The sequence below is a fragment of the Pelobates fuscus genome, chromosome 1 (assembly GCF_036172605.1).
Source record: "Pelobates fuscus isolate aPelFus1 chromosome 1, aPelFus1.pri, whole genome shotgun sequence".
Taxonomy (NCBI): Eukaryota; Metazoa; Chordata; class Amphibia; order Anura; family Pelobatidae; genus Pelobates; species Pelobates fuscus.
Window position 1 is genome coordinate 250,875,978 of NC_086317.1, and position 72,089 is coordinate 250,948,066.

The following is a 72,089-nucleotide window of genomic DNA, read 5'->3' on the forward strand; positions in this document are numbered from 1 at the left end:
TACGACAACGGATGGGTCCGCTATCAATAGACTTGTTCGCCTCAAGGACCAACCACCAGCTACGGAGATACTACAGTTGGCTTCCGGACCCGATGGGCGAAGCAGCGGATGCATTCCTTCAAGACTGGCCCTCTCAAGGGGCCTACGCCTTCCCTCCATTTTCGATGATTCCACGGGTACTACGGTACTTACGCACCCACAGGATATCGCTCCTCCTCATAGCGCCTCTCTGGCAGAGTCAACCGTGGTTTCCGGACCTCCTGGAGATGTCTCACGACAATCCTGTCCTACTTCCTACCTTTCCACTTCTCCTGTCGGGACCTCAAGGGGAACCTCACCCCCTCGTCCTGGAAGGACGACTGGAACTGGTGGCCTGGACGATTTCAGGGGCTCCTGGTCGGTCCACGGCCTATCGCAATCTACTAAAGATCTCCTATGGGACTCATGGGCCCCGGGCACCAGGAGATGTTACATCTCCGCCTGGTCGGCCTGGAGTGATTGGTGCATGGAAAGGGACTCCGATCCCTTTACTGCCCCTGTTCCATTAATACTCAATTACCTTGCTCATCTTTTCTCGACAGGTCGATCATATAGATCCCTCAACGTGATCAGATCGGCCATTTCAGCGGCGCACGTCCCAGTACAAGGCAGACCGGTGGGTCAGGACCCGCTGGTATGTCGTCTACTGCGGGGCGCCAGACTGACGAGACCACCAGCACCCAAATATTCCAACCTCTGGCAAGTGAATGGAGTGCTGGATTTCCTTCGGGGTTGGCCAGACAACCCTGCGCTATCACTGAAGCAACTCTCAGCCAAATTGGCCTTGTTATTATGCCTCGTCTCTTTCCGACGGGTGTCTGACATTAGGGCTTTTGACGTGGACGGTTTCTCTCTCACTCCAGAGGGAGTCACTTTTTCCATCGCAAGACGGACTAAATCAGATTCGTCCTCTGTGTCTTACCCATATTTCGAATCAGACTCCAAACTGTGCGTTGTCAAGACACTTAGGAGATACGTAGAAATCACAGCCGCCCTCCGGCACTCCTTGTCAGGCCAGTTGCTGATTTCCTACGTAAATCCTCACGGCCCAGTGTCTGCGACAACCCTGGCCAGATGGGTTCGCTGGTTACTCCAGTTGGCAGGAATCGAATCTAGCTTTGGAGCACACTCGGTCAGAGGGGCGGCAGCGTCCCAAGCGTTCTTGGCAGGCGCCTCCCTAGCCGACATTATGCTTCCTTCACACTAGTTCGGCCTAAGCTTTAAAAATGCAAATATGAAGCCTCCTGTCATGTGGTAAAATTGAAGATTATATTAGCTTTAGTGTACTAATAATCTTAATTTTAGTAATGACAGGAGGCGAATATTTCCCGCCCTGGAATTTCTTCTTTCCCACCCCAGGTTATTTAGTTTGTTTTCAGGATTAGGTCCTAGTGATCAGGTAAGCATGCAGGTTCTTGCTGTATATGTTAACATATTTGATACGTTGTTTGGTTATCATGTATGGATTATGTAATTTATCAGTTTTTCCTTTGAATTTGGTTGTGGTTGTTATGTTTTTCACGTTCTGTTTTGATGCCCTATGTTTAGGTATAAGACTATGCATTTTACTATACATTACTGTTCAGACATACAATGGTTATGATATGCGGACATGCTGCCACGCCAGAAACCTTTCACCTTTTTCTTTTTCTTTCAGCGTGAACATCCATTTTACGGGACGAAGAATCGTTTTCCACTCCGTCACATCATGGATCTACCAAAGTTTATCCTTATATGTTATTGAATTGTTAATCTGTATTTATATGTTTATATACGACTGTTACCTTTTTTTCGCCTCAAAGAAAGAGGAAATGATGTCATAGACATGCCCTTTTATGGGCAGCATATATTTTCTCTGATTGGTTGTTACTGTTTCTATGCTGCTGGAGTTTTCAGTAAAGAAAGATATGCAAATATTCGCCTCCTGTCATTACTAAAATTAAGATTATTAGTACACTAAAGCTAATATAATCTTCAATTTCTATACAATTGTTTGTCAGATGATTCATCATGTGACCTTATTGCTCTCATGGGACATTATTGCACTTTAAACTGTGGCCCAGGTCACAATTGGAAACAGTGGATTTGTTTTATATGGACATTTGCCCATTAGCAGTTAATCTATCTGTGGACATGTTTAACTAGCAATATGATGACTTAGTTTGACATTTGCACAGGCCCTGGGGAGATAGCGCAGCTAAGCGGACAAGGGCACATGTAGGAGTGTGGGGAGAGATTCGTAGGAGTGGTTTGGGAAGAGTGTGTGGGTGAGCTTTAGGTTCTATGTGAGTTAGTGGGGGGGAGGTCTTACCTCAGTGCCACTTGGGATTCAGGCCAGCAAACAGCTTCCCGCCCGCCCACCCCTTGTAGTATTAGTTAGTCACAGCGAGCCGGGGCAATGTCCTTGCCAATTAAGTTTGAGGGGTTATATTTAAGGATGGAGTAAGTTTCAATATGTTTGCAGGTCTCAACCTCCCCTGCTTCAAATGCTTACATTAGGTTACCTGAGGCGTCGTGCCCATCGAGCGTGGATAAGGTCGGCTGATGGCGGGCATTGGAAAGATATGATTTTATGACGAGGGGGGAGGTGAGAGGAAGTTAATTAGGAACAATGTATGTTTATTGGCAAGGACGGTTGGGTCACTGTATAACACTATGTGTTGAGTTATATGTATATATGTTAATTTATGCTTATTAATGTCTAACGTTTTTGGTTACAGAAAAAGATGAGATTTAATAAATAAAGTTATGGATGTGTTATGCAGTAATCTATTTTATGTTATAATAAATGCTGTGACCTGTTTCATCCATACTAAGTTGTCTGTCGTTATTGGGGGCTTGAATGGGGTTAGTTATGTATTATGCTGCATCGTAATTCCCCACTATGTACATACATGGCTAACCTTAGTATTGCAAATTGTATCATTGATGATATGTATTGGTAAGGTCTTCATCTGAAGAACAACCTTTGTCATCTTGTTGAGTCCTTGGATGCCTTAACTTCAATTCCTTTCGACTTTGCTATTGTAAGTCAATATTTGACTTGACTGGACAATGTATTGTAGTCAGTGAAGAGAGATGGAAGAAATTGTATAGTAATGATTACTGGACCCCATTATATAACAATATGTATACACAATCCCAGTTTAACATGGCTTCTTATACTCAACTAACTGGCCTATGGGTTTTATGTCAGGATCTTAAAATATGCACTTGGGAAGATTGACTATTCAATAAAAAAATTTACTCAGTAAACTTTAAATTGTGATAACAGATGAAAAACGGTTTCATTATTAATAAAATTACTTACGGCTTGAATAATTTGATGTACATGCTTCATGTAATAGGTATTTACTAAATAAGCAGTATGACCAAATTTTGGGTCATGGTCCAAGTGCTATAAACTACTGGACAAAGCAAAGAAAACACAATGGAATTGTCGGGAGTATAGGCAGAAATGATAAACGTTCAGGCCTCTGTAACAGGATATGACATATCTGTAGGTAATAATGGGAAGAAAATGTCAAGCTACAGTAAAGATGGATGTACTTTGGCAAACCAGAATTCAATATTGAGTACACATTGACCCAACTATTCTACAGCAGGCATTGTTTATAAGTCATGGGAGGGTTTTCCATAAAGCTGGCAAATGCATTCTTGTTGCGAGTGAAGGGTCATATGAACAGGTTAGGGTGAGTAAGAAGACATTGCTGTAGAAATATTTGTTAGACCCAGCTGGTTACAAACTGGTTGGAGGCTGTAAGACAAGCTCATGCAGTGGCGACAAGCTGCCTAATATATGTTGCAACCAATAGACAAGGTCATCATCAAAGGGCCACAGCAGTACTCCTGTAAGGTCCCCAGCCAAGCATATCTCTACTAACATTACTGCATTATGGACTATGGTGGAGTGGACCGTTTAATAGACATCACTGTCCACACCATTTCCAATCCATTTCCAAATCTCTTCCTCCCTGTGCATTAAAGAATCAACCTTAGGAACAGGCTGTACTGAGCACAGCCCACAGCATGCACTGTCCACACAATGTGTTTTTGTCTGGCAGTGTGTGTGTTTCTTTCAGTGTGTATCATTGTGTCAGACAATGTGTATCAGTGTGTGTATCTGAAAGTGTATATTGGTGTGTGTGTGTGTGTGTGTGTGTGTGTCTGGCAATATGTGTGCCTAAGAGTGTTTGTGTGTATGTCTGGCAGTGAGTATTCCTAAATTTGTGTGTTTGTCTGGAAGTTTAAATATGTCAGTATGTACATGTGTGACTTTGGGGAAATATATCTGTGTATATATCCATATGTATGGAATGCTTTTATGTGTGCCTTTGAGTGTACATCTCTCTGTTTGGTAGCATGTGTAAATGGGGAGTCAGTTAACAGAGCAGTATATAGGACTTTGCCACTTACAGAAGTTCCACTTATTGGAACTTAAACAATGCATAAGTTGTTTTGTCTGATGTCAGAGCCAAAAATTACTGTCTGCCCTTGCATTACTGTAATCAATTGTCAAGTTGCAGCAGAATAGCAACAAAAGGTTTTGTATAATGTAAGATAAAAAAAAATCTATTTTACATTTTTTTATTTTATTATAGTCTATTCCTGCTCTTGAACAAAAAATTATAAAAAAAAGCTAGATTTACCTTAACTTACCACTTTACTAAATACACCTTTATATTATTGAGTAGGAGCACCCTTTTACCACCAGAACATCTGGAATTGTCCATGGCATGGATTAAACAAGGTGCTGGAAATATAACATAGATTCTGATCAATGTTAACATGATGGCAACATATTGGCTGCACATCCATCTGGTGACTTTGGATGCCTTTGTAGTACACTGAACTCATCGCCATGTTTATGGTACCAACTTGAGATGATTCGATCTTGGTACTTGTTACTTTATCCTGCTGGGTGTAGCCATTAGCAAAGGGGTGCACATGGTTACAAAGAATACCCAGGTTGACTGTGGTCTTTAAATTGTGCCCATATTCTACTAATAGGTCTAATGTAGGCCAAGAAACTATATTCCACCCCATTACCAATAAGTAACATAGAAACATAGAAAAACAGACATAAGTCTGAACTATTGACGCAAAGCAGGTTTGATCCATGGATTCATCTCGCTTCTGACTAATTCTGGCACTTTCAACTGCATTTTGCAGCAGAAATTGAGATTTTTCAGATCAGATGATGACATTTACTTAATTTTCTACTGAGTCTACAAGTATTTAATGTGGTTCCTATAGGCATGACGCATTGACTTAGTTAATGTATAGAGTGTGTTCTCTGCGTGATCAAATGCATCTGATGTGCACACACACCTTTTACTAATGATAAATCAATAGATTGGTTACCAAGTGATTTGACTTTTAAGAGTTTCCCCTTCCAACAGTGAGTTAAATCCTGTCCTTCCCCATTATCCCTGTCCCTCCCCTGTGCATCCTGCTTTTCTAACCCTCTGCTTTCATTAATATGTGTGTAAAGGGATAGACAGAAACTACTTTAAACTTATTGCCTGCCATCTTCTTAGTTTGCAAGCATCCCCTGATCTCAGGTAAGCAAGTGCTCAATATTCTGTATTAACAGGCAGTGTTATACATCACTCAGAATGTTTAGCTGCGTTGACAGTATTAAGACCTGAAGCAACCTATACAGCAACATGTAGTAACATAACGGATTGCAACATTGCTGTATTGTGCTTCTTATTAGTGACTGGTTCTGTTTATAGTAACCACCGTGACCTACCTTAAATCTGCGAGTTACAAATTGTTTGGTTTTGATACCCTGTTCTTATTTCTGTGTAGTCTGGATATTAAGATAGACTTCTTGATTACATTATGTTAATACCAAGGATATATGTCATTACATTTCATGAATCTGATGCCATGGATGTTCTTTTCTAATGTTTAGCCTCTTCAACATCAGGGTTAGGCATATGCCTTGTTGCAGTACCAATTTCATGTTGATTGTGATGAAAGGGTTAATTAGCTCTTTGCATTAAATTTTCTAAGCATGGGGTGAGCTGAAATACGTCTTGTAAAATGAAAAGCCTAAAAAGCTTCCATGGCCAAAATCTTCTGTTTATTCAAGATGAATTTTTTAACACTTTTTTTTTTCTTTTTATCAAAATAGTTTTATGACCTAATTGCAGCATACTGTAGTGAATATAAACCTCCTCTGTTTCCAAAAGATGCGCTAACCGTTTATTCCTTTAAGTATATGCTAACACTTTCAAACTGCTGTCTTGCCAGCATATACATTTTAACATTCAGTATCCATTAATTCCCATTATATGGCTACAATAGCCTTTCAGATTTCCATCTGTAATCCATCTGTGACAGTGATGACAACAACCAAATATTTACATTAAGGGGAAACATTAGAGAATGGAAACTCCTTTGTTACGCTATGCAGGTAATATGTAGAGCTGGTATGATTTCCCAAAGTCCGACCTTGCATTTGTTGCTGTACTACAAATCCCATGATGCTAGTAAATTATTCAGTTTGCATATTTAAATGGAATGCTCTCTGTACATAGATGGATGGATGGATGGATAGATAGATAGATAGATAGTGTGTACAAGTGAAAATAAAACAAAGTGTGACAATAAGGTGCTTAAAATACTGATAGTGAGACACTGATAGATTTGTGACTGATAGTGAAATATAGTGTGTGTGTGTGTGTGTGTGTGTGTGTGCATGTGTATATGTGTATATATATATATATCTTCTGAAATACTTTATTCTTCTTTACATAGTTGAATGTACTGACAACAAAATCACACAAAAATTAAAAAATGGAAATCACATTTTTCAACCCATGGAGGTCTGGATTTGGAGTCACACTCAAAATTAAAGTGGAAAAACACACTACAGGCTGATCCAACTTTGATGTAATGTCCTTAAAACAAGTCAAAATGAGGCTAAGTAGTGTTTGTGGCCTCCACGTGCCTGTATGACCTCCCTACAATGCCTGTGAATGCTCCTGATGAGGTGGCGGATGGTCTCCTGAGGGATCTCCTCCCAGACCTGGACTAAAGCATCTGCTAACTCCTGGACAGTTTGTGGTGCAACGTGACGTTGGTGGATGGAGCAAGACATGATGTCCCAGTTGTGCTCAATTGCATTCAGGTCTGGGGAACGGGCAGGTCAGTCCATAGCATCAATGCCTTTGTCTTGCAGGAACTGCTGACACACTCCAGCCACATGAGGTCTAGCATTGTCTTCCATTAGGAGGAACCCAGGGCCAACCGCACTAGCATATGGTCTTACAAGGGGTCTGAGGGTCTCATCTCGGTACCTAATGGCAGTCAGGCAACCTCTGGTGAGCACATAGAAGGCTGTGCGGCCCCCCAAAGAAATGCCACCCCAAACCATTACTGACCCACTGCCAAACCGGTCATGCTGGAGGATGTTGCAGGCAGTGTGAACCTGCTTTCATCTGTGAAGAGCACAGGACGCCAGTGGCGAATTTGCCAATCTTGGCGTTCTCTGGCAAATGCCAAACATCCTGCATGGTGTTGGGCTGTAAGCACAACCCCCACCTGTGGACGTCGCGCCCTCATACCACCCTCATGGAGTCTGTTTCTGACCGTTTGAGGAGACACATGCACATTTGTGGCCTGCTGGAGGTCATTTTGCAGGGCTCTGGCAGTGCTCCTCTTGTTCGTCCATGCACAAAGGCAGTGGTAGGGGTCCTGCTGCTGGGTTGTTGCCCTCCTACGGCTTCCTCCACGTCTCCTGATGTACTGGCCTGTCTCCTGGTAGCGCCTCTATGCTCTGGACACTACGCTGACAGACACAGCAAACATTCTTGCCACAGCTTGCATTGATATGCCATCCTGGATGAGCTGTACTACCAGAGTCACTTGTGTGGGTTGTAGACTCCGTCTCATGCTACCACTAGAGTGAAAGCACCGCCAGCATTCAAAAGTGACCAAATCAGCCAGGAAGCATAGGAACTGAGAAGTGGTCTGTGGTCACCACCCGCAGAACCACTCCTTTATTGGGGGTGTCTTGCTAATTGCCTATAATTTCCACCTGTTGTCTATCCCATTTGCAAAACAGCATGTGAAATTGATTGTCACTCAGTGTTGCTTCCTAAGTGGACAGTTTCATTTCACAGAAGTGTGATTGACTTGGAGTTACATTGTGTTGTGTAAGTGTTCCCTTTATTTTTTTGAGCAGTGTATATATATATATATACAGTATAGAGCCAGGGGTGTAACTCTTCAAAACACTTGTCCTAATAGATGTTTTCTGTTATATGTACCTCAAGAAGGAGTAGAGATAACAGAACATATCTTTTAGGACATGTGTTCTGAAGAGTTGCACCCCTGGCTCTTTGTCTAATTTCCAGTACCTAATGTTCTGCACTAGTAATAGGCTAACAAACAATTATGAACGTTTTGTTGCTAGGAGGTGTATTTTTTTTTCATTCTTTATTTAATCACAAACGGCTGGTGTCATCACAACAAACATATTGGCAATAGCTTATAACGGTTAAAGCTGAACATACATAATGATACATGCTGCATTTTTAAGGGAGTGACATTAGAGTTGAACTATAGATACATATTGGGATAACATGTCATAGGGCATGTGTCCCAGGTACTTATATTTTTAGCCAATAGAAAGGTTCTTTTGGTCACATCAGTAGGGATTGTGTACAGATATTTCCGTACATTACCGTAAGATGATTGATATATAGGGCAATTGCTAAGAAAAAAGAAAAAGGGCTAAGCAGTAGCCTGCCCTCTATGGGTTTTATCAGTAGAAAAATCTCTGTGAGTCAGAGTATAGGGATATAGAAAGGGTTAGATACAGATCACTGAAAGGAAGAATAAGAGAGAAGGTAAGGGAAGATAGTAAGAGCAAAAGTAAGGGTGTAGAGTTGGTCGGCGCGAACCTGTTTTTTTGACTAGAGTAGTGCAGTTAGATAGGAATAATCTCTCCATTGGCGGGGGTCTTGGTTTCTTATCGCTAGACCTCATAGTATGCCTCCCAGGGTTCCCATACCTTAGCAAATATTTTGGTAGATTCTCATGTCAAAGTTGTGAGCTTATCTATTATATAATTATCTTTCATTTTGGAGATCACCATGGCTATTGGTGGTGTGTCGGGCTGGAGCCAGGTCTGGGCCAGGGAGCGCCTAGTGGCTAGGTTAAGTTTGCTCAGGAGATGTTCCACTCTCGTCCAATTGTCAATTGGTTTTGAAAGGAGGAATACCCAGGGGTCCAGGTCGACATGTTTGGAAAAAACCTGGGATGCCATAGGGGAAGTAGTTTTGACACCTGATTGTTAGAATATTGTGTTAAAAAGAGAGACAGCTTATCTTATAGTACCTATCTAGGCCAGATGATAAAAGGTACCATGTTTGAGGTAATTAGTTTCAATACGCCTAGACAGCAGTACCAACTGTATTGTGGCTAGCTATTTTGAAATGAGATATTTAGGTGCTTGTTTTAATGATAATCATTATATTTCTGTAAGGGTTAAATCAGACCAGTGATAAACTCTAGCTCTGGTCGTGATTTTTTTTGTTCAGAACATTAGAGGTTAAGAAATGTGTCTGCAGACTGTCTCCTTGTATTATTATGGGCATATCTGGATAATGTCTTCTCCCTAGAGGCAGAATTAAACAGTCTGACAAACACACTGCCCGATATAGACTTATGGAGCACTTACTCTCAAACTGTGGTCATTAGTTGTGTTGAGATTTCAACTGGTATAGAGAAATAATGGGAAATCTTTTTTATGGGAAAGGTAAAAAAAAGAAGCAAACTGTTAAAAACTGGGGTGGAGTTGGGAATGCTGCCACCCCCTAAATGATACATGCATTAGACATCGCGTTATAGTGAGAATATACTTTCATTTCATAATTTATGCAAAAATAGCAGTTATAAAAAAGTTTCCAACTAATTAAGCTGGAGAGTTTTTTTTTTTTAAAATGATGTACGTTACAATTCAATCATTAAAGGGGCACACCAAGCTGAAACTGACTATTTAATAGATAACGTTAAAAAAGGTTGAAAACGATAGTAACATTTAAAGTTACTTGTTCTGTGCAAATCTTCACACATTATGTTATCAGCCTTGAGTTCTGTTCCCTCACAAGGTAGACTAGCTAAAACCTGCCTTAAATCCCCCCACCTGACGTCAAGGTAGCCTTTGCGAGGTCCAATCAATGGCTTCTCATAGAGAAGTGAATCATATGGTTAATCATACCTCAATTCTGTTCTTAACCTTGCATTGTTTTTGTGGGGGCAGCCTAAATTAAAATTATGATCATTTTGTATTACTGGTATTGAAAATTAAATGTAACATTACCATTCGAACAATATATTATTTTGTAATTAATACAAATAAGATTTGCTCAGTAGGGTCAGCCATCTTTGGTTGGAATAATCTCTGACCTAACACCATGTACCATATCAATATAGGAGACAATCCCTGCATTTTGTCTGTGCCTCTAACCAAAAGGGACTTAAAATTGTCTGTCTTCGTAGAGCGAGGGTTAGCTCTAGAAGCACTGAAAAGTAACATTTACTTATTTGTGTGCATTACTAAATAAAACACATATATGCTACAATACATGTAATCTTTTATTTTAAACAATAATAAAAATGACAGTTTTCCTGTATGCAGTCACTCTTTGGTAATATGATTACAGCATCAGTGCTGCTGTACCTGATTTCTCAAGGACATTTTAATAGAACTTCTCTGATGCATGAAAAGAAAAAGAAATATCAAGTTGCTGAAGGGGAAAATAGTCCAATATAAAATATTTTGCAAATTGACTGGGGAGGGCGGGAAATAAATAGCAAACAGCTTCCAGTCAGACCAGGTTGATCTGTGATTTACTAGGCCAGGGGTAGACAACCTTTGGTACTCCAGATGTTGTGGACTACATCCCCCATAATGCTTTTACACCAATAATGCTGACAAAGCATCATGGGAGGTGTAGTCCAAAACATCTGGAGTGCCGAAGGTTGCCTATGCCTGTGCTAGGCCATACTACAGAGAGGGTTAACAGACACAAAAGGGGTAGAGAGCAAAAGACGCATGGAGGTCAGATACACAAAAGGGTAATAAACAAAAATAAGGAGGAGTAACAAAGGGAAGGAGTAAGGCACAAGGGGTTAAAAGACAAAAAGGGGGTAACACAAGGGGAGGTAAGAGATACAAAAGGTGCAAAAGTAAGGGTAAGAGCCAAAGAAGGGTGAAGAGACATACAGATCTACACAGGCAAAGAAGGTGGCTGCAAAATGTCCTAACTTCCTACTATGGCATCCTGAGAATATGGACGCTGGTGGATGTGAGGCAAATAGTGGCAGGCCAGTAAAAGGGGACAAGCCCACCCGAGTAAATGGCAGGTCAGCCTGGTGTGAATACACAACTGTCTGTCTGTCCATCACTCAAGCTTTACCTCTAAGAGCTGACCTTGCAGACACCTAGTGCCCTAAACATAACACGAGTACACATGTGCTCATGCTATGAATGTTGGGTACAGTTCTCTGGTGTCCCCAAAAGTGGGACAGCAGGGAACTAAGGCGTCGACTGGACCCAAAAAACTTGACTGTCCTGCCAAAATTGGAAGGCAATTCAGCTGTGTAGCTAAAATTCCTTGAACCAGCCCTGCTGGAACCTCTTTCCAAATTCACATTCTGAAATATTTTTTAAAATTTCATATAGCAACATCTGTGGCTAAAAGGAAAACATAAACACAGAATAAACTGAATCAATGTATGTTCTGCTGAACAGGACATGATAAGAAATGTGACCTGTCTCTTCTTTCTCAGCCAAAGATCACAGAGCTCCCCTTCCGGAAGGATATGATGTATTTTACACATGTTCCAGGATTGACTCAATAAAAACAAAGCAGCATAAATAATACAGAGGAACTGTCACTTATTAATGTCTATCCCTTTACATTTTGCATCTCACAAGTAATTAGAGTCACAAAACCAAAGGATTCCAACAATTCGTTCTCCTTGACACCTAAAATAGTTTTCATTCCAACCAGGCTTTTAATATTTTATTAGGGATTTTAACTAATTCAGCTGTTAAGGATAATTGTCTAGGTGAGATAGACAGACTGCATTGTTAAGCCTAAAAGGCCAAACAGTAAAAAAAAAAAAATGTCATGGTCTCTTAAAACTTCAATTAGATGTAACTTAAATCTATCAGGGTTATTCACTAAAGTGGGAACTCACAGTGAATTTAGAGTGCATTTCAAAATTAGAGGACGACTATAGGCATCCAGACCAATTAAGTGGTCTGGGTGCCAGGTCCATCTAGGATTAACCCTGCCTTCTGTAAACATATCAATTTCAGAGAAACTGCTATGTTTACAATAGGGTTAATCAAGCATCTAGTGGCTGTCTCATTGACTTTCACAGTGAGAAGATGCCATCGTCCATAGGAAATCATTGAGAATGCTTTCCTATGGACTGGCTAAATATGAGCGCGGCTCTTGCCGCGCATGCGCATTCAGCCAATGACATACTACTATCCTCTCAGTAAAGTAGTACTTCCTGATATTATTTTTAAACCTTTGTGTAACGGACCGTTTTGCTCAAAAGGGGATAAAATCCGTTTAGGCGATAATCCCCTTTTTCCTAGACCAGCAGCTGCTGCAAGCACCAATCTCCCGGACTGCAAACTGTACAAATCTTCCAACTCCCGAACTGGAAACACACGAACCCTGGAAGCAGCCGAACAGGAAAAGCAATACGAACAGCTTACACTCCTGGCAGTCGGCATACAGTCAAATTCCCCCCCAAGAATGAGACAACACTTAAGCTTCAGGGTTAAGCAGGAACTCTGGACTGGCTCATCCAGCCCGGCTTTTATTTCCATCTCACACATACAGGCCACACCCAGGGGAGGCATAAAATAACCAATGACATAGATGTTACCTCCCACACATCCCCTCCCCTTAGTGTGACACATAATCCCATTATGCATACAGTGTAAAATATACTTTTACACAACTTTCATAACTTTAAAACCATACATCACATTCACATAAAAATACATATCCACAATCAATTCATTCAGAGGAACAACATATTAAAAAATGGCCTGAATCCGAGCAGGGGTTCAAAAGTTACTAAAAGTATCTTTTGTCCCTCCTGGCTGGCAGAAAAACATCCCCACAATGCACCCTGGTTTCCTCCCTTCTGCCCTGGAGTTAATTGGAGAAGTAATCCAATTATCCAGGACTAGAGGCAGACTCCATTAACCACATGGTTGCAAAACGACATAAAACACTTTAAAATACATAAAGTCACATTTTACACATAACACACAGACATTTCACATATCCCAAAAAGTCCCAATAGGTCCACGGATGGCCCTTAAAGGCCCAGTAGCAGTAATATAAACTATTACATGCCCAAATATAGTTTTTACAGTGCAATAGGTCCAGGGGCCATAGTCGCAGGACAGGAGGCTAGCAACCAGGCTTCTCCAGTTCACAGTGGCGAAGTTGGTTTCGCCACACTTTGTCCCTCTAATTTAAGACTACGTCCTCCTGTTGTAGTAGTTTTTATTCTTTTAAATATAGTCTCCTCCTTTACTGTGTTGATTCCCTTTATGTATTTAAATATTTCTATCATATCCCCCCTGTCTCGTCTTTCCTCCAAGCTATACATGTTAAGATCCTTTAACGTTTCCTGGTAAGTTTTATCCTGCAATCCATGAACCAGTTTAGTAGTCCTTCTCTGAACTCTCTCTAAAGTATCAATGTCCTTCTGGAGATACGGTCTCCGGCACTGCGTACAATACTCCAAGTGAGGTCTCACCAGTGTTCTGTACAATGGCATGAGCACTTCCCTCTTTCTACTGCTAATACATCTCCCTATACAACCAAGCATTCTGCTAGCATTTCCTGCTGCTCTATTACATTGTCTGCCTACCATTAAGTCATTAGGAATAATCACCCCTAAATCTCTTTCCTCAGATGTTGAGGTTAGTACTCTATCAAATATTCTGTACTCTGCACTTGGGTTTTTACGTCCAAGATGCATTATCTTGCACTTATCCACATTAAATGTCAGTTGCCACAACTCTGACCATTTTTCTAGTTTACCTAAGTCATTTGCCATTTGGCTTATCCCTCCTGGAACATCAACCCAGTTACATATCTTCGTATCATCAGCAAAAAGACATACCTTACCATCAAGACCTTCTGCAATATCACTAATAAAAATATTAAAGAGAATGGGTCCAAGTACAGATCCCTGAGGTATCCCACTGGTGACAAGCCCATGCTTCCAATATACTCCATTTACTACAACCCTCTGTTGCCTGTCACTCAGCCACTGCCTTACCCATTCAACAATATTGGAATCCAAACTTACAGATTGCAGTTTATTGATAAGCCTTCTATGTGCAACAGTGTCAAAAGCCTTACTGAAATCTAGGTAAGCAATGTCTACTGCACCACCCTGATCTATAATTTTAGTTACCCAATCAAAGAAATCAGTAAGATTAGTTTGGCATGAGCTCCCTGAAGTAAACCCATGTTGTCTCTGATCTTGAAATCCATGTGTTTTTAGATGTTCAACAGTCTTATCCTTTAACGTGATTTCCACTAATTTCCCCACTACTGAAGTAAGGCTTACTGGCCCATAGTTGCCCCACTCCTCCCTACTACCTTTTTTTGTGAATGGGCACAACATTTGCTAACTTCCAATCTTCTGGGACTACTCCTGTTAACAATGATTGGTTAAATAAATCTGTTAATGGTTTTGCTAGTACACCACTAAGCTCTTTTAATAACTTTGGGTATATCCCATTAGGTCCCATTGACTTATTTGGGAACACAACTGTTAACTAAAATAGAAAACAGAAAAGAGGGAGTCAGCCTGTTAGACGGAAAGCTCTGAAACTGGAAAGATATAGGGTTTCACCAAAAAACCAATGAAAGAGTATATAGACAAATATTGATTACTATACAAGATAGTAACCGTTTATCCAGGAGCTTACTTAGTAGTGTGAGTGAAATAAAATAAATAGAAAATTCATCAATTTGACTGAGAAGTGAAAAAGTAGTGAGAAAATAGTGATTTAGAGTGCAGATTATGTGACGTCCTATGATATATTGGATTTAACCCTTTAATTGGATTAACCCTTAATCGTCTGACTTATTTGTGTAATACCCAGATATGTGGGACCCAAATGGGTAGAGAAAAATATGTAAAGAAAAAGAAAATAAAGTGAAATTTCAATACTTAATTAGAAAAAATTAATAAGAATAGGTATCAGTTAGGAGGATACAGTAACCAAATGGTTAAATTGTGTTCACACAGTATCCCATATCTTCTATTCCAGCAAATAGGTTTAGAATGAATAAGCTTAATATAGTGAACTATTCTGAATTGGGCAATATAAGTATATCGCTGAAAACAACTGTAGGTAGTAAAATATTGTTTAATAAAAATATAGTTTTTTTTTTTAAAATAATAAAATATTCAAAAAATGAAGTAAATAGCTCATCCACAATATTGGTACCAGTCTATTTTGGGTAAAAATTGTAAGTCCACATTGTTAAAAAGTATGGATGGATCCGGATGCTGTGTGAGATCCTCTTGCCCAGATCCTCGTTGCCGGTGAGGACGGCGTGCGTTCCACAGTGCGTTCCACCTCGAGCCTCACTTCGGGGGAACAGCACTGTTCTCGCGGCGGTGATAGTAGTGCGCCTGGGATCCGGGATAGGTGAATTCTTCTATGGAGGTACCCTGACCGGATAGTGCGGATGTTCCTTGCTGTTCTGGCTGTCTAACGCGTTTCGTAGAGAGTGGCTCTACTTCATCAGAGACGTATAATTGACCCATTGACTTATTTGTCTTTACCTTTGACAGTTGAAATAGTACCTCTTTCTCTGTAAAATCACATGTAACAAATTACTCATGTGAGGATGTGGCCACGCCCAGGAAGTAGCTAGCGCGAGAAGCTGGCGGGCAATGGCGGAGGTCGGAGCTCGGTCTTGTGGACGCGCGGCCCATGCAGCTTGAGCCGTCGAGGAGTGTGACCGGAAGAACTCAGTGCACGCTTCCACAGGTTCGGCATCTCTGGTGAGGTGGTGAAGCTGCCTCTGTGCCCTGTGCCGTTGTGGAGGAGGCTGCACGAGTGTCTGCTCCCCATGGTGTCCAGGAGGGAATGTTGGATGGTGAAAGGTCACTCAGGGAGGCTCTGTGAAAAGGATTGTAAGGACTGGATTAAATAGTAAGTCCGATATATTTCTCACATGAGCCCCCCTATAATAAGCTAAAAGAGATATGCAGAGTTAAAAGGCCGGCAATAAAGAGAGGAAGGAAAAAGGAAAAGGGGTCTTTATAAGAAAAGAAAAAGAAAGAAAAAGAAAGGTCTTTAATGGTGACCAGACTAGGGGAGGAGGAAGGAGGAAACCCAGAGAAAACTGTTTAGTGCAAGAGGAGACTGAAGGAAAAGGAAAATAGACCCTGAGAGACAACAGATGAAGATAGAGCGGAGTAAGGTGCCGGGAAGGGGGAAGAAAGAAGGAAAGTGTAAAGGGGGTTAAGAGGAAGGGAAGACCCCTGTCCTAACTCAATTCACCCCCAAACGTATTCCCCACGGTTTCTAATACCATCCCTTTCTGGGGCTCATGGGGCTAGGATACCTCTACTACCTCAGGCTGTATTTTATTGAGGAGTAGGGTTAGCCCCGGTTGCTTCTGGTTGAGTTTTGAAGAGTGTATAGAAAGGAGGAGGGAGGCTGAAGAAAAGAAGAAGAAAAAAGGAAAGGAGAAAGAGAGAAAGAGAGTAAGGGGATGGAAAAGTAAAATGGACATAAAGAAGATAGAAAAGTAGTTAACTCTCATACTAATTTCAGCTCAGTTAAATCCCCGTTGGGAAGATTGGACTTTAAAAGACGTTTTTTTTTTGTTTTGTTTTTTAGATTGGGACCCAGAAGTATTGATTTCAGCTATGCTCATCCAGAGACTTTCAGGATTTTTATATGGCTTGATGATTGGTGGTAAACCAGCAGAAATATAACAAGTTATTTGTTCTGATAAACGCTGGTCGTTATATAATCTATTTTTTTTTTTTTTTTTTTTTTTTTTTGGAGATTCCGTGGTTTGTTCTGGTCACTTATAGTGAACTTAAAATAGTGGGTCTCTATTGTTAATTTAAATTAAAATTTTTTGTTTTATTAGTGTTAAATTGTGTTTATAAGAGAGGTCAAAATGAAAAATAAGCATAACCAAAACTCTAAGGGTAAAGTAAAAGGCAAAGAAAAAGATAATGCAACATCGGCTAGTAATTTTTTTATCCCAATTATGACACGTAATAGTTCTGAGGAGTCAGCACTGACATCAGGGACGCAAAAAGAACTAGAACACTCAGATAATTTAATGACATCAGCTGAATCATCTTTAATTGATGAGTCAGTGGAGGTAGATAGTCAAAGAGAAGAACAACTTACAATCGCCAATATGAAGGAAGTAATGATAGATTTATTAAAAGATCTAAAGGTGTCCATGGTGCATGAAATTTCGAGGGAAATTGCTAAAAATTCTAAAGCTATAAATACTCTCTCAAAGAAAGTTATTGATCTAGGTACCTAACAAGAACATTTGATAGAATCACATAAGCACTCCAATCTGGAAATACAGAAATTAAAAGCGGATTTTTGGGGTTTAAAACAGAAATATAGGGGGCGGAGCCTGAATACCAATGGAGCAGGACGTGTGAAGCCTGAGCTCTCCCATCCTCGAGCCTTAATCCGCCAACATCAGCACCTTTTACCATGCATCCAGCCACACAAACGGGCTACACGACACCCATAAAGCCCCCTGCCCGACATAATAATGGGGGGAAACAAAAAGAAAAAAGAAACCCCACTATCTGTGGCATCCATGTTCCGCACCACCAGAGAACAAGGGCGGCCATCTTTAAGCCAGGAGGCCCAGGAATCCGGAGCAGACTCTGACGACAGTGAGGCTCCAGACAAAGACACAACTAACAACTACACGAGACCACAAGAACCACTTACTAAAATTGACCTCCGCCAGATGTTACAAGACGCCTCGGCAGACATAAAGGCGCACACGGCCGCAGAACTGGAGCGGCATATATCAGGCCTCAAAGGGGAAATCGAGACCCTGAACAACCGCACATCCCAGGCGGAAGCTGACATAACACAAATTAAAGCGAATACCACCCAGCTCAGACAAGACATCTTCTACCTAAGTGATAAGGTACAATTTCTAGAAGATAGCCTGGAAGACCTAAACAATCGCTCTCGTAGAAATAACATCAGGATAAGGGGCATGCCAGAAACAGTAGACGCGGACGCCATATTGCCCACGCTACAGGAAATATTCCGGTCCATGCTCCCTAACTCCTCAGATCAAGAGAGGGAGTTAGATAGGGCGCATAGGGCCCTGCGGCCCCTGGCCCTCAACCCATCAGTCCCAAGGGACATCATCGTCCGCCTGTTACATTTTGCCACGAAAGAAAAGCTTATGGCGGCAGCCAGAACCACGCAACCAAAGCATGGGACCCAACCCACACGTCTACTTCTTCCAGGACCTGGCTCCAACCACGCTGAGGAAACGAAGGAACCTAAAACCCCTCACCACAGCACTAGCCCAAAAAGGACTGAGATACCGGTGGGGCCATCCATTCAAACTACAAGTCCGCATGGGAGATCAAGAACACGTTCTACACCACCCGGCTGAAATGGAAGAATTTGCAGCGACCTTGGGGCTACAGCTTACCACCGGGGTACCAGCAAGGGACCGACGCAACTACAACGAATCCATGGAGGCCCACAACACCGACCACAACCAACAAACACCCCGACAACAAGCCAAGAAAAGACCACACCCAACAACTGGGACTGCCATCCAGGCACCTACGACTTGAACCCGGCCCTAGTGGCCGCTGGACTCTCTCTCTAATCAGCGGAGAATACCGCGGAAAACTAAACAATCATTCAGGCCTGTATACCCTGAAATGTTTTAATGTTTACTCATGTTACTGTTATAATGTTAATATGGAGGTTAGCATACTGGCGACCCTATGCAAAGCTAAAGGACAGGGCCTTACCCACCTATGCCACAAGGTTCCCTTGACCCTTCCTAGTACTGAAGTTTGCCACTATAGTGGCGTTGGCCTGACCGGCACCGCTACAAAGCTCAGTCTGAGCACTATTTAATTAGAAGGTGAAGGCCCAATCCACCGTCATGGCAGATAGACCCTCCTTCTGCTCTGGCCCACTGTAGCGTTACTTACCTTATCCGGGGGCCGGCCGCGGTCCTCTCTTCAAGCCGCGCACGGTCCTGCGGCTGCACGAGCCGCGCACGGCTCATCCGACTCTCCTAACAGGAAGACGGGCAGTGACCGCGAGATGCGGTCACGTGTCCCGCCTGCAGCTAAGAGCGCGCCGCGAGTCTCGGGCGCGCTCTTAAAGAGACAGTGGGAGCCTAAATTGCAAAAAGGCTCCCATTGGCTCCTGTCATGCCAATCACCCCATACACTTACCTTTTGGGGGTGTGGAAGTGACAGGAGCCAATCACATTAGTTTGAAGGTTACTTATACTTACCCTTTTCCCTTAGTTCCTTGCCCTATCGTGGTTTCTGCTACAGTTCCCTTTAGTGCTTGTTGTGTTCAGTTGTGTTTCTCCGTATTTGACTTTGGCTTTGTATTCTGACTTTGTTTTCGCTTTATCCTTGTCTGTTCTGTTTGCCGGCTTGCTGATTCCTGTGTACCAGACCCCGGCTAGTTCTCATTTACGCTGTCTCTTTGTGCCCTTGACCTCGGATCGTTCCTGACTCTGTACTTCTCCTATTACGTCGAGTCCGGCCACTCTAAGGTCCGGTAGACGTATCTCTCCTCTGTGCTGTCTTCTGTTTGGCTGGATCCTGCGTGTAGGGGTATATTCTCGTTACATTACGATAGGGCCATGGACCCCGCAGATTTAGCTCAACAGATGGCGTCCCATGAGGCTAGATTTGTAGAGCAGGATCACCGTATGGATCAGATAGCTCAGGCGCTCCAGACGCTCTTAGCTAGAACTATTCCAGCAACCACACCTAACCCTCCTACACCCCTGCTTCCTGAAGTATCCACTTTGCCTACTACTTTGGCCCATTTAACACCTCCTCCTAGGTATGGAGGGGATTCTAAGACATGCAGAGGGTTCATTAACCAAATAGAGTTTAATTTTGAGATGTATCCACGTTCGTTTCCCACAGAGAGGTCTAAAGTTGGGTTCTTTATGCACCAACTTACCGACAAAGCACTTGAATGGGCGAATCCTATTTGGGAAGCTAATGGACATATGGTGCATGACTTTCACAGTTTTCTAACAGCATTTCGCAGAACTTTTGACACTATGAAAAGGTCTAAAAATGCCGCAAGAGCATTAATGAGAGTTAAACAGGGTTCTAGGTCTGTGGCTGATTACGCTATTCAGTTTCGTACTCTTGCCTCACAGGTAGATTGGACCAACAATGGGTTAACTACTGCCTTCATGGAAGGCTTATCAGACTCTATATTGGATGAGGTAGCAGCTAAGGAGCTTCCTGTTGCTTTAGAGGACCTTATTGACTACCTCATTGATATAGATAATAGGATTCGTGATAGGCTCTATACCAAGAACAGAAATAGACGTTTTGTTACACCTATTCACCCCAGAGTTGATACACCGGAGAATGTAAAAGTATCTGAAGAGGAACCTATGCAATTAGGGGTTGCCAAACTCTCTGATAATGAAAAATTACATAGGAGAAGGGAGGGACTCTGCCTATATTGTGGTAGGAGAGACCATATGGTAAAGGAATGTCCTTTGCTCCCGGAAAACTCTCGCACCTAAGACCTTATAGGGGACTGGCCTTGGGTGTGATTTCTAAGTCTCTTACATTGCCTCCTAACCGACTGCTTCTCCCTGTTTCTTTACATATGGGAGAGAGTTGTATCGTTGAAAATATATATGCTCTGGTTGACTCTGGGGCAGCTGAGAATTTTATAGACTCTAGTTTTGTAAAGAAAAACAACATTCCCATCAGGGAGAAGGAGATACCCTTGGCCGTTGAGGCCATAGATGGTAGACCATTGATATCTCCAGTTGTTACTCATGAGACTGCACCTTTACACATGTACACAGGGGTTTTACACTATGAAACCATTCGGTTCCAGGTCATCACCTCTCCCTCTTCACAGTTAGTGTTAGGGTATCCATGGTTACGTGCCCACAATCCCATTTTTGACTGGGAGATCATGGAGTGAAGCCTGCCATGAGTCATGTACTATTGAAGTCACGCCTGTGAATTCTATTAATGTTCCTACCATTCCTCCTTTGTCTACGGTTATACCCTCTCAGTATTTATCTTTAAAGACTGTCTTTGATAAAAGAGAGGCTGACAAATGACCGCCTCACAGACCCTACGATTGTGCTATTGACTTGTTGCCTGGCACTATACCTCCAAAGGGCAGGGTGTACCCTCTATCGGTTCAAGAAAACCGTGTCATGGAGGAATACATTAAAGAATCATTAGACAAGGGATTTATTAGGAGATCCTCTTCTCCGGCTGGAGCGGGGTTCTTCTTTGTATCAAAAAAAGAAGGTGATTTAAGACCTTGCATTGATTATAGAGGTCTTAATAAAATCACCATCAAAAATGCTTACCCTATACCATTAATAACAGAATTGTTTGACAGGCTCAAACATGCTACGGTATTCACCAAATTAGATCTTAGAGGAGCATACAATTTGATACGTATAAAAAAGGACCACGAATGGAAGACAGCCTTTAACACTAGGTCAGGTCATTATGAGTATACTGTCATGCCATTTGGGCTTTGCAATGCCCCAGCAGTATTCCAAGAATTTATTAATGATGTCTTAAGGGACTTTATTCACTCATTTGTTATTGTGTACTTGGATGACATTTTAATATATTCTACAGACTTACACACTCATCACAGACATGTTACGACAGTTCTGAAGAGCCTTCTTGCTAATGGTCTTTATTGCAAACTAGAAAAATGTCTATTCGACCAATCCGAAGTCCAGTTTTTGGGGTATTTGATTTCCGCTAAGGGTTTTCGGATGGATCCCCAGAAGCTCGCTGCGGTCATAGAATGGCCTCTGCCGCAAGGTCTGAAGGCCATCCAGCGTTTTCTGGGTTTCTCTAATTATTATAGACGTTTTATCAAAGGTTTTTCGTCTATCGTAGCACCTATTACTCGTATGACTAAAAAGGATGGCAATACACGTGCCTGGTCTACCGAGGCACTTCAGGCTTTTGACTTTCTTAAGACTACGTTCGCATCTGCACCTATTTTACAGCATCCTGTCCCCTCATTGCCATATATACTTGAGGTTGATGCTTCCGATATAGGGGTAGGTGCTGTCTTATCCCAAAGAGAGTCTCCTGACAAGCCATTGCATCCTTGTGGCTTCTTTTCTAAACAAATGTCCAAAGCAGAAAAGAATTATGATGTGGGTAATCGCGAACTCCTTGCTATCATTTTAGCACTCAAAGAATGGAGACATTTGTTAGAGGGCACTAAGGATCCTATCCTCATATTTACGGATCATAAGAACCTATCCTACCTTAGCGAAGCTAAAAGATTGTCTTCCAGGCAGGCTAGGTGGTCACTGTTCTTGTCTCATTTTAATTATATAATCACCTATAGGCCAGGTGATCGGAACACTAAAGCGGACGCTCTGTCCAGACAGTTCGAGACTATTGACAAACAGGAGATTGATGTTACTCCTGTCATTCCCCCAGACAGGATAATAGCAACTACTATATTGTCTATTTCCTCGCCCCTCTTGCAGGCCATACAAGCGAAACAAAGCATGGCACCTAGCGAAAGGCCTAATGATAAATTGTTCGTTGACGTTCCCGAGAGACGGGATATTCTGTCACTGTATCATGATACTGAGACTGCTGGACATCCTGGTATTTCCAAAACGGTGTCAGCAGTTTCTCGGTATTTTTGGTGGGATACCTTACGTAAGGATGTCACTGACTATATAAGTGCTTGTACTACTTGTGCATGTATGAAATCCTCTCGTAGAGTTCCTTGTGGGCTATTGCATCCGTTACCCGTTCCCGAGAGACCTTGGTCTAATCTATCAATGGATTTTATTGTTGAATTACCCCCTTCGAATGGTAACACAGTCATCCTAATGATAGTAGATCGGTTTTCCAAAATGGCTCACTTTGTGTCTCTTCGCAAGTTGCCCACTTCCAAGGAACTGGCTCTTATCTTCGCTAGAGAAGTGTTTCGATTACATGGTATTCCCTTATCTGTTGTATCCGATAGGGGTAGCCAATTTATTTCCAGGTTCTGGAAAGCCTTTTGTTCGGAGATGGGTATTTCTCTCTCATTTTCTTCCGCTTACCATCCCCAGTCTAATGGAGCTGCTGAATGTGCCAACCAGTCTCTGGAGCAGTACCTCCGTTGTTTTGTGTCTCACCATCAGGACAATTGGTCTGACCTGCTTCCTTGGGCTGAATTTGCTCGGAATAACGCCACTCATGATTCTTCTGGCAAAAGCCCTTTTTACGTTGTCTATGGCCAGCATCCCGTTGTTCTTCCGGCTGCATTCTCCTCACAGGGCATGCCAGTTCTGGATGAACATTTGGCTGGTTTGCGTAATACTTGGGAGCAGGTTCAGCGTTCTTTGGTGGACTCTGCTGCCCGCCAGAAGGCTCAGGCTGACAAGCATCGCAGAGCGGCTCCTTCCTATGTTGTGGGGGACATGGTTTTGCTTTCCACACGGAATATTCGCCTCCGGGTGCCTTCTATGAAATTGGCTCCCCACTTCATTGGTCCTTATCGCCTTATACATAAGGTTAATCCCGTTTCTTATGCCTTGGGTCTGCCTAAGAATCTGCGTATACCTAATGTCTTTCACACCTCGTTATTGAAGCCTTACGTACGCAACCGCTATACCCGGCATACTCCCCCTCCCCCTCCTGTCTCTGTGGAGGGTCATGAGGAGTTCGAAGTGTCTGCTGTTCTTGACTCTCGTTTCCTTAGGGGTCGGCTTCAGTACTTGGTACATTGGAAGGGTTATGGGCCTGAGGAGCGCAGTTGGATTTCTGCGGATGCTGTTCATGCTCCCCGCCTTGTACGTTCTTTCCATTCACGTTTTCCTGCCAGGCCTGGTCCTGCCCGCCCGGAGGGCGTGTCCTCGGGGGGGGGTACTGTAGCGTTACTTACCTTATCCGGGGGCCGGCCGCGGTCCTCTCTTCAAGCCGCGCGTGGTCCTGCGGCTGCACGAGCCTCGCGCGGCTCATCCGACTCTCCTAACAGGAAGATGGGCAGTGACCGCGAGATGCGGTCACGTGTCCCGCCTGCAGCTAAGAGCGCACCGCGAGTCTCGGGTGCGCTCTTAAAGAGACAGTGGGAGCCTAAATTGCAAAAAGGCTCCCATTGGCTCCTGTCATGCCAATCACCCCATACACTTACCTTTTGGGGGTGTGGAAGTGACAGGAGCCAATCACATTAGTTTGAAGGCTACTTATACTTATCCTTTTCCCTTAGTTCCTTGCCCTATCGTGGTTTCTGCTACAGTTCCCTTTAGTGCTTGTTGTGTTCAGTTGTGTTTCTCCGTATTTGACCTTGGCTTTGTATTCTGACTTCGTTTTCGACAGTTACAGTGTGTGTGTGTATTGCAGTGTATGTGTGGGGCAATGTATGTGTGTGGGGGCAATGTGTGTGTATGGGGGGCAGTGTATGTGTATATGGGGGCAATGTGTTTATGGGGGGCAGGGGCAATGTGTGTATATGGGGGGCAGGGGCAATGTGTGTGTGTATGGGGGGCAGGGGCAATGTGTGTGTGTGTGTATGGGGGGCAGGGGCAATGTGTGTGTGTATGGGGGCAGGGGCAATGTGTGTGTATATGGGGGGGGCAGGGGCAATGTGTGTGTGTATGGGGAGCAGGGGCAATGTGTGTGCGTATGGGGGGCAGGGGCAATGTGTGTGTGTATGGGGGCAGGGGCAATGTGTGTGTGTATGGGGGCAGGGGCAATGTGTGTGTGTATGGGGGGCAGGGGCAATGTGTGTGTGTGTGTGTGTGTATGGGGGGCAGGGGCAATGTGTGTGTGTGTGTGTGTATGGGGGGCAGGGGCAATGGGTGTGTGTGTGTGTATGGGGGGCAGGGGCAATGTGTGTGTATGGGGGGCAGGGACAATGTGTGTGTGTATGGGGGGCAGGGGCAATGGGTGTGTGTGTGTGTGTATGGGGGGCAGGGGCAATGTGTGTGTATGGGGGGCAGGGGCAATGTGTGTGTGTATGAGGGGCAGGGGCAATGGGGGTGTGTGTGTGTGTGTATGGGGGGCAGGGGAAATGTGTGTATATGGGGGGCAGGGGCAATGTGTGTGTGTATGGGGGGCAGGGGTTATGTGTGTGTATGGGGGGCAGGGGCAATGTGTGTGTGTATGGGGGCAGGGGCAATTGGTGTGTGTATGGGGGGCAGGGGCAATGTGTGTGTGTGTGTTTTTGGGGGGCAGGGGCAATGGGTGTGTGTGTGTGTGTATGGGGGGCAGGGGCAATGTGTGTGTGTATGATAAGAAGGATTTTTTTAATGTGTGTGTGTTTTTTTATTTATTTAATTAAATAAATGTTATGTCCCCCCTCCCTTCTTACCTTTACTGGGAGGAGGGGGGACATCTTTCGTTCCCTGGTGGTCCCAGTGGGGTTCATTGGTGGTTCCAGTGGTAGGAGTGAACTCTAGCCCGCGCTCCAGGGCTAGAGTTCACTCTCGCGAGATTTGGAGCGTTGCCGTGGTAACAGCGGCAACGCTCCAAATCTCGAGAGAGGAGGTCCCGGAGGAGCTGCTGGTAACAGCTCCCGGGTCCTCTCTCCCTCCCCTGCCGGTCGGCTGTCAGCAACGTGCCTGCGGACCGGAGAGGGAGATCACTGATCTCTAAACGGTAGCGGCAATCATAACATGCATATTCTCTTTACAGATATCTGAAAGCCTCAACACCTCTTTGTCTCGGACTCTATCACGCCCCCCCCTCAGTGACACTCGGCAAACGATACCTAGCGGCCCGACAAAACACCACAACTAAGGTAAAACACACATGGCTCGGAGAGGATGGGAGGTAAGGCCAATTTCCCCTCCAGACAGCTCCGACTTACCACATACACTCTAACCACAGTAACCCCCCTACCAGACGACCACACCTGCTCCCCACCACTGGGGCAACAGACCACCCAAGAGGAAACAGGAATAGGACCGCACCCAACTTCAGGTACCTATACCCCCTCAACCTCCGCCCCCACCAGGCCTAGCAACCTAGCTAAAGGACCAGGAAAGACCCAACCCTCCCCCCCCCCCTTACCTCATCTAAAAGGCGAACCCCTGACCCCCTACACACAAGGGCTCAGTCTGCCTAGCGCACGATAGGACACCAGCTGACCAGCACACAACCAATCCTTCCACACCAGACCCACCCAAACCTCCCCCCCTCGATACCCCTGTATACATAACGAGGCACTCGGCCACTAAGCACTGCAGACACCTTCAGAGCAGACCCACCCAAAAACACAACCGGACAATATGAGCACCAAATTGACATGCATCTCCATTAATTGCAAGGGCCTTAACAACCCAGCAAAAAGACACAACTAATGAGATGGGCAAACTGCTCAAACGCAGATATAATTCTGTTGCAAGAAAGCCATTTTACACAGGCCAAACCTTTCCTTCTAATTAGCCGACACTACAGGGAATGTCACATGGCAAACTCACCTACAACTAAACAAAACGGAGTAGCTATTTTGATGTGGAAAACTTGCCCACTTAGCACTAGACAAGTCTTAAAAGACCTACAAGGCAGGTTTATCACGCTCACAGGACAGGCAGGACACAACCAATATGCCATCACTTCACTATACGCCCCAAACACCCCGCATAAAATGTTCTGGGATACGTTCCAAGCCCACCTAGCCCTAACCCCAGCCACCTTAAAATCATAGGAGGAGACTGCAACGCCACGATGTCGCCATCAATAGACAGGCACAGAACAAGAAAACTCCCAAACCCCACAACCAAAATAGACAAACGTTTGCAAGATTTTGTGCTGCGACAGAGACTGGTAGACATCTGGCGACTACTACACCGACTACTAGGGATTACACATTTTATTCCCACCCACACAACTCATACTCCCGCATTGACCTCTTTCTGACTTCACCCTCTCTCACACACATGATCCAAACGGCCAAAATAGGCAACATCACATGGTCAGACCACGCAGACATCACAATAACAATCAAGGTCCCCAACGTACCCAGACCATGGTCCTGGAAACTTAACCCCACACTACTACACAACCCGCTGACGACAGAAGCAATAACAAACTACTTTACGCTAAACACGCTCTCCGCACCCTCACCGGGCATACTGTGGGCAGCCCATAAGGCAGTCATAAGAGGCAAAATAATAAGCCTAGCATCACACCAAAAAAAAACTCAACTAGCCGACTTAGCGAAATCTCTCACAAACCTTAGGACCCTAGAAACAAGCCATAAACTAAATCCCACACAAGACATTCTCACAGAAATGACGGAATGCCGAAACAAAATTAAGGACTTCATGACTAGAGACGCGACCAAAGCCATGCAATGGACAAAACAGACCTATTACGAAAAATCTAATAAAGCCGACACCTTACTAGCCCGAAAGTTACAACGCAGGACTGACCATAAACGAATAGACGTGATACAAGCGCCAGACGGCACCAAACACTCCATACCAACAAAAATCGGCGAGGTCTTCCAAAAATACTTTTCCACGCTATATGACCATAGCCCGAACACACAACAACATCCCGAAGGGACCAGGCAATCAATAGACACATACCTACGGAAGATACCATTACTGGCCCTAAAGACGGAAGCCATCTCCAAAATAAGCGAACCAATCACCATTGAAGAAATCGCCAAAGCCATCAAAAACACTATACCCAATAAGAGCCCGGGACCAGATGGCTTCACCGGACTATATTACAAAACGTTCCCAGCCACACTCCTCCCACACCTCTGCAACCTGTTTAACTCAATACTACAGGGAAACCCCATACCCCCGACATCCTAAGAGCGAATGTGTGCCTTCTCCCCAAGCCAACCAAACCCACCTAGACCCGAGCCACTATAGACCGATTTCACTGTTGAACGTAGACGTAAAGTTACTTACGAAGCTACTCGCAGACAGGATAAACCCCCACGTACATAAACTTATACACCCAGATCAAGTTGGCTTCATACCCTCCAGACAGGCATATGACAACACCAGACGGACCTTTGACCTTCTATGGGCGACCTCACACCGACGGATCCCCACCCTTTTCCTATCCCTAGAGGTTGAAACGGCATTTGACCGACTGCTATGGCCTTTTATCTTCGCTACCCTACACAAATTCCGATTCCCCGACCCAATCCTAAACGCGCTCAAAACCCTATACTCAGCACCTGAGGCAAATTTTTTAATCCCGAACGCCCAACCTCCCTCATTCCGCATCTTTAATGGGACAAGACAGGGCTGCCCCCTCTCCCCACTCCTGTTTGCCCTCTCATTGGAACCCCTACTTCAAGCCCTACGTATGGACCCAACAATAGCGGGTGTACACATTAGAAAGGAAGAATATAAAGTAGCGGGGTATGCGGATGACCTACTCCTCACCATTACAGATCCAACTAACTGTTGCATGCTATAAACGAATACTCACAGGTCTCAGGCTACCGCCTCAACCTGGATAAAACAGAAGCGCTGCCAGTACAAATCCCTCAAGAGGACCTTGAAACACTAAAAACTAACTACCCATTTCACTTCAACCCCACACACATACACTATCTGGGTGTCGACCTACCAGCAGACGTCTCCCAGACATACCGACTCAACTATTCCCCCCTACTACAAAGAGCCAAGGCCGACCTTAAAATTTGGGAATCTCACTCTATCTCCTGGCTAGGAAGGGTGGCATGCATGAAGATGAATCTCTTACCGAGATTTTTAAACCTATACCAAACGCTACAAGTTCAAATAGCAACCAAAGACTTTAACCCCTTAAGGACACATGACATTTTATTCCAGAAGTTTGGTCCTTAAGGGGTTAAACTACTACAAACACAAATTGACCGCTTCATATGGGCCAACAGGTGCGCTAGGATAAGGAGGGACATCCTTTATCTCCCGACAAGATCAGGGGGCCTCGGCCTACCCCACTTCCTCCACTACTTCCACGCAGCACAACTAGTGCGGATTCAGGCAATACATGCCCCCATAGGGTTAAAAAGATGGGCAGACCTTGAACACGACTTGTTTGGCCAGGATTTCCTCTCCCTTTATATATGGGTACCAAAGCGAGCAAGACCACAACTCCCACAAACCACACCGGCACTCGATACTTCTATAACTCTCTGGAACAAACTCTCCATAAAACATGCACTCACATCAGACCCCTCACCCATGACGCCAATCTTGAGAAACGAACACTTCACACCAGGCATGACCCCAAAAGACTTCGCACACTATGAAGACAATGACCTAATCAGGACATATCAATTTTTCCAGAACCAAAAAATCATTGCGTTCACGGACTTACCACAAACCAGACCACTCACCACACACGACTTCTTCCGCTATCTGCAAATCAAAAACCTACTGGAATCTCCTACATATAAACAAGCCGGACTTACACCCCTCACCGCCATGGATACATGAAAAATCATGTATCCATGCCCCAATACAAAAAAGCCAGATCTCTACAACATATGCACAACTGCTCAGGGCGACAAAAACACAACCGTTAGGGTATGTCTCAGCATGGGAACGGGACTTAGGACCCCCCACCGACCCCACAGACTGGACTGCAATCTGGGAAGCCACAGCAATGGTAACGATATGCGTGACCCACAAAGAGCAGGCATACAAAACTCTTATACGCTGGTACCTCACTCCGTTAAAACTCAAGCAAATGGGACTTTCCACATCGGATAGATGCTGTAAAGGGTGCGGTCAAAAGGGGACATACTACCACCTATGGTGGGAATGCCCACACATAACACAAATTTGGACAGACATAGTGGCCTTGGCTTCAAGGGTCCTACACGACTCCATTCCAAGGGATCCATGGCTATGGCTACTATCCAAACCGCTAGAAGGCACACCACGGGCTCACAACATACTACTAGCCAAACTAGCCTTGGCCACTAGAAGAGCCATAGCCACCCACTGGGGCTCGCCCACAATCCCGTCAATCACCGACATAAAGAATAAAATAAACGAAGCTAGGTCGATGGATAGTTTATCTGCACTCATTCACGACACCACAACACATTGTAACAAGATGTGGGACCTGTGGCTCATGGAACCTACCACTGTCACTTAAGAAACTATGACCCCAAGAGAGTCAAGGCCGAGCACCGCGATTCACAACTCAAACTGAAACCACCCTTCCCTACCCAAAATCCCAACCTGAACCCAACCCTATTAACCCAATAGAAAGGAAGGATCGAATCGACAGTAGAATTATTAGACTGGTAACCAACCACGAAAAAAGACACATAAACACACATAGCCCATGGGGACCATAACCATAATCATAATTATGAAAGAAGCGTGGAAACATGCACAACATCAAAAGGCCGCACACCACAAAGGTCAGGGACGCCTATTCACCCCCCTACCCTACCTACAATCCTAGGGAAGACTCCAACAGACGGAGCCTCTCTACCACACTTCACCCACACGGTTATTTATAATTTAATTTTTTATTATTATATTTATTTTCTTTTTTTCCTTAAAAAAAAAAAAAAACTTAAATTTCTGCTTCTTTTGCTGTTCCAATGCTACCTACAGTTGCATTCAAACTTGTTTAGCTTTGTTTAAATGTATAACAACTTGACAGAACAGAATTGCATAGAAAGAAACTAAAGTTGCGCCTCCAGACAACAACCCTTTCTCTCCAAACTTTTCTGTATAACGATGTACCGTTGAAATGTTTGAAATTTGGCTTTTGCATAAGCCCATGCATTCCCTTTCAGCAACATTTATGTGATTGTCAATTCTGCCACTTGAAAAATAAAGAATTACAAAAAAAATAAAACAGAAATATAGCAGATTGGAGAATTTTTCTAGACCAAATAACATCCGCGTAAGAGGGATATCAGAATTAGTCTCGCAGGTGGACCTTCCCAATTATATAATAGCATTTCTGAATTCTCTGGTGAATCCGGATTTTGAGAGGGCCCACATGCCAGATAGAGTTTATAGACTCCTAGTATTTCAAGGGATTTACCATGGGATGTGATAGTGAAATTACATTCTTTCTCTGTTAAACAAAAAATACTACAGAAATCATTTGACTGTAAAAGTTTTGATGCACCTTGTGAAGTTTTGAAAATCTTTCCTGATATATCAGGAGAGATGATTATGGAACGCAAAGAATTCAGATTGATAACAAAGTTTTAAGAGATAAAAATGTATCTTATAAATGGGTTTTTCCAACTAAACTAATTATCAAATTGGGTATGGAGCTCAAAGTAATTAACTCTCCACTAGAGGGGGAAAAGTTCCTCAGAGATATAGCCTAGGCGGGAACTGTTTAGAGTATGGTTATGCTGAGATATTCGAGGGAGGGTGTTGTATTAGAGGGTGGTAATGAGTATAGTAATGCTCTTCGGTTGATCTTCTGGAGGATGTTTAAATAATGGTTTAGGGGTGTTATACCTCTTTTCTTTCATTTTTTTTTATTTTTTTATTTCAAGTCAAAAAATTACGACACTTGGTTTTAAATAACTGGAGGAGGAGAGATAACTAGAGGTTGATAAATGAATATAGACCTCTCTGAGGTCTGAGTTCCGGGGGAAGGGGGTTAAATTTCAGTTTAAGGGGCTTATAGTTTTTTTCTCTTTTTTAGGGTTTGGATAGGGTAATCACGCTGAATAGAAATAAATAACATACGCATCAAAAGGTCCATTGGTAGAGGGTTTGTTACTAAGGTAATTGTTAGTAATAATTAAGTATTTTTAAATTGTTTCTTTGCAATATTTTTACTGGAGTGAAATTGCCTTAATCAGGCTCCAACCTGTTGGAAAGGCGTATAAAATGTGTTAGCTTTGTTGGTTTAAGGGATATGAACAATAATTAGCGTGCTCTCTTGGTAGTACTGAGCTACCTCAAGGGAGGTTCAGCACTGGTACACTGGTAAATTTTAGTTACGGATTTCACTAAGGGTAAATTAAGGTTTTATAACTCGGCCTTGTAGGGCCCTTATGGGTTTAAATGTATAAAATATGTATTATATTATAGCAAATATTATTGTTTTTTTCTTCACTGGAAAACTTCACAAAATAAGTCATTATTATGGCCTGAAGGGCCCATATGGGTTTAAATGTATAATTATGTAATATATTACAGTAAATATTGTTGCTTTTTTTTATTTTTTTGCACTGGAAAATTGCACAAGATATGTCACCATTATGGAGTCAATGTTTATTACAAATTAAGGGGGATATTACAGTAGAATGTTTAATATAGAAAACATACAGATGTATTTGTATAATCTGACACATTCAATGATATGTATAGTATAATTGGTAAAGCCCCAGGAATGACAGACAATTCTGAAGTACTTTCTCTCCTACCTTAACCCCTTCATTACTTAAAGACACACTATGTTGTATAAACGGGTTCATATGGCTTTTTACAATCACAGATGAAAAGAGTATGGTAACTGGGAGAATGAATATTGTAAGGGTTTTTTTACCCGATGGGTCTTAGTATACAGAGATCTTTTTCTCTTCTATTCCTCCTCTTTCCTAGCGGATTATGAAGTTTGTTTTTTTTATTTTGGTGGCTCTTTGAGCCTTTATGACGAATTTGCCATATTAGTATTTGGTAGATTATTTTGTATCCACTTTTATTATGTGATCCAGATAAGTAGGGTTGTATTTTGGGCTGCTGTTGAGGATGAATATAGAGACCATCGGAAAGTCCGACGGGAGACCTCCGCCAAGGTCTCGAACTGAGGTAGTTCAACAAAACTTAGATTTATCTGCCACTTCCAGAGGAGGTAGTGTGAGAAGTGGGGTTTCTTTAAGTAGACAGATCCTTTAAGAAGATGATTGTATCACACCAATTTTTTATTTTATGGATGAATGGGTATGAATGTGTGTATTATGTTACCAGGGAGGTTCAGAGACATGGGGAGGGAAGTGCTGATGGAGGTGGCTTAGAAAGCTCTTAGAGCCGAGGTGAGCTTGGTTCACTATGACTCTCAGGATCATTAGTCAAAACGTCCAGGGTTTAAATACAATGGGTAAAAGAAGTATAGCATTCAAAAAACTTGTTTAGGGGCAAACTGGACGTTATATGTTTGCAAGAAACTCACTGGCAGACTAATATAATTCCTTTTTTTGGTAATAGATATTATTCTAATCCCTATAATGCTACTTACTCAAGAAGTAAGTTGAGAGGGGTCTCAATAATATTTAATAAATCACTAACAATAAAAGAGGATATTGTCATAGATAAAGAAGGACGATATTTGCTATGGGCAGGCTTGATTAATTCCCACAAATTTACAATTTTGAAAATGTATGTCCCCAACAAAGGGCAAATTAATTTTATCACTCAGACATTGAAAGTAATGAAAACATTTTTTATAGGGACCTTAGTTGTCTGTGGAGATTTTAACTTGCCTTTGGATCCATCTGTAGACAGAAACTTTATGGGAGAGATAAAATTGGATCCTCATCTAGTACAAAATTCTAAGAAGTTTAATAGGTTACTATTAAACTACAATCTTTTTGATACATGGAGAATTTTTCATCCGTTAGAGAGGGATTACTCATTTTTTTCACATAGACATAAAATGTATAGTAGATTGGATTATATCTTTGTGGATGGGCAGGGTATTTCAAAGATCTAATATTCGGAAATAGGGGTGATCACTTGGTCTGATCATGGTATGGTTGGAGTAAGTTTGGATATTGACCCTCCTGTTAAGAACAAGAGATCATGTAGGATGCATATAGAACTATTAAAAGATCAGGAAATACTTAAAAACCTAAAAAAATGAAACGGCTGCATTCTTTTTAAGAAATGATGGAACTGTAAATCCTAAAGCAATAGTATGGCTTTCCTATAAAGCTTACATAAGAGGGATAATGATAAAATGGCAGTCAGTTTTAAAGAAGCAGAGAGGTAAATTATCAAGAGACCTACATATAGAACTGGTGATATTGGACAGAGAAAATAAAAAATCTCCATCTGACTTAACCCCTTAAGGACACATGACATGTGTGACATGTCATGATTCCCTTTCATTCCAGAAGTTTGGTCCTTAAAGGGTTAAAGATAAATAAAATACGAGAACTACAATTACAAATAAAGGGAATTTAGCAATTACTGGCGGATAAATCTTTATGGGCTGCCCAACAAAGATCATATCACGGTCAAAATAGAGCAGGGAAGTTGATGGCTAGTAAATTGAAACAAAAACTAAATAATAATAGAATAGACAAGCTGTTATCTAATAAAAAACCGGTTGTTAAACCTGATGAAATTGCCGCATGTTTTGAGAAACATTATTGTGATCTTTATAATTTGAATTCCTCTAATATAGCTGATAGCGGGGCAAAAAGGAGAATTGTGGCATTTTTAGACAAGATCTATCTCCCCAGGGTCTCTCACACAGTTGATAAAGTTGATAAAGTTAAATTAAGATATTACGGAACAGGAAGTTAAATGGGCAATCTCTAAATTGAGAGTTGGCTCAGCTCCTGGACCTGATGGCCTAGTTAATCAATTTTATTCGCTCTGTCAAGAGGAGATTTCCAGCTATTTGTGTCAAACTTTAAACGAAATTAAGAATGCTGGACGAGCACACCCAGAAATGCTTGAAGCTCAAATAATAACAATCCCCAAAACAAACAACTTAACCCCTGAATGTAGGGATTTTAGACCTATTTCTCTACTAAACGTGGATATTAAGATTCATGCTAAAATCTTAGCGGAAAGATTGAATAAACATATCCACAATTTGATAAATTCCGACCAAGCAGGTTTTATTCAGGGGAGACAGGGCTCAGATAACATTAGGAAACTTTTAAATTTAATTTCACTGGTTAAAAATAAAAAAAAACAACTGCAGTTTTTGTGGGACTGGATGCCGAGAAAGCATTTGACAGGGTGGATTGGGAGTTTATGTTCCACACCCTGTCAAAATATGGTTTAGGTGATTTTGCCTCTAAGGCGATAGCTGCTTTATATACATCTCCTTCTGCATGTGTAACGGGTCAACATTTTCGGTCTGAAAGGTTTGTCATCTCAAATGGTACTAGGCAAGGTTGCCCATTGTCTCCTTTAATTTTTGCTCTGATTATTGAACCATTGGCGTGTGCTATAAGGGAATCTATTGATATAACAGGAATTGTTGTGAATCGAAAATCTCATGTAATTTCTCTTTACGCTGATGATGTAATAATAACAGTAGAAAATCCGGAAAAATCCCTAACAGCTCTTCAAGAGGTCATATCTGAATATAGTGAAATTTCTAATTATAACTTAAATGTAAGAAAATCGGAAGCGATGTGTCTCAACATGGGGTGGTCTGAGAAAAATTTTCTTAGCCAATTATATCAGTTTAACTGGCAACATTCAATAACTCATCTAGGAATTACATTTATTTGTTGAAATGAAAAAAACCATAACAGTTAACTTTCAATTAGTTTATTCTAATATAATGCAAGTACTATCTACATGGAAAAATCTCAAAAATGTCCTGGTCAGGTAGAATAGCAGCGACTAAAATGACTTTATTACCTATCACCTATATCATGCGATGTATACCCTGGCACTGTCCCATTTATCTGTTGAATAATTTACAAAGGGCGATAGATGTATTCATTCACCAGAACAAAAGACTGCGAATTAAGATACCAATATTGGCTAAAAAGTTTTCTGGTGGTGGGATCGCATGCCCAGATATTAAGAAATATCAGGAAGTCTCCCTTCTGGCACATGCACTGAGATGGGAAGAAGAGGCACAAAATAATAATTTGGTATCGACAGAAGCTCATTTTTTTAAAGAAATATATCTGAACTCAATTCTTTATCGTGATGATTTAACTAGTGGTTTAGTATATAGTAAAAATTCACCACTATTGTATATTCTCAAAGGCTGGCGGAATTTGAATCATAAATATTCCTTGATCCCATTTCCAAGCCCGATCACGCCTATTTTATGGATTCAGGAGAAGATTCAATCTCCTTTGCTAGAGATACTACTAAAGGCGGGATGTAGTTACTTAAGAGATTTGTATGTTGATAATAAATTCCTCCAATTTGATTATATTCAGTCTAATTTTAATGTGGTTAGAATATAACAGGTTGAAATTGAGCATTTGTTCATTGATTTATTGCCTAACAGAGTTTAGACAGTTGACTTCTTGTGAAAAAATAATATGTTCAACAAATAGGAAGCATATGCTATCGAAATGCTTCAGCTTTTTGAGAGATGGGGATTTAAACATTAAACCTCTGAACGTAAGAATTTGGGAGGAAGAATTAAATCAATCTTGGCCAATGGAGATATGGTTGGCTGCTTTTGTCTCAACAGATAAATTAATTAAACATGTCTCATATAGGGAATTATATTTTAAAATTGTAAATAGATGGTATATAACGCCGCTTAAACTATGGCAAATGAAGAAAGATGATATCTCTAAACTCTGTTGGAGAGGTTGTAACCAAGTAGGTTCAGCGTTACATATGTGGTGGCTTTGCCCTTACATACAAAAATATTGGAAGGAGGTACAATATGAGGTGTCTCATATCACTGGGTAAAAGATAAATTGGAAAGCAGGGAGGTTGCCAAAATGGTTAGAGGTGGAAAGGATCATGCAGAGAAAGAGAGCATTAGAAAAAGAGGATGGGCAATTAGGGGTTTATATAGCCCCGAATTATAGGTGGGCCATCTGGGATGATTATTGTTTAACCCATGGACAACATTCTTTATAATCTAGGCTATTCATCAGCTCATCTCCCCATGGAATTTCGGAACTATGTATGTGAGATGTGTGTGCTTGTGGTTCATGGGTATTGAGGGCTTGTGACCCAGATATACCCCATCTTCCCGGGTTTTCCAGTTTTACAACCTTTAGAATATCTCTTCACTCTTATTTATATAGAGTGTTTTTTCATGTTCTAGGGCTTTTCCTTTAAGATATGGTTGGGGATGATGTTTAACATGTGGAGTTGGAGTATCCTCTTAATCTAGGATTACCGGGGATGTGGTGAGGAAGTTGGGCAGAGGGGGGAAGGGTTCAGGTTATTATTTGTAATTTGGGTTTACTATTACAATAAGATAGTATGTATTGACAGATTGACTGTTGTATATGCTTTTTGTATCTTTTTTTGTGTAACCTGCTTCAAACCAATACCTATGCTGAGTGTAATGTATGCTAATGATTATTTTTAATGTATTTTGTGATAATATTAATAAAAAAAATATATTAAAAAAAAAATTACTCATTTGTCCTTTTTCCTAACTGAGGCCCCTTTCCTTCATTTTCATCTGTAAATACTGAACAAAAATATTCATTGCGGCTGTCAGCTAGACATTTATCCTCTTCTACATACATTCCTTCTTTTGTTTTTAATCTAACTAATCCTTGTTTTACTTTCCTTTTCTCATTTATGTATCTAAAAACAGTTTTGTCCCCTTTGTTACTGACTGTGCTATTTTCTCTTCTGTGTGTCATTTGGAAGCTCTTATAACTTGCTTAGCCTCTTTCTGCCTAATCTTATAGATCATCCTGTCTTCCTCACTCTGTTTTTTTTTATATAATAACTAAATGCTAACTTTTTGTTTTTCACTATTTTGGCCACATCTGCGGAGTACCACAGTGGTTTACTTGAATTTTTTGCTTTTACTGACAAGCCTAATGCAATTTTCTGTTGCCTTCAGCAGTGTAACTGTTAAATAATCCCATTTCTTTTGGACTTCATTTAAATTACTCCAGTCTGATAATGACTCATTTACACATATTCTAATTTTAGAAAAGTCTGTTTTTCTAAAGTCTAAAATCTTTGTTTTTATGTGGTGTGACTCAGTCACTGTTCTTATATTAAATCACACTGACTGATGATCACTGGATCCTAAACTTTCACCTACAGTAATATCTGATACCAGCTCTCCATTTGTTAACACTAAATTTAGTATGGCCTCTTTACGAGTTGGCTCCTCAAAGACTTGTTTTAGAGACAATCCCAGTAGAGGGGTTTAGAATATGTGTGCTCCTCGCACAAGCAGCTATTTTGGTTTACCAGTTCACATCAGGAAGATTAAAGTCACCCATGATGATAACGTCCCCCTTCATTGTAATTTTCTTCTATTTGTCCTGGGGGCCTATAAATCACACCTACACAAGTTACTGTGTGATTACCAAATTCTAACATAACCCAAACTGACTCTATGTTCGCCTCACTAACTTTTATTAGGCTAGATTTTATTATATCCTTCATATTCAGGGCCACCCCTCCCCCTTTCTTGCCTTCCATGCCTTTTCTATATAAAGAGTACCTTGGTATTGCTATATCCCAGTAATTTTTCTCTTTATACTAGGTCACAGTAACAGCAACTAAATCTACATTTTCAGTTGCCATTATTGCCACAAGTTCATGAATCTTATTCCCTAAACTGTGGAGCATTTGTAGACCTGACTCTAAGCTTATAATTTTTTTAATACACTTGCTACAGGCACCTTCTGTCCTTGTTTTGGGGGGCACTTGGATTGATGTTTTATCACCCTTTTGCACCCTCCTTCCTCACTGTCATTGTGACTCTGTGCATTTTCTATTAGATTTGGCCGGCCTTAGGGGTGTGCGAGCTGTGCGGCCGCACAGGGCGCCATGGAGCAGGGGGCGCCATGTGGCCGACACAGCTCGCACATGGCCGGGTGAGTGCAGGCGGAGCTGAAGCAAGTCCCCGGTTGGAGAGTTCATAATTTCCCACCGGGGACTAGGAAAGTAAAGGGGTGGGGCTTACTGGACGGCGGGGCGGAGCTTACTGCATGTAGGAGGTGGGGCTAAAAAGCAGCCGGGCGGAGCTTGCAGCTAACTGAAGCTCCAAGTACTTGCTGTAGAGAAAAGAATCCCTGCTTCCACTCCTCCCTTCCAGGTAACTGTGTGTGTGTGACTGTAGTGTGTGTGTGCGCGAAGCTGTACTCTGTGTGTGACTGTAACAGTGTCTGTGTGTGTGTGTGTGTGTGTGAGACTGTACTCTGTGTGTGACTGTCTGTAGCAGTGTCTGACTGTCTGCCTGTGTGTGTGTGTGTGTGTGTGTGTGTGTATGTGTGTGTGTGAGAGAGAGACTGTACTCTGTGTGTGACTGACTGTCTGTTTGTGAGACTGTACACTGTGTGTGTGACTGACTGTCTGTATGTGAGACTGTACTCTGTGTGTGAGTGTCTGTAACAGTGTCTGCCTGTGTGTGTGTGTGAGAGAGAGAGAGACTGTACTCTGTGTGTGACTGTCTGCCTGTGTGTGTGTGTGTGTGTGTGTGACTGTCTGTAGCAGTGTCTGACTTTCTGTGAGAGACTGTACTCTGTGTTACTGTACTCTGTGTGTGAGTGTCTGCCTGTGTGTGAGAGACTGTACTCTGTGTGTGACTGACTGACTGTGTTTGAGACTGTACTCAGTGCGTGAGTGTCTGTAACAGTGTCTGACTGTCTGCCTGCCTGTGTGTGTGTGTGTGTGTGTGTGTGTGTGTGAGACTGTACTCTGTGTATGACTGTCTGTGAGACTGTACCTGATTGTAACTGTGCCTGACTGTCTGCCTTTTTGTGTGACTGTAACCAGGGCTGGCCGTGTGTGTGCTGTGCGGCTGCACAGGGTGCCATGGCAACAGGGGTGCCAGGTGGCCAACACAGCTCGCAGTCAGTCACTGACAAACCGGCCCGAATTAGAATGCAGGAGGAGCGCGGAGAAGCGTGGGGGCCCGACATCGGAAGGATCCGCTCAGTGGGTGTCAGGGCGGCAGGTGCTCTTCAGTCGCAACGTCAGGCAGAGTAGGAAAATATTACAGCTGGATCCAGGGAGCAGCAGCCTCTAATGTAAGTGCTTGTCCTTTTTGCTTTATATATCTATATATCTATATAGATATAGATATAGATATAGATATAAAACGATTGCGTTTAATTGAAGTGCGCAGGTGGTTAGTGATAAAGGGGGCAGGTGGCTAGTGATAAAGGGGGCAGGGGGCTAGTGATAAAGGGGGGCAGGGAGCTAGTGATATAAGGGGGAAGGGGGCTGGTGATATAAGGGGGAACGGGGCTGGTGATAAACAGTGGGAAGGGGGCTGGTGATAGAGGGTGCAGGCGACAGATTGTGAATGTGCCTGAAATTGTCTAGAGGATGTCAAACAAAGATGGCGTGGGGGGGGGGGGGCACAAAATTAGCTCGCACAGGGCGCCTGAACACCTAAGGCCGGCCCTGCTCAGATTTATCCTTTGATCAAGCAGTTATTACCCTACATTGAAAGATTATATCCTTGGATATTCTGTTTTTGCAAGTATGCATCTAGTAACTGTTTTAACATCTGTATGGACTCTGATAAAACCACTTCTTCAGGCAGAGAATTCCACATCCTGATTGTTCTTACAGTAAAAAAACGTTTCCTTTGCCTTAGACAAAATCTTCTTTCTTCCAGTCTAAACGCATGGCCTCGTGTCCTATGTAAAGTCCGGTTTGTGAATAGATTTCCACACAATGGTTTGTATTGGCCCCGAATATATTTGTATAATGTTATCATATCCCCTCTCAGGCGACGTTTTTCTAAACTAAATAGGTTTAAATTTGTTAACTTAATTGTTGTCTTTTTATCACCTGTCGGAGCCTTGGATACCCAGACTGTATTGACGAACATACCACTTCTGCATATCCACTAAGCGGGGATTATACCGCTAAACGCCCTCCATCCCAGAGCTGGTATAGCTCTTTTCAATGTGAGTGCATTACCTATTTTTATTAATTTTTATCCCTGGATTTTGGCATATTGCACTATTAGTCGCTGTATCTCCCCTTTGTCTCTCCACATATACGGATATTTAAACCCTCGGGATGGATCAACTCCTGAGGATTTCACCCCCACCCTATCCTGATATTTTAGTGAGACTTTTATTTCCGACTATTTATTCCAGTGGACTATACCCCTACTATTGGAACGTTGTTTCTCTTATATTTATTTTTTACTGTTTTCTTGGCGCAGCCTTATCTGTCTTTTTACTACTCCGTGCTCTTTGAAGGGTTGGAGGGATCCTCTCCGTTAAGGTTGCAGCCTACCTACATGTTGTTTGTGAATTAGTGCTTACCTTTTTATTGTTTTTGGTGTTCCTATATTGTTTGAATAGACACTATTTGGACACGCTGAACCACTGAGCAAATAAGATTTGGTCAACAGTATTGCATTTTTTGGGGGGCCCATCAATTCAGCCAAACCAATTTTTCTGTTGTGCACAAGTCTGGTAAACATTGTGAAATATTACTTTTCCTGCTCTTAAAATTTTTTGGGAATATAATTTTCCCAATTACTTTAACCCAACTCTACTTGTTCTGTCTTTGTGTGTGAATTGTTCTCTAAGCATATTGCTTGTATTAGCACTATAATTAAAACCTCTGCATGAGGACATGCATGGTCAGGTAAACCCCAATAGGAAAGCAGTGCAGCATGAGGAAAGCTTAAAAAATACTAATTCATACAATCACTACACATACATACATAAAAATAAAAGTACAAACTTGTCTATTTAAAACACACAAAGGCCAGGAGCATATAATCCTTGTTGCCGAGCATGCAAGCCCAAAACACCGCAGATGCGGATTCTGGCCTTCTTATGGCAGATTCTACTGGACTGCTTGGAAGCTTGGGCTCAGTGGGGGAACCTCATCGAGGTAGCTGACGGCGGGGAAAGCTGGGACACTCCATCAACTGGCATCGACTAAGTGTCTCTTGTGTCTTACCTGCAGCTAGGCAGTAAGACAGCTGTACTTACCATGCATGATGTATTTTATGACCATGATGTTTCCCCTGTCAATGTGCTTTCTTTGATCTCTTGTACCAACTCCATCAAGTCACCTAGTGGTATGTCTCTTGTAACTATCGCTAGGTCAGTGCTTCTATACAGCATGCCTAAACTTAACTTTGCCTACCCATCAAAACTACGCTACTGCGGTTTCATTAATTCTCTAATATAAACAGTGCAGCACCATCAACATTTCATAATTAAATTGTTTATCTGCTTTGACATTTACACTACTGTGAATTGATTTTGCATTCTTCATTGTAATCCTGTGCGTAGCCAAAAATCCTTGCATGGCCCTGCTTGCAACATAACCACTACAACATGAATATATAGACCACCCAAGGTGCAGCGTGAATATATAATAAATGCAAAAAGGTAATTACCCCTTTCAAATACAAGGTATAACAAAGGATTCCTCTCAATCCTTAAATACAAATAGCAAAAGTAGGATATACCTAAAAACACAGAACGGAGAACAAAACCACGTAGGGTAATAACATTTAAATATATAGAATCGCCAGAATTCAAGGTTGCACTCACAGAGTTATGAATAATTCAGGCTCATCAAAAGTTTGAAGGTTCCGGCAGATTCAGCAATGTTCAATTGTTGAATAACTCATGTGAAGAGAAAATTAAAAACAACATAGTGCAACACTAATGTAAAGTAAAAGACACACTTTAATGGTTACACTTACAAGAAACAAGTAGATAAAAATCCCATCAGTATAATGATGTACAGGGCCGGCCTTAGGGGTGTGCGACTGACACAGCTCACACTTGGCCGGCCGTGTAACTGCTGCAGGGGAAGCAGGAAGGAGTCCCTGCTTCCCCCAACAACCAGAATCCTGGAGCTGCACTACTCCCACCTCCATAATGAACAGAGGTAACTATGTGTGATTGACTGACTGACTGTGTGTGTGACTGTCTGCCTGTGTGTTTGACTGCCTGTGTGTATGTATGTGACTGTCTGTGTATTTGAATGTCTGCCTGTGTGTGTGTGACTGTGTGTTTGACTGACTGCCTGTGTGCGTGACTGTCTGTGTGTTTGGCTGTCTGCCTATGTGTGTAACTGTCTGTGTGTTTGACTGTCTGCCTGTGTGTGTGTGTGTGTGTGTGTGTGTGTGTGACTGTCTTCCTGTGTGTGTGTGTGTGTGTGTGTCTGCCTGTGTGTGTGACTGTCTGCCCTTGTGTGTGTGTGTGTGTGTGTGTGTGTGTGTGTGACTGTCTGCCCTTTTGTGTGTGTGTGTGTGTGTGTGTGTGTGTGCGACTGTCTGTGTGTTTGACTGTCTGCCTCTGTGTGTGTCTGACTGTGTCTGTGTGTATGACGGTCTGCCTGTGTGTGAGACTATCTGCCTGTGTGTGTGACTGTCTGCCTGTGTGATTGTGCCTGCCTGTGTGTGTGTGTGTGTGTGTGTGTGTGTGTGTGTGTGTGTGTGACTGCCTATGTGTGACTGTCTGGACAGACTAGATGGGCCGAATGGTTCTTATCTGCTGTCACATTCTATGTTTCTATGTCTGCATGTGTGTGTGTGTGTGTGTGGCTGTGTGGCTGTCTGCCTCTGTGTGTGTGGCTGTCTGCCTGTGTGTGTGGCTGTCTGCCTGTGTGTGGCTGTCTGTGGCTGGCTGCCTGTGTGTGTGTGTGTGGCTGTCTGCCTGTGTGTGTGTGACTGCCTATGTGTGACTGTCTGGGCAGACTAGATGGGCCGAATGGTTCTTATCTGCCGTCACATTCTATGTTTCTATGTCTGGTGTGTGGGTGGCTTTCTGTGTGTGACTGCCTGCATGTGTGTGTGTGTGTGTGTGTGTGTGTGTGGCTGTCTGTCTGTCTGTGTGTGTGTGTGTGTGTGACAGGGTGTGTGGGAAGGGGGAAGGGAGAAGGGGGGGTAAGGAGTGGGGGTAGGTGGGGCGGGGGGTGCGCTGTGAAGATTTTTCATACAGGGCGCCCAAAGGCCTAAGGCCGGCCCTGATCATGTAGTCCACAGTCCTGATCACAACGATATAGGGTGCTGGAGTCCTACCAGGTACCGTGAGTGAAGAATAACACAGCATACAAAATAATAAAAATATATAATAACTCTACGCATTACGTCTAATTATTTTAGACTTCATCAGGAGTAAAAGTGCTATAATGTGCATGAGTATAAAGTGCTATGGTCTACCTGGGAGGACTCCAGACTTCATTGTAGAATAAAAAATGCCACACACACTTTTCAGAGTGGGGAAAAAATTCACCCGGGCATTTTTGAATCACAGCGGCCCACTGAGAAGGGGGCGGGGCAGAGAGGGGGGGTGTTTTGTCTTCACCAATGACAAGCACGCCCCTCTCAAAGGGAGCATGGTGGTTCAAGGCGCAGAGCCCTCTTGATGAAATAAAGGCCCCGTATTTGTTCTATGCAGCGCAAGCAAATGTATTAAAATGCTTGCGTTGTGTTTGCTTGTGACATATCTCTGATGTCTCCATAAGTGGGATACCAAAGGAAAAAAGTGTAAGGAAAGTGTATTAAACATGTGTTTATAGCCTGCTTGTGGGATTGAGTGTGTGTAGAGTGAGTTGATTGTGGTGTGGTGTTTTGTGTAAATGTCAGTTTCAGTTGTGTTTGTGTTTGTGGTGTAATAAGAATGGGCTGTAGAGAGTGTGAGTATAGGTGATGTAGCGAGCGTGTGCATAGAGTCTCTAGTATATTTGTGTATAGATGATGTAGTGTGTGTAGGGGTTGTAAAGTGTGTGTTATGGGAAAGTAGTGTGTGTTTTCTTACAGGGGATTTAGTCTGTACAGGGTATCCATTAATGTAGTGTGTGTAGGTGCATTGTGTGTCTACAGGAGATCTATTGTGTGCATAGGGGATCGTGTGTGTGGAGAACCCAGAGTGTGAGTAGGAGATTTAGTGTGTGTGTGGGGGTGTGTAGAGGATTTTGTGTGTGTGTGTGGAAAGGATTCAGAGTGTGTATAGGGATTCTAGTGTTCATGTTTGGAGAGGATTCATATGTTATGTACAAGATCCAGGGTGTGTGTATATGGGATGTAGTTTGTGTGTCTAGAATGTAAAGTGTGTAGGGGTGCACTGTGTGTAAGGGGTGCACAGTGCACTGGGTGTGAAGGGTGCACTTTGTGTGTAAACGCTGCATTGTGTGTGAGGGGTGCAGGATGTGCAGTGTGTGTGTGTGAAGGATGCAGTGTGTGTGTGAAGGGTGCAGTGTGTGTGTGGAGTGTGTGTGAGGAGTGTATGCGTGGGGGCGTGCACTGTGTGTGAAGGTTGTACTGGTGTGTGGAGGGTGCACTGTGTGTGAGGGGTGCACTGTGTGTGAAGGATGCATAGTTACATAGTTACATAGCTGAAAACAGTGGCGTACATACCAGGGTCGCAGGGGTCGCGGCTGTGACCGGGTCCGGTCCACCAGGGGGCCCGGCCGCCCCTGCAACCCGGTATGTATGTCACTGGGCCAGCCTCTTCTCCTGGGGGGCTCAGGAGACGGCCACCTCCGGGCCCCCCAAGGCTGGCCCTGCTGTCACCCGGCTGGCTGGTCCTGCGGGCGCGCGAGGGAACACTCTCCCCTGAGTGCTTCCTCTTCAGCTCCCTCGCGCACCGCACTGATACCGGAGCCGGAAGATGACGTCATCTTCCGGTGTCAGTATCAGTACGGTATCAGTACGCGGCGCGCGAGGGAGCTGAAGAGGAAGCACTCAGGGGAGAGTGTTCCCTCGCGCGCCCGCCCGCCTACCCGCCGGGTGACCGGCCCCCCAGGAGCCCAGCAGCACCACTGGACCCCAGGGAATCCCCTCAGCACTCCAAAAGGTAAGGAGGCTGGGGGGATTAAATTTTTTTTAACAAAAATGTGTTACTGTGAGTGTTACTGTGTGTTTTACTGTGAGTGTTAGTGTGTGTGTTAGTGTTAGTGTGTGTGTGTGTGTGTGTTACTGTGAGCGTTAGTGTGTGTGTTACTGTGTGTGTTAGTGTTACTGTGAGTGTTAGTGTGTATGTTAGTGTTACTGTGTGTGTGTTAGTGTGTGTTTTTACTGTGAGTGTTAGTGTTACTGTGAGTGTTAGTGTGTATGTTAGTGTTACTGTGTGTGTGTTAGTGTGTGTTTTACTGTGAGTGTTAGTGTGTGTGTTAGTGTTACTGTGAGTGTTAGTGTGTATGTTAGTGTTACTGTGTGTGTGTTAGTGTGTGTTTTACTGTGAGTGTTAGTGTGTGTGTGTTAGTGTTACTGTGTGTGTTAGTGTGTGTTTTACTGTGAGTGTTAGTGTGTGTGTTAGTGTGTGTGAGTGTTAGAGTGTGTTAGTGTTACTGTGAGTGTTAGTGTGTATGTTAGTGTTACTGTGTGTGTTAGTGTGTGTTTTACTGTGAGTGTAAGTGTGTGTGTTAGTGTTACTGTGTGTGTTAGTGTGTGTGTTACTGTGAGTGTCAGCGTGTGTGTTAGTGTTACTGTGAGTGTTAGTGTGTGTTTTAGTGTTACTGTGTGTGTTAGTGTTACTGTGAGTGTTAGTGTGTGTGTTACTGTGTGTGTTAGTGTTACTGTGAGTGTTAGTGTGAGTGTCAGTGAGTGTGTCTGTTGAGTGTCTGCTAGTGAGTGTCAGTGAGTGTGTTACTGTGTGTGTCTGTTACTGAGTGTGTTTGTATTAGTGAGTCTGTTTGATGTCTGTTAGTGAGTGTGTGTTTGTCAGTGAGAGTGTATGTTTTGTAAGTGAGTGTGTATGTATGTCTGCCGCTGAGTGTGTCTCTGTCAGTAAATGTGTGTGTCTGTTAGCTAGTGTGTATGCGTCTGTTCGTGAGAGTGTGTGTGTCTTCAGCACTTACCTTTCTCCAGCGCTGGGGATCCCTCCGCCTCTCAGCTCCGAATGCGCATGCACAGCAAGAGCCATGCGCACATTCAAACCGCCCATAGGAAAGCATTACTCAATGCTTTTCTATGGACGTTCAGTGTCTTAGAATCGCGGAAGCTCCTCTAGCGGCTGTCAGTGAGACAGCCACTAGAGGCTGGATTAACCCTCAGTGAAACATAGCAGTTTCTCTGAAACTGCTATGCTTTCAGCTGCAGGGTTAAAACTAGAGGGACCTGACACCCAGACCACTTCATTGCGCTGATGTGACGTGGGTGTCTGTAGTGGTCTTTTAAGTGTGTGTGCATCTGCATGCACTGATGTACATACCGCGGTCGCAGGGGTCGCAGCCCTGCCACACCTGCGACCAGGTGCCCGCCGCCATGTGTTGCGGCCCCGGCCCGCGCAGAGTAAGTGTGCGGGGGGGCCCACGGATCAATTTTCGCACCGGGGCCCCATAGGTCATGTGTACGCCACTGGCTGAAAAGAGACTTGCGTCCATCAAGTTCAGCCTTCCTCACATATGTTTTTGCTGTTGATCCAAAAAAAGGCAAAAAAACCTAGTCTGAAGTGCTTCCAATTTTGCAACAAACTAGCAAAAAATTCCTTCTTGACCCCAGAATAGCAGTCAGATGTCTCCTTGGATCAAGCAGCTAGTATCCCACTAATTAGAAATGATATACCAAGACATACTTGAAATGAGAGAAATCTCAATGTATATTTCCTGGTAAAATATTTTATAAATAAATATCCCTGTATGTTATGTTTTTGCAAGTATTTATCCAACTGCAGTTTAAACATCTGTATGGACTCTGATAAAACCACCTCTTCAGGCAGAGAATTCCATATCCTTATTGCTCTTACTTTAAAAAAAACTTTTCTTTGCCTTAGATGAAATCTCCTTTCTTCCAGCTTAAATGTGTGACCTTGTGTCCTATGTATAGCCCTGTTTATGAATAGATTTCCAGGCGCCATTTTTCCAAACTAAAGAAATTAAAATGTTTTAACCTTTCTTCGTAACTAAAATGCTCCATTCCTTTTATCAATTTTGTAGCTTGTCTCTGCACTTTTTCTAGTGCCATGATATCCTTCTTTAGAACAGGTGCCTAATATTGCACAGCATATTTAAGGTGTGGTCTTCCAGCGATTTATAAAGAGGCAAAATTATATTTCCATCCTGAGAACTTATGCCCCTACTTATACATGACAAAACCATACTGGCCTTAGCAACTGCAGATTGACATTGCATATTGCTGCCGAATTTGTTGTCTATAACAATTCCCAAATCCCTTCCTAATCCTCATTAATATATACTGAAGAAAAATAGTTATTTAAAATGTCTGCCATTTCTTGGTCTTCATTAACTAACAGACCCATATCTGTTTCCAGTGTACCTACACTTTCATTTTTTGTTTTCTTAGAATGTGTTTTGGTTGCAGTGTGTGTGAGGGGTGCACTGTGTGTTTGAGGTCTTCTGTGGTGTTTGGGTTGCAGTGAGTCTGTGTGTGTGTGGTGCACTGTGTGTTTGGGGTGCACTGTGTGTTTGGGGTGCACTGTGTGTTTGTGGTGCTCTGTGTGAGGGGTGCACTGTGTGTTTGAGGTCTTCTGTGGTGTTTGGGTTGCAGTGAGTCTGTGTGTGTGTGGTGCACTGTGTGTTTGGGGTGCACTGTGTGTTTGGGGTGCACTGTGTGTTTGTGGTGCTCTGTGTGTTTGGGGTGCACTGTGTATTTGGGGTTCTCTGTGTTGTTTGGGGTGTTCTGTGGTGTTTGGGGTGCAGTGTGGTGTTTGGGGTGTAGTGTATGTGTGTGTGTGTGTGTGTGTTAGAGGTGCAGTGTGGTGTTTGGGATGTAGTGTAATGTTTGGGGTGTTGTGTGTGTGTGAGGGGTGCAGTGTGGTGTTTGGGGTGCAGGGTGTGTGGAGTGCTGTGTGTGTGTGTGTGTGTGTGTGTGTGTGTGTGTGTGTGTGTGTGTGTGTGTGTGTGTGTGTGTGAAGGGTGCTGTGTGGTGTTTGAGGTGCAGTGTAGTGTATGTGTGTGTGTGTTAGAGGTGCAGTGTGGTGTTTGGGATATAGTGTGATGTTTGGGGTGTTGTGTGTGTGTGTGTATGTGTGTGTGTTTGTGTGTGAGGGGTGCAGTGTGGTGTTTGGGGTGTAGTGTTTGTGTGTCTGTGAGGGGTGCAGTGTGGTATTTGGGGTGTAGTGTGATGTTTGGGGTGCTGTTGGGTAAAAATAAAAACGTATATATTATTATATGTATGTCCCCCCTCCCTTCTTACCTTTGTCTTGGTGGGGGGACCTTGTTGCCAGCCCTGGTGGTCTGGTAGGAAATTCCTGGTGGTCTGATGAGGAGTTAACTCTACCCTGCAGTTCCTGGGGTAGAGATCATTCTCACGAGATTGGAGCATTGCCATAGTAACCGCGGCAATGCTCCGACCTCACAAGAGGATCCTCCCCTGGGTCCTCTCTCCCTCCCCCGCCGGCCGCATCTCAGTGCCTGTGGGCCGGTGGAGAGAGAGTTTGTCTTCCCACCGGCCCATGGAGGCACACAGCGCTGGCTCTGCATGGGCTGGCAGGGGAGATACACTGATATTCCCTGTCAGCCTTGGCCCATGGCCATCATGGCCCACTGGGCATTTGCCCGGTATGCCCATTGGCCAGTCCAGGCCTGCCCACTTCCCTCTAAGGTTCTCAAATATTTTTTCTCTTCACTCTTGGCATGGGATATTCCCTTCTTATGAGGGAACACTCTTTATAAGTTGTAGATTTGTATTTATTATTTTAGAATTGTATCATATTTCTCAAATTCTCAGTGACAGTTACTAGTTAAAAAAAAGGGTTGCAAAAAATAAGTGATGTACAAATCTGCAGTTTCCCTCACATTTCAACTGTCGCAGGATGGAGGATACTTTGCATTCAACATTTACTGTGCTTAGGGCAAAGCCAAAGTTTGTCAGAAATTGCTTATTTCATTTTTATGAAATATATAGATGGTGTTCAAACTATATGATTGGTGCATAGAAAACATAATGACAGTGCCACTTTAAGCCAGGTGAAGAGTAGACCACAGAATAAAGACATGAAACAAGGCAGGTTTCCGACAGTCCCCATTTTGGTGGGACCATCCCGATTCCAGGTTCTCACAATTTGTTCTCTGGTGTCCTCTGGCAGCACAGCACAAACACATCATTAGCAGTGCTTGCGCTGTGAAAGGGAACAAAGACCCTGCAGAACGTTTTTCAACAGTGCTCTCTGCAAGATCCTATACGTTGGGGACCTTTCACACAGTCCATTCCAGTGGGCGAGTCTGCCCCTTTTCTGAGCGGACCCACAGATTATGGGTATCGCCAGTGGCAGAAAACACCTGACTGACAATGCCCCCCTGAATGTCCTATTTCTTGTTCCACTGTTCATGTCAATATTAATATTCCAAAATGTGGTTAACTTACATAAATATTCTGCCAGTTAGAGTGGCAGAATGTAATATATTGCTTGATTTTAAAGTGACTTCTAAGAGCCTTCAGTTTTTCACATGTTAATTTGGTTCGTTTTCATGGGCAATGTGACATACATTGTATATTTAAGTTTTAAATATCTCATACTGTAAAAGCTTTTTCAGTGCTGCCAAGCTGTTCTATAAGCTTAACATAAGCCATGATAACATATACCAGACATTAAAACAGACAGACTTGTGTGGCCTGATATGGAGGGTGGGACTGACTTATATTAACATTTGACATTTAAGTCAGTATATGAATTAGGTCATTTTAGAGAAATGCAGTCTTTATCCAGGCTGAACACACAATTAACATACGTAAGCAGGACTAGAAATTCAATTTTATGGTTCTGAATTGCAGATAAAACTTCAAGACAACATGGGAGACTGGAGCTTCCTTGAAAAGCTGTTGGACCAAGTGCAGGAGCATTCCACACCTATTGGAAAAGTCTGGCTTATGGTGCTTTTTATCTTTCGTCTTTTGATCCTAAGTCTGGCAGGGGAGTCAGTGTGGGGGGACGAGCAGTCAGACTTCATCTGCAACACTAAACAGCCTGGTTGCACCAATGTTTGTTATGATAATGCCTTTCCTATTTCCCATGTCCGATACTGGGTTCTACAGTTCCTCTTCGTCAGCACCCCCACTTTATTCTATCTTGGACATGTGGTTTACCTGTCTAGAAGGGTACAGAAGCTGAGGCTAATAGAGAATGAACTAAGGTCTTTAGTTGGAAAAGATCAGAATTTAGAACATGCCCTAGTTTTGATAGAGAGAAAATGTCTGAAATACTGCATTCAAGAAGATGGAAGTTTGAAGCTCAGGGGAGCCCTAAAATATACCTACACATCCAGCATAATTCTTAAAAGCATTCTTGAAGCTGGTTTTCTGATGGGTCAGTGGTACCTCTATGGCTTTGTGATGCCTCCAATCTATGTGTGTGATAGAGAACCTTGTCGTCATTTTGTAGATTGTTTTGTATCACGACCCATGGAGAAAACTATCTTTATCATATTTATGCTGGTGGTATCTCTTGTCTCTTTGGCACTCAATTTACTGGAGTTGGCATGCCTACTTCATCAAAGCATATGCCACAGAAGGAAGAGATGCTCTTTGACCACGTGTAATAATGACATGATCCCAACTACAACCTATAATCCACCAACTGCACCAACTCAAGAAAGTCCATGTCTCTACTTTCCTATGGATAAGGACCACAATCTTCCATGCCCAGCTTACAAAATGACAAATGAACAAAACTGGACAAATTACAACACAGAGAAGCAGTTGGCCTCAAGTTCAGATCTCCAAATAAGTGGGAAACAGAGTACTTGTGTTGCTCATTCTGTGTCTACATCTAGTAGGTTAAGCAGTGATGCATCCAAAAAACAATATGTTTAAATATACATGACATTGTTGATGGTAGTTCTGTTCAATGTATCGTCTACTGCTTGTAATTACACTATAACTGTTTTATATGGTGGTACAACAAAACTCTCATTTAATTATGGAGTAGATAGAATTGTTTCATAACCTATTGCAAGAATCAAGAATCCACGCTGACCTATGGATGCATCAAAGAACAAATGTGGTATGTAACCTTTTTTATACTGAATTGTATAGGGTTCTGTCTAGAATAATGGACGTGGCAGAGGTTCAAATATGCAGCATAATTTTGAATAGGTTATGCATTTCATGTCAATGCTTTCATTGCAGAGGCATCTAATGAACAACTGTGTAAATGCCTCCATGGCATTTATTCACTATACAGGGAACTAGGGAATTTAAGGAGAATGGCAAATAGTTTTCCACTTTGCTTATTTGGCCTGAAGCACTATCAGTTCTTCAAAATTCCCCCATAATGCAGTTTATTCACTAAGCAATAAATTGTAGGAAAATATGAAAGGAGATGCAAAATTTAGGCATAAACTGTTGCTTTTGCAAAATTCTCCTTCCCTAGTTGTGCCTAAATTTTGCAAACAGGTTTTCTATTCACTACTATTCATTGTTTAGTGAAAAAAAATCCCCTATGGTCTGCTCAAAGCATGTTGCCCCTTCATTACAGAAAGCCTCCAAATGAAACTATGCGTTCCTATAAAACCTCTCTGTTCTACATCTGACTTAGATGTTTTTACAATAATAGTAATCCAAACTGATGTCTCAATCATAGTTAAATAAGAAGTAAGTGATGATTCTGATATATTCTAGTTAGTAGTTACTTGAAGACGCAGAAAAGTTAGACATCTTCTGGATTTCAGTAGTATTGCATCTAAAATGTCAGTAATTTAAATGGGGTTGTGACGAAATGCCTTTTGTCACTGGGTTTATTGGTGACAAGCTGCCCTTTACCCCTTGCTGTTGGAGGAGCCTGATTGCCAGCCTCTTACCTGTTGACTATGGTCCCTGGGAGATTTGGCCCTTCAGGTGCAACATTTGGGCATATTGGATTTGTATGGTGCTGCTGCTGGCCCTTTCAAAACCATCCGTGGACATATTATGACTTTTAGGAACAATGTCCCTTTAAGACTGTGTAGCAGATTGCATTCAGGCTGTCTTCAATATTATGTATGCTATTATGTGTTCGGTAAAGCTGCGGCGGTTCGTGGGGTCTGTAGTGGTTATGGTGTCAGGCAGAGTGCTTGGAGACCTCGGAAAGCACTAGGAGCATCCGTCAGCGGAGGGTACGCGGTCGGGGTGCCAGCGGTTCCGTTACAGGGGTGGATCCCAATGTAACAGTTTTTGTAGGTACCAATTTGTAAACTGCACTGAGCGGTGGTGTTCACTGTAAAAGCAGCAGAACTTTCTTAGACTATTGTGTTTTGACTGTCGTGTTTTATTTATTATCAATGCATACAGGAATGTTCTTTCTTGTGTTCTGCTGGATAACATATAGTAGCAGTATATTGTTTCTGAAATATTATAATCAAAATCCTCTAAAGTACTTAAGGCTGAAGAATAGCATCTGTCTAATAAATGCATGTCGGAAAGGAATCAACATCTATATAAGAAAAGCGTGTCGGAAAGAAATCAACATACCTATCATAGCTCCCTAATACACAAATATGTCCTGTCTAGGCCCCAACCAGAGGCGTAACTAGAATCCACAAAAATTGCCCTTGGTGTCTAATTCCCACACCCAGGCCCCTTCATGTGTCTCATTCCGTCTCCCCTCCATGTGTCTCATTTCCTCTCCCCCCTCAGCCTCTCCATGTGTTCCATACCCTTCCCCCCCCCCAGTCCCTCTGTGTGTCTCATACCCTCTCTCCTCCACGTGTCTAATTCCCTCTCCCCCCTAGCGCCTCCACATGTCCCATACCCTCTTTCCTGCCTAGCCCCTCCATGTGTCCCATTCCCTCCCTGTTTCCCATACCCTCCTTCCGGTCCACTTCATGTATCCAATTTCTCTCTCTCCCCCTCCCTGTGTCCCATTCCTATTTCTCTCCCCCACTCCCCTCCCTGTGACCCATACCCTCCCTCTCTCCCCCTCCCCTCCATGTTTCCCATTGTTCCCTCTCTCCCCCCTCCCTCCATGTGTACCATTACTCCCTCTCTCCCTCCTCCCCTTCCTGTGTCCTATACACTCCATCTCTTCCCCTCCCCTCCATGTGTCCCATACCCTCCTTCTCTCCCCCTCCCCTCCATGTGTCTCATTGTTCCCTCTCTCCCCCCTCGCCTCCATGTGTCCCATTCCTAATAGGTCCCCCCTTATTGTTATTTATGGCCCCTACCCACCACTCATGGGTGGGGGGGGGACAATAGCCCCCCCCCCCCCATTGTATGTTAGGGTCCCTACCTGCTGGTCATGGGTGGGGACCTTGGGGAGGCATTTTTATTATTGGTTATTGGTTATTATTCTGCAGCGCTTTACAATAAGAGGGGATTTTACCAAATGAGACTATAACAAAATGTAACAGGAACAATAGATAGTTGAGGACCCTGCTCAAACAAGCTTACAATCTAGAGGAGGTGGGGTATAAAAACATAATAGTAAGGGTATTGATGGAGACAGCAAATAGACAAGGTGGGAAAGTAGCAGAACTGGAGGTGAGAGTGGAGTGTGGCCCTTTAGGAGAGAGCAAGAGGAACGTTTGAGAGATAGAAGTTACTCTTGGAGGCCATAAGCAATCCTGAAAATATGGGTTTTGAGGAATTTCTTAAAGGATTGAAGACTAGGGGAGAGTCTAACAGGGGTAGGCAGTTTTCCAAAGTAAAGGAGCAGGCGTGAATTTGTAGTAAGGATGCGAGCAGCAGACAGGAGAAGGTGATCAGCAGGGCCGGACTGGCCCATCGGGATACCGGGAAATTTCCTGGTGGGCTGCGGCACCTGGGGCCGGGCTGACAGCCCTAATCATTGATTAGCCTCCTGTGATCCCGGCCAGCCATGTGTGAGCTCTGCGGCCGCACAGGACCCCATGGGAGCAGGGGGAGCCAGGCGGCCGGCACACCTCACACATGGCCGGCCGGGATCATTAAAAAATAAAAAATAAATTTGCGGCCACTGCTTCCCCAACACCCAGCCTCCAGGAGCTCCAAGCAGGAGGTAAGAAGCAGGTCAGTGTGTCTGTGTGTGACTGCCTGTGAGTGTGTGACTGTGTGTGTGTGACTGTCTGCCTCTGTGTGTGTGTGTGTGTGTGTGTGTGACTGTCTGCCTGTGTGTGTGTGCCTGTGAATGTGTGTGACTGTCTGCCTGTGTGTGTGACTGTGTGTGTGTATGTGTGACTCTGTGTGTGTGTGACTGTGTGTGTGACTGTCTGCCTGTGACTGTGTGTGTGTGTGACTGTCTGCCTGTGTGTGTGTGTGTGACTGTCTGCCTGTGTGTGTGTGTGTGTGTGTGTATGTGACTGTCTGCCTATGTGTGTGTGACTGTGTGTGTGTGAGACTGTGTGTGTGACTGTCTACCTGTGTGTGTGTGACTGTCTACCTGTGTGTGTGTGACTGTCTGCCTGTGTGTGTGTGTGTGTGTGTGTGTGTGTGTGTGTGTGACTGTGTGTGTGTGACTGTCTGCCTGTGTGTGTGTGTGACTGTCTGCGTGTGTGTGTGTGTGACTGTCTGCGTGTGTGTGTGTGTGACTGTCTGCGTGTGTGTGTGTGACTGTCTGCCTGTGTGTGTGTGACTGTCTGCCTGTGTGTGTGTGACTGTGTATATGTGACTGTCTGCGTGTGTGTGACTGTCTGCCTGTCTCTGTATGTGTGGATGTTTGCCTCGGTGTCAGTGACTGTCTGCCTTTGTGTGTGCATCTGCTAGTGAGTGAGCGAGCAAGCTTCTGTGTGTGTGTGTGTGTGCGCGCATCTGCTAGTGAGGGAGCCTCTGTGTGAGTTTGTGTGTGTCAGTGAGCTTGTCTGTAGTGAATCTGTGTGTTAGCGAGCTCTTCTGTAGGGAGCATGTGTGTGTCAATGGGCTTGTCTATAGGGAGAGTGTGTGCGCATCAGTGAGCTTGTCTGTAGTGAGCGTGTGTGTGTGTGACAGTAAGCTTGTCTGTAGTAAGCTTGTGTGTGTGCCAGTAACCTTGTCTGTGTGTGTCATTGAGATTGTCTGTCAATGAGCCTATTTGTGTGCATCAGTAAGATTGTCTGTGTCTGTGTGTGAGTATACTTTACTGTATAATTTAATTACCCTGAAAGAACTAATATTTTGAATTAGAAGAAGAAATGTATCAATAATATGTGTGTGTTTGTGTTTGTGTGTGTGTGTGTATGTGTGTGTATATATATATATATACACACATATATATATGCTGTTGTACCTTGCACTCAGGCTTCAAAGTTGTGTGACCGGGTGCATCACCAGGGCTCCAGTATCCCGGCAATTAAAACAGTTGGCTGCACTCTCAGATTTCCTTAAAATGTAACTTTTATTGAAATATTTAAGAGAAGATCAACGTTTCAGTCCCTCTTGTGGACTTTCATCATGATCCTGATGAAAGTCCACAAGAGGGACTGAAACGTTGATCTTCTCTTAAATATTTCAATAAAAGTTAAGTTTTAAGGAAATCCGAGAGTGCAGCCAACTATTTCAATTGCGCATATATATATATATATATATATATATATATATATATATATATATATATATATATATATACACACACTACATAGCACAATGACTTATGGGGCTGGCATAGATTTTTTTCCAGGGCTGCTTCGTATCCCCAGTCCGGCCCTGGTGATCAGTAGAGCAGAGAGACCGAGAAGGACATACCTATGAATCAGTGATGAAATGTAAGAGGGGCAAGAGTTGGTTAGTGCTTTAAAGGTAAGGGTTAGTATTTTAAATTGAGAGGAGTGAGGTGTGGGGGGTCGGGTGAGTAGATCTTGGTCGCTGGGACTGAAAGCCGTTACGGCGTTCCATGCCGCCGCAACAGCTTTTAAGCCAATTTAAAGCAGAACACCATGGAACAACGTAACAGCGCTAAGGGGTTGTAGAACAAAAAATTACTATTTCTGTATATACCTAATTATCAGTAGAAGAAAATAAATAATGTTACTCATTAGCTAGTTATTCTCAGTGTGCAGTGCATGGCTTTGTAAGCAATTCTTGCAAAGGTATTCACTAAAGTATCCAAAGAGAATTCAAAGTGAATTTCAAATTTAAAGTCAAAACTGCTAAACTGGAAAAATTCTCTAAGTCAACTTTGTTTTCAGTTCGGCTACTTAAGTTTGAAATCCATTTTGTAATCTGAATTTAGTAAATAACCTGTTAGCTTTCACTAGACTTTTAGTATATCCTTCCTAAATAATTTTCTATACACTCCTGGAGACTGTATCTCAGAATAACAATAAGTATAATGTCTAGTCACACTTCCCCTGTCAAGGTATACAACAGCAATACGGCTGAACAATTGTGAGAATGTGTGTGTTCCACCATACAGGAAATGTGGCTGAGTTGTGGCTTAAATTCAATGAAAGGGGAAAATGCTAGCTCATAGCTACGTCCTATGAGATAGTTATGGATAGTTATGGATGATTGACCACTTCAGCTGATATAGTAAATCTGATTTTCAGAAACGCAGCCACGGGAAAATGAAATTACATTAACTCCTAAAATTCCAATAATAATAATAATGTCACTACATGAGTAGGAATTCTATTTTGGGATAGGATATTTAAAGAACTTAATTGTTACAATCCTCACTTCTCTGTAAGCAGCAATAAACATAGTACTTAATACCTGTCCTGTAAGGAGGTAAAAAAATGTGCCTGGACTAAAAAAATCTATATGCTGTTTTAACATTTAACAAGTAATGTAGCCATACATGAGTTATAGAAAATGACAGAAACTTGAGGAGTGTTAAAAAAAATAAAAAAAAATCCCAAAAAGAATTAACTTCCGTGCAACTGGATCAGGAACCACTAATAGTGGCATGAATAGTAACATCCAAATACTAGTGCACCAACCAGAATGTCAAGTGCACCTCAATGCTACAATTTATAATGAAGGGCATAGGAAACAAATGTTTCTGGTAGACAATCCTTTCTCAATGTACAATGCCCTTCATACAGGATCTATTCTATAATTACCAGATTTGACTAATTACATGACATAAAGTCATGATTTTATTAAGGACACAGAGGCAAATATTATGCTTTATCTCTTTCTTTATTCCTCAGCAGCAAAGAAAGGATATTAAGATATTCATAGAAGAAGAAAAAAACAAATTCCCCTTTAGAGGGTTAACCATATAACATCTTAGCCAATCAGAGCAGTTCACATTCCATATACTCCCATGTGACCGTAAGCCACTCCTCTTTCTTAGTGATGCCAAAGCCAATGGTCAACGAAAAGAACTGCAAACAAAAGGAAGAATCAACACAACCAGACAGTCGAACGACCGTTGTCCTTGAAACGGCATCCTCCGAGGGGAACGGATCCTTGTGAACAGATCCATTGCAACTGTGGAAGGAATAGGTCCTGAAGAAACCATCATAAGGTTTCAGGCTGTAAGGAACAGAGAAAACAAGTGGTAAAATACGCTCCACTAGTATATCACTAGTAATGACTAAATTGTATAATATAATTTGCATATCTATGAGTTAGGAATATTGCACTTAACTATACAAAGAAAAACTGCTAACCAAATAGCAAGAGCAGTCTAGACATTGAACAAACAATATTGAAACTTTAGGGGGGGAGGAGGGGGACACAAACAAACAAACATACCTGTATCGGGTGGGCTTATATTTGCCTCTGTGTCCTTAATAAAATCATGACTTTACGTCATGTAATAAGTCAAATCTGGTATTTTTATTAAAGGGCACGGAGGCTCATATTATGCTAGTTCAAAGCTGTGAAATAGGGGGCAGAGTCTGACTGCTGAGCCGACTGCCCGAGCTCTGGGGGCGAGACCCTAACACTACCGGCTCTACCAGCCCAAAAATGCATTTAAAGCATATAATGCCACAGTGGGCCACCAACACCACTTACGAAGCCTTGCGGCCAGCGGTTGGTAACTCCGGTATGGGGCGCAGTTGCAGCCTGTGGAAGGTCGGGGCGGGGAGAGACGGCCCCTCTCCACGCTCTTGGATCGACGTGTATGGACTCAGCAGTCTGTCTATGTGTATGGACTCAGCAGTCTGTCTGTGTGTATGGACTCAGAAGTCCGTATGTGTGTATGGACTCGGCAGCCTGTGTGTGTGTGTGTGTGTATGGACTCAGCAATCTGTGTGTGTGTGTGTGTGTGTGTGTGTATGGACTCTGCAGTCTGTATGTGTGTATGGACTCAGCAGTCTGTGTGTGTGTATGGACTCAGCAGTCTGTCTGTGTGTATGGACTCAGCAGTCTGTGTGTATGGACTCAGCAGTCTGTGTGTATGGGCTCAGCAGTCTGTCTGTGTGTGTATGGACTCAGCAGTCTGTCTGTGTGTATGGACTCATCAGTGTGTGTGTATGGACTCATCAGTCTGTCTGTGTGTATGGACGCAGCAGTCTGTGTGTATGGACTCAGCAGTCTGTATGTGTGTATGGATTCAGCAGTCTGTATGTGTGTATGGACTCAGCAGTCTGTCTGTGTGTATGGACTCAGCAGTCTGTCTGTGTGTATGGACTCAGAAGTCCGTATGTGTGTATGGACTCGGCAGCCTGTGTGTGTGTGTGTGTGTGTATGGACTCAGCAATCTGTGTGTGTGTGTGTGTGTGTGTGTGTATGGACTCTGCAGTCTGTATGTGTGTATGGACTCAGCAGTCTGTGTGTGTGTATGGACTCAGCAGTCTGTCTGTGTGTATGGACGCAGCAGTCTGTGTGTATGGACTCAGCAGTCTGTATGTGTGTATGGATTCAGCAGTCTGTATGTGTGTATGGACTCAGCAGTCTGTATGTGTGTATGGACTCAGCAGTGTGTGTGTATGGATTCAGCAGTCTGTATGTGTGTATGGATTCAGCCATCTGTATGTGTGTATGGACTCAGCAGTCTGTGTTTGTGTGTGTGTGTATGGACTCAGCAGTCTGTGTGTGTGTATGTATGGACTCAGCAGTCTGTGTGTGTGTATGGACTCAGCAGTCTGTGTGCCTATGTGTGTGTGTATGGACTCAGTAGTCTGTGTGTCTGTGTGTGTGTGTATGGTCAGCAGTCTGTGTGTCTGTGTGTGTATGGACTCAGCAGTCTCTGTGTGTGTAAGCAGTGTATCAAGGAAAATGTGTTTGTTTTTTAACAATCCTTGGTGGAAAATAATGAATTCTCCACCAGGGATTATAAAAAAAAAACAAAAAACACATTGTGTCGGGGGCGGCGCTTAACATGTGGCAGGGGCGGGGTCAAACTGCGGTGAGGGTGGGGTTAAATGTGCCCCCCTTCTTTTGTCCCTGGCCCACCATGTCCCCCCCCTAAAAATGAATTCTAGAGACGCCACTGCGCCTGTGTTCTTCTCACTCCCTGTGTTCTTCTAACTCCCCCCGTGTTCTTCTTACCCCTCCTCCCTATGTTCTTCTTACTCCCCACCTATGTACTTCTTACTCCCCCCTATGTTCCTGTACCGCGGACCGAAGAGGAGCTCGGCCACCCACGCTACAGATGGAAGGGGAGGTGAGGAAAGAGACAGTACTGCAGCTGCCTCAGGTTCTTTACAGAGTGCTCAGGTGGCTGCAGCATTAAAAGGGGTGGCGATGGGGGCGCCTGCCTAGTTCGCCTTATAGGTAGCGCCAGCCCTGATTATAGATGACACAGTACATGACGAGATAGGGTTTCCCAACCTTTACATTGTGTATTTGTCTACCCAGGGATATACATCCACTCCCTACTGAGCAACGTTAGAAGATCAAAATTTCCCTTCTAAAAGCAGTTACCTAGTTTGTTTACCTTAGTTATGCTTTTTCTTTTCTTTTTTCTTTTTTAACCCACACAAGTAAGATAAGCCTTACTTAAGCTAGTGACCCTCTACTCTTACAAACAGTCAGTTTGTTAATCCGAATCAGTATTTAGTCTGCCTTATCTTATAACTGACATGTTGATCCAATTTTTGATGAATCTACAATATAACATAAAATGTGCAATGTTTTGATATGCCAACAAAAGTCTCTCGATGTTGACCTAAAAGTTGGCAATAGCTGTTGTGGCACTGCCTGCCTCTTTGTATTCTTCGTGCACAATAAAATAAAGAATTATAAAAAATAAAAAAAAGCTATGAAATAACCATAGAGTAGACATGTTCCGTTGGACGAAAATGGTATTCTTTAAACATTGATTATCGAGACCAATCAGCCGTTTGAATAAGGTCTTCCAGTTTACATTCCAAGGCGAAAGCTTTTGAAGTCATGGCACCTCTAGTAGAATGTGTACCATATACACTACACTGCCTCCCTTGGTAAACTCATCAGCTCCTTTGGATTCCATTATAATTTTTATGCGGATGGCACGCAAATCTACCTGTCCTCTCCTGATCTCTCTCCGCCCATCTTGACTTATGTCTCTGACTGCCTCTCTTGGATTTCCAAATGGATGGCTGATCACTTCCTTAAACTCAACGGCACTACCATCACCCCTACCTTGCAGGCTCGCTGCCTGGGTGTTCTTTTTGACTCCAACCTCTCCTTCACCCCTCATGTCCAATCAATCGCCAAATCCTGTTGCTTCAATCTCAAAAACATAGCGCACATCCACCCCTATTTAACCCCTGATGCGGCTAAGGTGCTGGTCCATGCTCTTGTTCTCTCTCGCCTGGACTACTGCAATACTCTTCTCAGTGGTTTTACGTGTTCCCAGATTGCACCATTGCAATCTATAATGAATGCAGCGGCAAGGCTCATTTTCCTGTCCGCTCACACCTCCCACGTCTCCCCGCTCTGTCAGTCCCTACATTGGCTTCCAGTTAGATATAGGGCTCAATTTAAAATTCTGGTGCTTGCTTACAAATCCCTACATAATGCCGCTCCAATCTACCTATCCTCCCTAATACACAAGTATGTCCCCTCGAGGCCCCTAAGCTCTGCTAAAGACCTATGTATATCCTCTGTCCATACTCCCACCTCTAACACTCGCCTCCAAGACTTCTCCAGGGCTGCACCTCTTCTGCGAAACTCCCTTCCCTTCTCTGTAAGAATTTCACCCAGTCTCCACTCAATCAAAAAATCATTGAAAACTCTCTTCTTCAAGAAAGCATATCAATTAAACTATTAGAAGGTTTGTATCCCCCATCCCCCATGACTCCTCTCCGGCAACTGTCAAAATTTACCTACTAAGCCCTCAGTGAATACTTTTCTAACAACCTACTTTTACCCTTTGTGTCACTATACCCCACTCCCTCTAGAATGTAAGCTCATTGAGCAGGGCCCTGCACTTCTCTGTTCTCCTGTACGTCCTGTTGTCTGGTTACAATTTCATGTCTGTTAGTCTACCCATTGTACAGCGCTACGGAATCTGATGGCGCTATATAAATAATAAAATAATAATATATTGAGGTGTCTATGTTAGCTGAAGACATTATCCATTTTACCCAGCGGGCTAACGTCATCATAGATATGGGATAATGGGGTAATCTAAGAGCCAAGAACAACTCGTGGCTTGTTGGGTCCCTGAACAACTGAGTCCGTAGTTCATATTCCTAGAGACAGGCCACCGGGCAGAGGTTAACATTGTGAGGAAACGAGGGATAGAAGACCGAAGTGATCAATGATTTTGTACAACTGGAAATATTGAAAGAAACCCCAGTAGGAGTAAAGGAACGTGCATTAATATCCAACACTCATACATCTGAGACCTGTTTGCATGATATCAAACACAAGAGAATGGCCAATTTTGCTGACAGCTGTTTAAAGCTTGGCCCAGGAATACAGAACTCACGCTCAAACAGGTTAAGGACCAGATTCACATTCCATAATGAAGTGTATCGAGGTTGTGGTGGACGTGCAATGCTAATGCCACATAGGAGGCGGCAAACCAACAGATGTTTACCAGCTGTAAAACCATCCAGTCCATGATGGTCTGCAGAGATTGCTGATCTATACACGTTAATAGTGCGATAGGCCAAACCTTGGTCATTAAGGGCAGTAAGGAAACGCAACAGGTAATTCACAGAAGCACATATGGGATCCACATGTTCCATGCACCAACAACTCCATGTGTTCCAAGCATGGCTGTAGGACCGTCTTGTCCCCGGAGGCCAAGCTCCCACCAGTAAATCAAGAGTTGATTGTGGAATGTTTGGTATTAACTCTCCCCAGAGAGAAGCCACTGTAATAGTCTGAGGTGTCCTTGAACCAGAAGGGGGAGTGGGTTCCCATTGGGTTCCAGTAACAGGCCCATGGATCCAGGTAGTAGTCTGGAAAGATCTATGGACATCTCCATGAGCGAAAGGAACCAAGGTTGTGCTGTCCAGAATGGGGTTATGAGAACCAAAGACGTCCGAGAACATTTGAGATGTAATAGTGTCCGAGCCAGTAGGGAGAAGGGAGGAAATGCATAAAGCCATCTGTTCAGCCAGTGTTGGAGAAAGGCATCCGATGCTAAGGCGTCCGGGTCCAGCCTCCAATCACTGGTATCCCGCAGATGTCTGGAATTCCAATCTGCTACTGTATTGGACAAACCTGGAATGATTTCTGATTGCACTGATATATATATTGAGATCCAGACATTATTGCCAAAACTTCTTTGCCAGTTCCGTCAGTATCTTCGATCTTGTACCGCCCAGGTGGTTGATGTAGCGGATCGCAGATATATTGTCCATTCGTAGTATGATGGAACAGTTGGCCTGACCCCGAGGAGGCTCCGCATGGCAAACAACCCTGCCATGAGTTCCAGACCATTAATGTGAAGTTCTTTTTCTGTTATGAGCATTTTCCTCGTGTGGAGATAGGACCACAATGCACTCCCCAACCTAGTGTACTTGCATCAGATTCTATGATGAGATCTGGAGTGGTCCCGAAGAATGCTCTGCCATGCCATGCTTTCGTGTGTTTCAGCCACCAGGTGAGTTCCTCCTTTTCTGTGCAAACGAGTGTAACAGAATCTGAGTAAGAGCGACCTAAGAGTAGGTGTGTGGCCTTTAGACGTTGAAGAGCCCTGTAGATGAGTGCCCCTGGGGAAATTGTCTTGAGAGGAGACCGATCATCCTGGCGAGTTGTCTTAAGGTCAAAACCGGACATGTCAATGTCCGGCGGATTTCTCTCTTGATGAGTTTGACCTTTGTTGGAGGTAGGCTGAGTGTCCCGTGTACCACATTGATGTCGAATCCTAAGAACTGGTGTGGGAAGTGTAGAGTACTGACTTTTCCCAATTGATCAGAAATCCTAAATTTTGAAGCACCTCGGAGCTGAAGACAGGCCAAGGGAAGGCACCAGAAACGTCACATAGTCTTGTCCCATTGGAATTGAAGGAACCATTGGCAGTCCTCGGCAATCAGAATCGTGAGGTAATCGCCCTGAAGGTCGAGTTTGACCATCCAATCCCCCAACCTGGCTAGGTCCCAAAGGCAGTGAATTCCCTCCATTTTGAAATGGTGATACCGGACAAATGCATTGAGGGGTTGAAGATTGATAACCCATCTCACACGACCACCCTTCTTGGGTACCAAAAAGAGGTTGCTCAGAAATCCAGGGGTAAATTGCGCCCTTTGCCATTATCGTGCAAATTTCCTCCGACACAAGAATCTGGTCATGTGGGGGGAAATCTATCCAGTGTGGCACGGAGGTTTGGACTGGGTGCTGCACAAATTCGATTTGATAGCCTAGAATAGATTTGATAGCCTAGACCCAAACATCCCAACATGTCCCAAGCATCGAAAAAATGGAACAGGGGTTTTCTAATCCTAGCCACAATGTACTTGGCCACATGGTTAGAGGGGTACCACTCAGCTAACCTTGGGTTCTGTAGGGCATTGGGGTCAAACAGGGGTTCCCCTTGTGGATCGAGGAAAGCAGGGTTGTACTGGCCTTGCAGACAAACTGCGGTCAGGAGATAAATTCATGAATAATTTATCGTACTCGTCAGAAACCTCCTCTGAATCCGACTCAGAGTCGGAAGAATCAGACAGGGCTTTTGCCCTCTTCCATGTCCGCACTGCTTTTGCCCGGCGGGTGGCTCTTTTACGTGGGGGCACCACATCATAAATGATGACAGGAACATAACCTGTCCGTATGTACAATTTTGGGGGTGATTTTGCCCGTGTAGTGGGTCTTTTTAGTACCCTTATGGCCGCTAGGGAACAACGGCTTATCATCAGAGGCCTTAGGGAGTGTCAAACCAGAAGCCTGGTTAGATGCCATAATAGCATACGATATGGAGTGGGACAGATTGCCGACATATCTCCCATTACATTATACATGGACTGGGTGACCGATTTGGTCATGGCGTTGTCTAATAGCGAGTAAAACTCCTCCAAGTTTATCTGCTTCAATGACGCTTCGTCCTCCCCCTGGTGGGTAGGGTGTCTATTTGGTGCCTATTGACATTCCCAGAGGTGTTATCAGTAGGTGTCTGCACAGTGGCGGATCCAGGAGGGGGGCAGCAGGGCAATTGCTCCCTCCTCCCCCCTGAGATTCTCCCCTGCCGGCTCAGCCTGCAGCTCCTCTGGGTCCTACTCTCGCGAGCACGGAGCGTTGCCGGGGTTACCACGGCAACACTCCAAATCTCGCAAGAGTGAACTCTAGCCCTGGAGCTGCAGGCTAGAGTTCACTCTCACCACTGGAAACACCAGGGATTCCCCACCGGATCACCAGGGATCCAGAAATTTCCCTTTCCTCCCAGTAAAGGTAAGAAGGGACATAATGTATATTTATATTATTAAATTAAAAAAATATTTAAAACATTATTTAAAAGCCTCCCTACCCTCCTCCCCCCATGCACACACTGCCCCACACACACACACTGCACACTCATAGACACATTGCCCCAGACACACTGCTACCCCCCCATACACACACTGCCCCACACATACATACAGTGCCCCCCACACACACACTGCTACCCCCCCATACACACACTAACCCACACATACATACAGTGCCCCACACACACACTGCTACCCCACATACACACACTGCCCCACACATACATACAGTGCTCCCCATATACACATTGCCACCCATACACACACTGTCACACATACACACATTGCCCCCATACACACGTATATTGCCCTACACATACATACAGTGCCACACACACACTGCTACCCCCCATACACACATTGCCCCACACGTACATACAGTGCCACACACACACTGCTACCCCCCATACACACACTGCCCCACACATACATACAGTGCCCAACAAACACATACAGTGCTCCCCCATACACACACTGCCCCACACATACATACAGTGCTCCCCATACACACACTGCCACCCATACACACACTGCCACACATATCCCCCATACACACACTGCCCCACACACACTGCTACCCCCATACACACACTGCCCCACACACACATACAGTGCCCCACACACACATACAGTGCTCCCCCATACACACACTGCCCCACACATACATACAGTGATCCCCATACTCACACTGCCATACATACACACATTGCCCCCATACACACATACACTGCCCCCATACACACAGTGCCCCCCATACATACAGTGCCCCCCATACATACACTGCCCCACACACATACAGCGCCCCCCATACACACACTGCCCCACACACACATACAGTGCCCACATACACACACTGCCACAAACACACATACACTGCAAGCCTCACACACTGCCCTGCTCACACACACATACTGCAGCTCTCTCACACACACACTGCCCCACACATACACTGCAACCCTGACATACACTGCCGCCCTCTCGCACTCACACACACTGCACCTTTCACACACACATCACCCCTCACACATACCACTGCTCCTATTCCCTATATCCCAGCAGACCCCAGGTAAGTTGTCAAACTGTTCTTAAACGGTTTGACTACTTACTCTGGGATGGGATTCTGGCACTACTGGCATCATAACTACTACACTGAGCTGGAGTGGTTATTGTGCCTGGATTATTTCTTTAAATAATCTACAAGTGCCCCTCCCGAGATCAGACTCTGGATCCGCCACTGGGTCTGCATGGTGACAATATGTAGGGCAGCTAGCACTCTTCACACTGGGGATGAACTATAGGAAAGGATCCTGTCAAAGAAGGAGAACTGGGTTGAAAGCAGGGGCTGTCAGGCACAAGACAAAATAATACACAAAGCACAACAAGGTATACTGGTCAGCTTACTGAGTGTTCCCTCAGGAATATCTTTAGAGGGGCAGTGGCAATGTGCCCAGCAACACAGGCAGCCAATCAGCTCGCACAAAAGAGCGGCGGATGCTGAGATAAAATGTAAGCAAATATCCGCAAATAACAGGTAACTAATAGAAAAATACAGGAAACGTTCCCAGAGTAAAATTTGATGGTACTTAGCTGAGGCAGCAGCAAAGGAAGAGAAGTGGCTTAGGGTCACATGGGAGTATATGGAATGTGGACTGCTCTGATTGGCTATATGGTTAACCCTCTGAGGGTACTTGTTTTTTTTTCTATGAGTATCTTAATATCCTTTCTTTGCTACTGAGGAATAAAGAAAGAGATAAAGCATAATATGAGCCTCCGTGTTCTTTAATAAAATCAATGGGTTTTGTTGATTTAGTGTGTGAAGGACCCAGAGTGTGTATGGGAGATTGTGTGTGTGTGTGTGTGTGTGTGTGTGTGTGTAAAGAGGATTCAGAGTGTATATATGGATCTAGTGTGTGTATTTGTTTGTTTGTGTGTAGATGCGTTGATCCAGAGTTGGGTAAGGAATCTAGCGTGTATCTGGAATGTAATGTGTGTACTAGTGCAATGTGTGTTTGTAAGGGGTGCTGTAGTATATGTGTATATATACATACATACATATATATATATATATATATATACATACATATATATATATATATATATATATATATATATATATATATATATACACAGTGTGTTGGGTGTACTGTGTGTATGTGTGAAGGGTGCAGCATGTGTGTGTGTGTGAGGGGTACTGTGTGTGTGTAAGATGGGTGCTGTGTGTGTGAGGATGGTGTGTGTGTGGGTGCTGTGTGTAGGTGTTGTGAGTAAAAGGGGCTGTGTGTGTGAGGATGCTGTGTGTTAGGGTGATGTGAGGGTGCTGTGAGTGTGCTGAGTGTGTGAGGTTGCTGTGTGTGTGAGGGTGCTGTGAGTGTGACAGTGCTGTGTGTGTGTCAGAGTGCTGTGTGTGAGAGGGTGCTGTCTGTGTGCGGGTGCTGTGTGTGTGAGAGTGCTGTAAGTGTGTGTGAGGGTGCTGTGTGTGTGAGAGTGCTGTAAGTGTATGTGAGGGTACTGGGTGTGTGAGTGTGCTGTGCAGGGCCGGACTTTCCCGGTGGGCCGCAGTTCCAGCATGCAGACATGGCCAGCCTTAGGGTTGTGCAAGCTGTGCGGCCGCCAGATCCCAGTGAAAAAGGGGACTTGCCTCTGTAATAAAGCCAACGAAGGCACTATGAGCAGAGCCTCTGTCGGGGGATAGAACGCAGCCGCACGGACTTGCATGCAGGCTCGTTCCGGGGGAAGTGACGTCATGAATCAAAGGGCAGCACGGGCCTGCCATGATAAGCAGTACAGGCAGCACACTGAGTTAATGAGCCTCTACAGCAGGTAGGGGAGGTCCTCATTATCAATGGCTGGGATAGGGCTGGAGTGGGGGAAATCAGGAGTTTAGAGGAGATTGGGGTACTCTCTCTGAGGAAGGGCATTGGGATACTATCTCTAAGGAAGGGGGTTGGGGAACTATCGCTGAGGAAGACGGTTGGAGTACTATCTCTGAGGAAGGGGGTTGGCGTACTATCTCTGAGAAAGGGGGTTGAGTACTATGGGAGAGAGATTGGGGTACCATCTATGGGGAGAGGGATTGAGGTACTATCTATGGGGAGATGGATTGGGGAACTGTCATTGAGGAGTCGGATTTAGGTACTATCTATGAGGAGGGGGATAGAGGTACTATCTATTAAGAGGGCAATTGGGGTACTATCTATGAGGAGAGGGATTGGGGTACTTTCTATGAGGAGGGAGATTGGGATACTATCTATGAGGAGGGAGATTGGGAGACTAACTAAGAGGACAGGGATTGGGGTACTATGTGTCACGTTTTCATCTGCTTATAAAAATGTGGTTAATGACATTTACTGTCCACACAGGAAAAGTTGTGCCGAGCAGCAACCTAATCCACAGAAGGGTTAATGCTGAGCAGCAATTATGCAAATTAAACCTGGTAACTGAATTTGGGGTCAAAAGCCGGTTACAGCCTATCAGATCTAGAGGAGGGGTATTTAGGCCCAGTTCTCATCCTGCTCAGTGCCATGTCGTGGTTTCCCTTGTGGTTGTCTGAGAGCGCGTTCCTGTTTATAGTTTTCTACCTGGTTTTTAAATTTGGCTTTGTTTATTGACTTCTCTATATTCTGGTATCCTGACTCCGGGCTTTCCTCATCGGTGTGTCCCTTTCTGTGTTCCCTGACCTCGGCTAGTATTTTTGACTATTCTTTGTACGTTAAATCCGGCCATTCTAAGGACCGGTAATACGTTACTTATTTGTCAGTTCTACGTGCTGGATCAAACAGTAATCCTGACACTATGATAGGGGGGTTGGGGTCAGTACCCCAACCCCCCTATCATAGTACTGTGAGGTGGGGGATTGGGGTACTAACTATCTATGGTGAGAGGGATTGGGGTACTATCTATGGTGAGAGGGATTGGGGTACTATCTATGGTGAGAGGGATTGGGGTACTATCTATGGGGAGATGGATTGGGATACTATCTATGAGGAGGAGTATTAGGGTACTAACTAAAAGGAGAGGTATTGGGGTACTATGATAGGGGGTTTGGGGTACTGACTATTAGGTGTGGAATTGGGGTACTATCTATGGGGAGATGGATTGGGATACGATCTATGAGGAGGGGGATTGGGATACTATCTATGAGGAGGAGGATTGCTCTACTATGAGGAGGGGGTTTGGGTTACTAACTACTACGAAGGCCAGAGACTAGGCTTCTACCTATAAGAAATATGGAAGAAAATAGACTACAAGCTATGGAGCAATAATGGACAGTAATGGACGCAGACAGTACCCACCATTCACAAAAACACCTTGACCCACAACATACCTACGCACCTTTAAGCACATCAAACATCCAGACATGTTCCTGCATTCACACACCGACTCTCCACACACACACGTCCCTGCATTCACACACGGACTCTCCAAACACGGACTCTCCACACACACACGTCCCTACATTCAAACACATTGACCTGCTACATATATATGTACGTGTATCCCCACAAACTAAATATAAATATGGCCCTGCTTTTACACACACACAAAACTATCAATACAAATATGTCCCTGCATACACACAAACTGAAGTTGTGTATATACTTGAATACATAAAATTAAATTAAAAAACAAATACTGTTCACAAGCATTTGAGGTGGCTCATAACGTTTTACACCTGGCTGGCAACGCAAACCCTTCTTATCTGCATTCACACACCAACATTCCCTTGCACTCCACTATCCTGCTCCAGTTACTAATTTATAAACATAGAATATATATATATATATATATATAATAAATACACAAGATGCAGCGCACTCTCCTATCTACTAAACAGCAACTTCAATGTTGACAGATTTTATTAGTTTGTAAAAGTTTTTTTTAAAAACACCTAATCTAGGCAAAAAAATGGGGATTTAGTTACATTATATGATCATACATTGCATAAGCCTGCCACAACGTCAATGTACCCCATCTTTGGCAGGTCCTACTCTCACAGTCTAATGTCTGCTCTTATGAGATTAACCACTTACTTGGGAAAAAATTCCATCTGAGGCTCTCTGCAGTACAAGGCTAAATAGGGACCTGAGATGAGGCACCTGTAACAGGGAGGGGTGCAGAACCAAGGAGTTGGCTAGACTCCCAAATATATATAGGAAACATGGGGGGGATGGTTGCACTCACCTAAACATGCTTAAATGGGGTGCTGCTGGGGGCCATATTATACAATAAATACACAAGATGCAGCGCACTCTCCTATCTACTAAACAGCAACTTCAATGTTGACAGATTTTATTAGTTTGTAAAAGTTTTTTTTAAAAAACACCTAATCTAGGCAAAAAAATGGGGATTTAGTTACATTATATGATCATACATTGCATAAGCCTGCCACAACGTCAATGTACCCCATCTTTGGCAGGTCCTACTCTCACAGTCTAATGTCTGCTCTTATGAGATTAACCACTTACTTGGGAAAAAATTCCATCTGAGGCTCTCTGCAGTACAAGGCTAAATAGGGACCTGAGATGAGGCACCTGTAACAGGGAGGGGTGCAGAACCAAGGAGTTGGCTAGACTCCCAAATATATATAGGAAACATGGGGGGGATGGTTGCACTCACCTAAACATGCTTAAATGGGGTGCTGCTGGGGGCCATATTATACAATAAATACACAAGATGCAGCGCACTCTCCTATCTACTAAACAGCAACTTCAATGTTGACAGATTTTATTAGTTTGTAAAAGTTTTTTTTAAAAACACCTAATCTAGGCAAAAAAATGGGGATTTAGTTACATTATATGATCATACATTGCATAAGCCTGCCACAACGTCAATGTACCCCATCTTTGGCAGGTCCTACTCTCACAGTCTAATGTCTGCTCTTATGAGATTAACCACTTACTTGGGAAAAAATTCCATCTGAGGCTCTCTGCAGTACAAGGCTAAATAGGGACCTGAGATGAGGCACCTGTAACAGGGAGGGGTGCAGAACCAAGGAGTTGGCTAGACTCCCAAATATATATAGGAAACATGGGGGGGATGGTTGCACTCACCTAAACATGCTTAAATGGGGTGCTGCTGGGGGCCATATTATACAATAAATACACAAGATGCAGCGCACTCTCCTATCTACTAAACAGCAACTTCAATGTTGACAGATTTTATTAGTTTGTAAAAGTTTTTTTTAAAAACACCTAATCTAGGCAAAAAAATGGGGATTTAGTTACATTATATGATCATACATTGCATAAGCCTGCCACAACGTCAATGTACCCCATCTTTGGCAGGTCCTACTCTCACAGTCTAATGTCTGCTCTTATGAGATTAACCACTTACTTGGGAAAAAATTCCATCTGAGGCTCTCTGCAGTACAAGGCTAAATAGGGACCT

The 72,089-nt window shown here is 43.5% G+C and overlaps 1 protein-coding gene across 1 annotated transcript; it reads left to right on the forward strand.

Annotated features, from left to right (window-relative positions):
* The first annotated feature begins 5,541 nt into the window (after window positions 1–5,541).
* LOC134614467 (gap junction alpha-4 protein-like) lies at window positions 5,542–51,852 on the forward strand. Its single transcript, XM_063458343.1, has 2 exons — window positions 5,542–5,603; window positions 50,815–51,852. Exon 2 carries the CDS (start codon window positions 50,833–50,835, stop codon window positions 51,850–51,852), a length of 1,020 nt encoding a protein of 339 aa, XP_063314413.1. The 5' UTR covers window positions 5,542–5,603; window positions 50,815–50,832.
* The last annotated feature ends 20,237 nt before the right edge of the window (window positions 51,853–72,089 follow it).

What these genes read in the sequence shown, in the direction of transcription:
- LOC134614467 (XM_063458343.1), top strand. Translation starts at nt 50,833, where the DNA reads ATGGGAGACTGGAGCTTCCTTGAAAAGCTGTTGGACCAAGTGCAGGAG.